Raw genomic sequence first — 63,068 nt, forward strand, 5'->3', positions numbered from 1 at the left:
CTGGATCTGCCTCTGCCCCCCTCCCCTCAGCCCTGCTGGCTTCACTGAAGCACCCCCTGGGGGAAAAGCGGGGGAATAAGAGGCAAGGGTTTGTTAAGGTGGCATCTTTTATTGAAACAACCAAATACCGCAAATCGAGTCGGAAAAACAAGCCCTGTCCTTAATCTCAGCCCCTTCAAGAGGTGGAGACACCGGAAGTGGACGCAGGTGGCTTTTAACCACGCCTGCTTGGAGGGGCGCCTGGGCGGAACTACCACTCCCATGATGCATTCCTCTAGCGGCTCCCTCCCGCGCATGCGCAGAGCAGGGTCGACCCAGTGGAGTCGGTTTTGCTTCCGGCAGGCGGAGGTCAGAGGCTGGAAGTCGTTTCTGGCCTCTGCCCCGGGGGATGGACGAGGACGGGCTGCCCCTGGTGGGCTCCGGCATCGACCTCACCAAGGTGCGGGCTCGAAACGCAAGTGTTCGTGGGCTGAAGCCCACTTCATCAGATGCTGCAGCGGGAGGTGCTCTTCTGCTCGAAACTGAGCAGGTTTCCCCATGTAGACTTTCGGGTGCAGACCATTTCAGGTGGCTGCGCCTGGGGTCCTCTGCGGGCAGGGCCTTGGTAGTCCGAAGGCAGGCAGGAGGCAGGGTAGATCAGGCACCTTGTAGGCTATGGGAAGCTCGTGCTGTAGCTGTCTGTGTGTTGTGGATAGCCTGTGAGGTGCCAGCGTACTCTGCCTTCTGCTCTCCTGCCTGAAAGACTAACCAAAGTGGGTGGACGGATGTGGAGATATCTGTGTGTATATCGCAAGCTTTTGTGGACTGAAGCTCACTTCATCAAAGCTGTGACAAGAGGTGCTCAAAGCTGAGCAGTGTAGATATTCGCAGGAGTTCAGGGCTGGAAGGGACCTGGTGACATCAGCGGGTGCAGCCCCTGCCCCGGGGAGTCCACCTGCTGTGCCTGGTGCCGTCTGTGAGCAGGGGAGTGTTGGTCTGCAGTCCAGGAGAAGGCAGGGTAGATCAGGCACCTTATAGACTAGCCAAAGTAGGTAGATAGAGATAGTACAAGCTATGAACTTCTACAGTTAAGAGGAGGATATTAACTGATCTGTTGATCTTGGAGTTCAAAGTGTAAGGGGCCGAACAAGGTGGTAGTTAAGAAATTCTCTTTAAAGAATCACTTTTGCAAAACATGCTTTCTCTTTCCCAAATGCCTCTTTTCTTTTCTACCTCTGAGCAGTTTTGGCACAAAAAGAGCTGTCAGCAGTAAGTCCTCTGCTGCAAAAGCAGAATGCAGCAGAATACTTCATCTATTAATACTTTCCATGTAAAATTTTACTGTTTAACAAAGTAGTATTTCTCAAGTCGGTGTAGCTTTTATTTAATTTCAGGGTTCCTTATGAACTGCGAAACAGAATGCAGAACAGTTCAGATTGATTGTGGGATCCAGTCATCTCCCAGGTGTTCCTGGGAGGTGTTAAACCCAAGAGAAATATAAATATTTGCTATCCAATTTTTTTGTGAAATTGCTTGGGTTGTGGGTAACACAATGCTAAACAGAACTACAAAAGTGGAGGAGTAACTGAATAGGTGATTCCTATATTTGTCTTACACTTTTCAACTTGTTAAATGTGGACTGCTTATGGAACCACCACTATTTTTGCAATAGTCTTAGATGAGATTGGGACATAATCATAGTATTTTGATTCAGCTTTGTGTTCATATTCTCTCATTTTTACCCAAAGGTTGAGACTTTACAATATTGTTTATATTGCAGTAGCATTTGCAGGTCCAAATCAAAGCCTTATTGTACCAGATGCTGTACATCTAAGAAAAACAGAAATTCAGTGCCTCAGAAACTTCCCATTTTGGGCCTAAGTAAACATTTGCATGAATAGTTAATCCTTCTCAAAATACATAGAACCAAATGGTTCACAAGGTTAGGTTTCTTAGCCCCCTGCGAAGTGGCTGGGATTATATACAGCTGCTGCAAACAGCAGCGTGGGACTGCTGCAGTACTCCAGCTGTGGGCCATGTCTTTTATTTGAAGGGGTACTGCTTCTCTCGTCATCTGCTTGGGACTGTTGATGAGGTCTAGCTGTGTGGAGAAGTGGCACCCTTTAATATAAAAGCTGCAGCAAGCAGCTGCACGTGTGTCCTTCACTTAGCCTTCTGACAGTCAAGTTGCTATCTGATGAAATGATGAGCTCTTGCTCACACAAGCTTATACAGTATAAACTCATAAATCCGACGTGCTTGGGGTTGAGCACTTGCTGGAAATTTGAAAACGCTGGATTTTTTTGAACTGGCGTGATAGCCGGTCGCGGAGCAGGGGCGAGGGTAGCGGCAGCTGGTCCCAGAGCAGCGGCCACACATGGAGCAGTGGCACACTGTGGTGAACGGCGGAAGCAGCCACCATCTACAGACTTCTCCCTCCATGTCCAGGAGGGTGGTGGGCAGTGCCAGATTTTTGATCATTCCAGATTTTTGGTATCCAGATTTATGAGCTTATACTGTACTTCTGTCATTCAGTTAGTTTATACAAGTGATTTTCAACCAGGTACCACAGCACCCTGGGGTGCCTTGAGATCCTTTCAAGGGTGCTGTGAGGTGCCACACAGCACTGCTAGGTGTGCAAGCATGCTTCACAGTATAAACCCAGAGATTTCGAACAGGAATCCATAGTATTAAAACAGTTCTGCCCTGCTGTGGTCTTTCAGAGTTCTTTGTAACAGTAGAATTGATCTACTGTTTTTCTGCATTGAAAAAATGAGTGAAAAATAAGAGATGGCATTTTCTGAAGGTGCCTTGTGTCTAACTAACAAAGTGCATCTCTACCCTGCCTTCTGCCTGAGTTCAAACTAACATGGCTAACAACTGCTTTCTATTCCCAATTGTAACTAGATACTAGTTTATGTAAATGTACTTAATTTCCCCAGTACTAAGACCCAAAGGGAGAGACCCTGATCCACTTCCTTTTAGAGTTAGATTTTTATTTTACTGTGTTTTACGATGACTTTCAGAAAATTGCTTTTAGGTTAAAACATTCTCTTTTGTGATGAAAACCTCTTTGTTTATTCAGGTGGTATTCCCTTGTCTCTACACTCACACTTAGAAGATTAAAATATTGATTGATTTTTTTTTTTTCATGTTCCTATATTCATGGTATAGTTAGGACAAATGATTAAAATATTTTCTTAGCCTCTTTCATATAAACTTCAAAATCGGGTCTTGAATACAAGGGTAAGAATTGGAAATGCATGTTTTCTGCGTGTAAACTTTGGGGTTTTTTTTGTTTTGTGTAACATAGGTTCCAGCTATTCAGCAGAAAAGAACTGTGGCATTTCTGAACCAGTTTGTGGTTCATACAGTACAGTTTCTTAACCGGTTTTCTACTGTTTGTGAAGAGGTATGTTCATATTGCATCATTTTGTATTGGGTGGGCAAATATTACCTATAGAACTGATTCCATTGATGTGTCTCTGTACTAGATAACTTTCTGTGAAGTAGAACAGAAAGACTAGATCCACAACCTGCTCAAGGTTTAATTTGAGTAAGTTAATAATGAAAATGCTTTCACCTATGTGAACTCTAATTTTACCGAGACAATAGCAATTTCCTTTTTGGACATATAAGGATTTGTTGAGGTATGGTGCTTTTCTGATCAATTCCATGTGCAAAGATTCTTATTCCCCATTTCAGTGGGGTTCAAGTGTTCCTCGTTTCAGTTTGGCTTAACCTGCTCTGAATAACAGTATCTCTCCCAGCTGGGACTAAGGATGCCATGCCAAATCTTCCAGGCAAGTTAGCCTCCACCTCAGCTTTGAAAGTGGGATAAGCTAAACTGAATGTAAATGACTTTGATATTAAAAAACACCCCCAAAATTTGGTAGGTGACTAGCACATCACATGAGCCAGTTGTTTTAAGAAGTTTTAAACAAAAAAAAAATGAAACCAAAGACTGCCAGTACTGACAGATTTTTATAGTAAATGTAGCATCCATGTAAATGTTCCAGATTGACAGCCCTAGAAACCAGAGTTTTCTAATTAGTCACAGAACTACATTGTACAAGCTCTTTCCCTTCTGAAAGGGCCTTGTCAAAAGATGAGAGCTTAATTCAGCTTCTATATGCCTTGCAGATTCATCTTTTTGCTGAAAGGTTCTGTTATTTGTGGCCCTGAACTTGATCCTTAGTGTTTAAGAAAACACGGAGCAAATTTTCATGTTTAAAATGTCTATTTAATATGCATTACAAAGCACCTATACAGGTACTCCTTGCTTAACGACTTACCTGTTTAACGACTGCACGGACTTACGACCAGCTCTCCGAGCAGTCGGTATTGTGTGTTCAGCACAGCGGGGCGGACAGCTCCCGCGCTCATGGCCCGGGCGGGGCGGGGCGCGCAGAGCGGGCTTTCCTCGCCGGGGCTGGGGCAGCTCCGCCGGCTCCTGCCTGCCTGCAGGCGGCAGGGCGGAGGTCCTGGAGCGGCCCCGGGGCCGGGAGCGCTGGGGCCGCGGGGCCAGGACACATGCACGCCAGCCCGCTGGAAGGCGCCGGCCCAGAGCTGGCACAGCCCAGCCCAGCCAGTACCCAGTGCCCCCGCGGAAGGCTTGACACCCCCAGCCCAGGTCACAGCAGCCGGGGGAGCGATGCCCCCGGCCCCATGCGACAACAGCCGGCAGGGCGCAGAGCAGCCCCGCGCGCGGGTCTGGAGGGTGGGTTTAAGGGCGGTGGTTAGTTCTGCCTGCCAGGGCCGAGCTTCCCTCCTGCTCCCTGGTGCCAGCTCCTTCCCTCTCTCAGCATCCTCTTCCCACCAGCCCTGGCTTCAGGGGAGCACTTTGCTGCTCAGAGCCGGACCGTTTCCACAATACGTACGAAACGTATTGTGGAAACGGCAGCGCGGCGTCTCAAGCCAAGGCATGCAGTATCAAGGGGCGGCTCCTCGCTTATCGACCAATTCACTTAACGACCTAGTCTCAGGAACGGAACTCGGTCATTAAGTGAGGAGTGCCTGTATGTGAAGCTGGGGGGGGGGGGTCCCAGTACAATAAAGTTGTGAAGTCTGAGTGACCCACAGATATTAAACTGTGTAAATAAGCATTTTGTGAAAGATAAATTCATATTTACATAAACCTAAATTCATAGTTGCGTAAGAGACTAAATACTTGTTTTATAACCTCCAAGAGTGATTATTTTTTCATTAAATACAGAATCTGTTTTAGTTGCCAAGGTCACAGCTTAAATTGACATAAGCTAGGAAACCCAAGGTTAAGGTCAACACTGGCTTTAACTTTGAAATTTTTAGCTTTTGTTAAATTAAGACAGACTTGTAATTCTGTATAGTTTATCTGGGTATGTACCACTTATTTAAGGGGCCTATGGTTTCCTTTTAAAAAGGAGATTAACTCATCTGGAAAGGACAAAACCATCTGCAAATAAGTCACTATGTTGTCAAGAAGACGAACCATGTCCCTCCTTATTTTTCTAAAGCATTGGCACAACTGCCATTTTCTCTGGGTGTTAAAAGTTCTGCTCAAGAGCCAGACAGAATCTAGCTAACCTGCCAGAAAGCTGTCAGAATGCTACGTAACTGCCAACCAGCATGCTAGCCAATTTTGCTTGGTTGCTCTGGCTGAATATGGTAATGATTAGTTAAAGAAGTAACAGTTCTTATGGATTAATTTTTAAAAATATAAGTTGCATTTAAAAAGATCTTTGCATGAAATTTGATTGAGGGGCAGTTGGAGCATTTGATGCTTTCAGTTTGTTTTGGCTGTAAAAGGTTTTGACCATAAATGACTTCCATTCACCTCCCTGTATTTGTTATCAGATTTTTCTTTTCTGCAGCCCCTCCTGGCAAGTACAGTTACATATATACATTTCACACCATTTTCTCTTTGGTTTTGAAAGAAAGCTTTTTGAAGCAAGTAACATTTACATTTGAGGGTATGGTAGGTCCAACTTTATTACCACAATACTATGAATAAGCTTATTTATGATGGCTTTCTCATTTACTATGAAACTTATTATGGCTCCAGATCCCCTCTGTGGTCTGTTGGCAGGGTTACCATTAATTAGAAAAGCATTGTGTGCAAGAAAATTATTTTTAAATACAAACAATTGCTATAAACTTCACTAGCCTACAATATTTATAATTGTGTAATTACCCCACTTAAGTTATTTTGTATTTTGTAACAAGGGCTTCCATGTCACTTATATTGTATCAACGAGCTAAGACCATAGAACAGTTTCCTAATGTTCTAACTCTCTCCTAGAAACTGTCAGCGCTCTCTCTCCGTATTCAACATATTGAAACAACGCTCAATATTTTGGATGCAAAGGTTTGTCTATACATACAAACTTTCTTTTGGTTAGACTTTTAGAGCATTGTACATTAACATCTCCCTCGTAAATAGTAGTTTATTGTACTAGGCTACAAATGTCGGAATTTTACTGTAATGGAATTAATCAAACATAATAAAAGTTTTCAGAGTGACAGTTTCCAATTATGAATCAAGCTAAATCAAAAGCTTGTAGCAAACTTGCTTGTATGTGATCTGCCACAACAGATTTATCTTATAAGAAAAAAGGACAAGACAGCATATAGTGGAAAAAATATTTTTATCGTTTTGATTGCTCCTGGGCGCAGCATTTACATGTGTGCCTGGAACCACAGCATGTTGAGCTCTGGCAGGCAAGGAACCCGACGGGTTAGCCTGCCCAACTGGGGCTGCTCCGGCCTGACTCAGCGTGCTGTGGAGAGGTTGGGTGGGGCACAAGTGTGCTCCAGTGCCAGGCTAGCTTGCAGACAAGGTTCCTTGGGTGAATTTGATATCTTTTATTAGACCAACCCAAATGGTTGGAGAATAGTTATTAAGCAAGCTTTCAGGTTCAAAAACCCTTCGTCAGGCTAAGGAAGCTGCAGCAGTTGGTGTGTGCTCTTCCTGGATGGAATGAAAAGTAAACAAGCCAGGGGCTGGGCTGGGCTGGGGCAGCCCTGCAGTGTAGCATCCTCATGCCCCAGCCAGCCCCAATCACCATCTACCCATGCTTTGTGGCGGAGTAAATAACTCTGCCACAGGATAGTAATCGTGTTGGGCAGTACTAACCTGCGGTGCAGTTAATGGCTCTGCATATGGGGATAGGAGACACTTTTTTGTGCAGCTAATTAGGCAACTCTGCAGTAAGCAATTTATATAGATACCCCCATGAAGCAGGAACAAGCGCATTATTTAGAACGGTTCGTTCAGACTTTTGAGAGAGAGTGTAAATACATGGAGAAGGTTCCCATGTTTATGCTTCACCTTTTTCAGAAGTATTTTGAATACTTGCTAATCTTGAAAAATTGGCCTCTACAGGCTGAATTTGAAGTTGTCCTGAATAAATGTCCAGTGCTTTCAATAGCTATAGACTGCAATAATTAAAAAAAAAAATGTGGTACTTAAGATTGTGGAGAAGATTTCAAAGATGCGGAGTAGCTCTATCTGATTTCATGCAACTGCTGGTTTGCGTAGCCACTCTCGGTGCATATTGTAGGTTGTTCTGCTTGCTGGTTCTTCCTCCATAAAGGGAGCAGCACAGCAGATGCCACATTCTTTGCAGATTACCAGTTTAACTGAAGAAGCCAAAACTCATGACAGAGGTGATATATTTTATTATATTAATTAGATATTTGCAAATATATACATTTATTTGCAAGCTTTCAGGCACAGGCACCCTTCATCAGGCATAGGATATTGCAAATATTGTAAAAGTTCTCCTAGGTAAAAATGAAAATTCATATTTCACTGGAGAGCTGAAGGTATGGTAAAGTCTTCTGTTTGAAACAGTTCATTTTGTGCAGATTAGGATCAGAGAAAAGTTGGAGAAGTCTTTTTACCTCAAAGTTGTCTGGTGGTAAGCAGAATGTAGAATCATATTTTCTTCAGGTTATGATGTTTCATATTTCACAGAAGAGTGGAAAGATGGAATGCTCTTCAGGGCAAGAACCTCTCTTATGGAGAGGTATCTCTGTGCTCTGTTAGAATGCAAATTGGCTTGAACTAAAGTCTTCCTGCATTAATGCTATCCTAGGTGGTAGTGTAAAAATCTCACATCTGTGCTATCTAGTCATGTTCAAATCAGTAGGTCCTGACGATCTTCACACCAGAGTGCTGAGGGAATTAGCAGAGGTCACTGCGGGACCCCTGGCACAGCTTTACGAGCACTCATGGTGCTCTGGTGAGGTGCCAGAGGACTGGAAAAGGGCCAGTGTGGTCCCCATTTTCAAAAAAGGGAGGAAGGAGGACCCAGGAAACTACAGGCCTGTTAGTCTTGCCTCGGTCCTGGGGAAGTTCTTTGAGAAAATTATCCAGGAGCACATCTGCGAGGGGCCAGCAGGGGAGATCATGCTTAGGGGCAACCAACATGGGTTCATTAGAGGCTGGTCCTGTCAGACCAACCTTGTGGCCTTCTGCAACCAGGTCACAAAATCCTTGGACGCAGGTGTCGCAGTGGACATAATCTTTCTGGACATTAGGAAGGCCTTCGACACAGTCTCTCACCCCATTCTCATTAAAAAATTAGGCAACTGTGGCGTTGGTGCCTACACAGTCAGATGGGTCGCAAACTGGCCAGAGGGCTGCACGGAGAGAGTGGTGGTGGATGGGTCTTTTTCTACCTGGAGGGATGTGGACAATGGGGTCCCGCTGGGCTTGGTCCTTGGGCCCGCACCGTTCAACATTTTCATCAGCAACTTGGACGATGGGGTGAAAAGCACCTTATTCAAATTCGTGGATGACACTAAGATGTGGGGAGAAGTGGGCACGCTGGAGGAGAGGGACAGCCTGCAACTAGATCTAGACAGGTTACAGGGGTGGGCAGATGAGAACAGGATGGGATTCAATACTGACAAGTGCAAGGTACTGCACCTAGGGAGGAAGAACCAGCAACATACCTACAGGCTGGGGAACTCTCTTCTAGACAGTGCAGAGACAGAAAAGGATCTTGGTGTTGTTATTGATTCCAAAATGAACATGGGCCACCGATGTGGGGACGTGGTCAGGAAGGCTAACCACACCTTGTCATGCATCCACAGATGCATCACGAGCAGGTCCAAGGAGGTGATCCTTCCACTCTTTGCGACACTGGTCAGGCCACAGTTGGAGTACTGTGTCCAGTTCTGGGCACCGCACTTCAGGAGGGATGTGGACAGCATTGAAAGGGTCCAGAGGAGGGCCACTTGTATGATCAGGGGGCAGCAAGGCAGGCCCTATGAGCAGAGGCTACAGGACCTGAACCTGTTCAGCCTCCACAAGAGAAGGCTGAGAGAGGATCTGGTGGCCGTCTACAAACTGGCCAAGGGGGACCGGCAGGCAATGGGAGAGTCCCTGTTCCCCTGAGCGCTACCGGGAGTAACAAGGAAAATGGCCATAAGTTGACTGAGAGCAGATTCAGGCTAGATATCAGGAGGCACTACTTCACAGTCAGGGCGGCTAGGATCTGGAACCAACTTCCAAGGGAAGTGGTGCTCACTCCTACCCTGGGGGTCTTCAAAAGGAGGCTAGATAATCACCTAGCTGGGATCGTTTGACACCAGCATTCTTTCCTGCCCATGGCAGGGGGTTGGACTTGATGATCTGCTCAGGTCCCTTCCAACCCTACCTACTATGAAACTGTAATGTAGATAGCACATGAGAGAAACAATTTTTCAAATTGAAATCCCAAGCTAATGATGAAGCTATTGTTCTACTTATGTGGAACATAGCTACAAAATAAATTAGTGATTGTAGCTGTGTGCTAGACTGATATAAGTGTTAGTTTCTAGGTAAGAGCCAATACGTGTTATTCCTCACTGTTGAGAAAATGTCATGCTCACTGTTTATTTGGCAATGTCTTCTGCATTCAGTTATCTTCTATTCCTGGCCTAGAAGATGTCAAATTTGAAGTATCCAGTGCAAAAATGAATACTGTTACAAATGGTCCAGTTCTACAAGCCACTACAGAACAACAATCAACCTCTGTATCTCCTCAATCAGAAGTAAGTATTGAAATAAAACAAATATTTTAGGAAGTATATTTCTTCTATAGAGCTCCTCTTTGGCTGAACTAGCTGGAGCAAGCAAGTATAATGGAAGAAAGAAACCAAACCAAATTATAAATCTGAAATATTATAAAATTACCTTGGAAAATGAAGAGGAACTTCTACTAGGTAGGTCACAGATGTCAAAGATCTGGTCTTCAAGCCAGATCTGGTCCACAGAGCCCCATCTTCCAGCCCCTAGTGCTGCCTCTGCATCTCATAATTGAGCCACATGATGCATGCAGCATGCACTGGATTGGTCCTATGCAAATGGACTGGGACATGCTGCCTGCAGTGACTGCTTCAGTTGGCCTGGGACTGTGCTGCCCATAAAACCACTCTGGTTAGTCCAGGGCAGTGCTGCATGTAGTTCCTGACCCAGGATCTAGACTGCTTGCAGTGCCCTTCCTGCCTGATCCATGCTAATAATATATTTACTTGTGTACCACCCATGCATTCCCACCCCACCGCCTCCCTTCCCCAAATAAGATATGCATTTATTTGTAGACAAAAACATTCCAGAATCATGGATTGGGCTGATTGTGACATAAAATAAGTGCTCCTGGAAACAATGTCCATGAAGTGTAGCATCCCAGGGGACAGCCCTTGTAAGACAGCCAGAACTACCTACTGCAGCAGTGCAGCAATAAGACTAGGCCCCAGACCCTTGTAAAAGCACTAGCAAGACTAGGCAATGCATAGGAGAGTATGGGGGGCGGGGCATGTGCTCCCCCTGAGATTGGCCCTTTCTGACCAGGGAGTAGTTGGCAATGGCCAATTGTCCCCTCTGCCCCAAGATTCTGGGGGCACCAAGAGAAGCACTTCCAGTTTGGCACTGGTACTTGTGCTGGTAGTTAAGGCCCCCCCCCCCCCCCCCCAGTTGGCGATCGGCTGCTGGTGCTCCCCCCAAATCAGGAGGCACCAGTTGCCCATGGGCAAGATTTACTTCTTTACTATAAATAGTTCCTTATATAAGTTTCAATAAATAATAAAATGTTGTTTTCCATACCATAAGTCTCATCAAGATGCTATGTACTGCATGTTGCAGCTCATTTGCTTTAGTCACCCCAATTGCTGCTTCAGGCATGAGCTACAGTGCTCTCAGACTTAACAGCTTTTTCTCCGTTGGGCCACAGAAACAGTAGCCATCTTAGAAGCAAGCAGACTCTTCTTAATGGCTGCTGTCCCTCCCTGTTTCTATTCGAGCCAAGAAAAATGTGCTTCCCTGCCTACATGCACCTCAATTTTGGAGGAATGATTTTTGGGGGGGAAGGTATAGGTGGTATGCAAGTAAATATAATATCTGAGATGTTTTAAATGTCTAGAGATTTGTTCTCTGTATTTGCTGCCCGTAAAAAAACAGCCAACTGTCAGGTACTTTCCTTTTTCAATTTTACCATATTTTCTTGTATACCCTGAATAGACACTCACCTTCTTTTGGGAAGGCAGAATGAAAAGAAAAAGGTTTTTCCAGTCATGACTGAATCCTGAATATTGCTGCTCAGCCAAAAGCTACATTTTCAACCCTTTCACAGCCACTGCTGAATTGGCAACAGCTTTTGTCTGTTCACCCAAAAGCTACCACCTATTCAGCAGTGGCTGTGAGACAGTTAAAACCAACTTTGATGCTGAACGTTCCCTTTCTCTGGAAAAGGAGGACAGCCCTTACAGTGCCCCTGTGTTTTTAATCGTGGTTCAAAAATTGGCTTCCTCACTTAAGACGCACACATCCATTTTTGGAGCATTGTCTTTTGTGGAAAACCTGTGTGCAGTATGTAAGTAAACTTGCATTTGTGTCTATTCCAGTACATGTACTGATTTATTATTGTCATTGATTATGAAATGCTGTTATTTGATTTCAGAAGTGCTTTATTTGAATTCATTACAGTTGTTTTGTTAAAATCCTTTGACGTGAAGAAAAAATCTTATACATAAGCAATTTATGTATGGCATCTTTGGTGCACAGAAATACTAGAAATCTATAATCTTACACTGGTACAAAAATAAGCTATTTACCATGAGGTCTGAAGTCTTACTGATTTTTTTGAAGTACTTTTAGTCTGTGACATTGACTTATTGATTTAATTTTCTGTATGTACAGCAGAACAGTATACATGAGACAGGATTACAGAAAACAGAAGCAGCAGAAGAAAATGTCATCACTGTAGCAAAGGATCCAAGATATGCCAGATATCTCAAAATGGTTCAAGTTGTAAGTCTGTTTTTTTTTCTCTAGCTTCATTTGGAGCTTCATGATACTTGTCATGATTCACATACAGATCTGTAAGTTTCATGTGATTCTTTGTTTCCTGAGAATTTCTACTTTAGAGAATAAATAGCAAGGAAAACCTTAAGATGTTTGCACCTATTCATCTGGGATATTGTCTGCCCTTGTTTTATTCATTTGGAAGAGTGTACAGTCCTTCACAAATCTGACTGATGGTTTTTAGAATCTCAAAAAATACCTTAGTATAGTGTTCCATCTCTAGAAAGAGGATTTATCATTTTGAAGCTTGTTTTCTCTGCATAGTCCTGCAAAATCTGTTGCAGCTGTGTTAACACTGAGTATGTCTGTGTGCGACAGGTTAGTTGCATACAGTTATACCTTAATTGACCTCTGAACATGCTAGCTCATGCACTGAAGACCATACTGATCATAGCAGAGCTATACAGAAATACTTGGACTTGCTCAGCTATGTTAGCTCTGACTTGGAAGCAGGCTAGCCACTTTGTCTGCTTACAGACGTTAAAAAAAACCAAACCCCTTAGTGTTTTATGTTAAACTTGGCATTCTCCTGCACCAAGCCCCATACATGTCCAGAAGAGACAACACATTGGTTGGACCTGGCTCATCCAACATCTGTATAGATTGGGTGCTTCAGTGAGGCTTTTTTTGGTGCTTTTATCTAATAGATGATTGAGTTTGTTATAGGTAAGTGCCAGAAAGCCCCGCTGAAGCGAATAATCTATACAGATGCTGCAGAGCCGGATCAAACTAGTGCACTGCTGATTCTGGTAAAGTGACGTGTGGTGGTGTTGGGGTTTTTTTAAACCTCTGTAAGGAACCTTTAAGCCCCAATTATCACTTTAGCTAATTAGCCCTCTTGACTGCGTGCCCATGAGCAGGGTTGTGCATTTCCCCAGGGACAAACAGCAGCGGCACAATATGTGCCGCCACTACTTGTCCATGTGGAATGCCCATGCATGTGTGCTCTGGCATATGGCACGTTGCCTCTGAAGTAGGGGAGACTGGGGCCAGCATCTGGTCTGGCTCTAGCAGCCATACCTGGGAGCCTTTGGGGGCTGCAGTGGCAGCAATCCAGATGCGTGGAGAGTGGCCAGCTCCCAAGAGTATGTCAGGCTCCAGTTTTGGGTGGCACACATTGCCACCACGTATGCTGCCCCACTTTTTTTTTAGATGCGGGTTTTTTTTGACACCAGGGTCTCCCAGTGTCAAACCCGCCCCCTGTGCCGCAAATTAGCACAGGGATCACCTGTATGTGCAATGTGTGTGGTGCCATAGATAGGTCTGTGGGGCTGTGTACCACACATGCACACTTGTCTGGACTCACCCTTTAATCAAGCTAGTATGCTTGAAATATTTCAGATTTCACAGGTAGCTTAGGTATTTCTGCATGGTGTTGTCTTGCACTACCTAAGTATGCCCCATCTCACTGACTCACTTATTTAAAGGGGAGAATAAGTGATTCCTAATGAACTGGGCAGCCCAGTGAACTTAGCTGTTCTTTATAATGAGAAGCCTGGAAGCAGCATGAAACAATAAAAGTCCAAGTGCCACTCAACCTGAAAGCACTTTACTGACTACCAGGGGTCCTATCTGTGAACCACAGTTTGAATTAGATACTCAAGAACATAATTAGCTTATTAAACTCAATAATACTGTGGTGGAGGGAAAATACCATACCGCACTGTACTGAACCGTACCATACTGTACCGTACCAACATGCTCCAAAATTTAAATGCACTCTTTGTTTTTAAAAGACAGAATGAAGAAGAAAAAACTTACCTTGTAGTACTGTATTTTTTTACATCCTCATGCACCTTCTCCCCAAAATCGCACTCCCAACATTGAAGTACATTTATTAAGCAAAAAAACTGATTTTCTGTTGAGGATAGAATCTTCCTACTTCACAGTGCAGCAGCCATGGTATTTTTTGCCGGCATCTGAGTCAGTTGACTTTAATGACTGTTGTTCTTTACTCCACACATGTTAATGACCTCTGTTTAAAGGTCTTGATGTTCCACTAATCAAGCTAACTTTTTCTCATAGTAGTCTTTGTCTGCCAGCTGTTCCTGGTCCCTCTCCCTCTTCTGTTAATTGCTGCAGATTTTACTTTGTTTCACCTGTAAGTAGTGGAATCTGCTCTTACTATATTTCTCACATATAATGTGTACTCCAATTTCCAGCAGCTTACCTTTGGGGTAAAGTGGGGGAGGTGTGTGTTGCATGTGAGAAAAGATGATATATTCTTCTTCGCACTGTGAGTGGTATGAATATCACTGATCTACGTTAATTTTCTAACAACTTTAATTAAAAGTGCTCATTCCCTTTAACTTATTTGATTGTAAGCTTTTATATGTGTCGCATTTACTGTAATATAAGCCTTTTAGCTCAGTTGATGCCCAGGCAGAATTAATCTCTAATATTATGGATCCCAAACTATTGGAAATCAGTTTTGGTTGTACGTATAACTAGCCATATACACTGGAGCACACTTCTGCTCAGTTTTATGGGAAAATACTAGCATTGGTAGAGCAAAGAGGTTTGGGGTGATGAAGATGTCGGCACCAAACATTGGTTTGCTTATGCTGTATCTCTTTGTAAAAAATATGTGGTTGGAGGCATGTAATTGTGGCTGTATAAATGTTACTCTTTTGGTTTCTCAGGTAGTTGACTATAACAGTCTCCTTCCAGAGCAAAATGTAAATTTTATAGACAAGGCTTTGTGCATCTAGTGCTACTTTTATTAGGTATAAAGAGGACCTGAACAAACTGTAAAGACCACCCCTCCCTTCTCCACCTCCCTCATCTTGAAATGTCTGATGTAAAATTTAGCAGTCTTGTTTATCTGGAGGTCCAGAGATGTGGATGTAGAAGTATGCAGGATAGATCAGCACCTTATAGACTAACTAATCTAAGATGTATAGAGAGCACAAGCTTTTGTGAACTGAAGTTCACTTCATCAAATGTGGAAGTATGACAGCCTTAATTGTAGATGCAAGCATTTAACTAATCTAGTAACTGAGATTTAAGTATTTATTGAAGATGCTTGCAAATACTGTTTTAGACCGTCTTTGACCAACCATGGCTTTGCTATTTTGGTACAACAAGTAGCTTTGGCAGTCAATGTGCATCATGGGCAGAGGGAGAAAATATTATATGGGGGGCCTGAGTGCATGCTTGCCATGGGGAAGGGCTGTGGGAGGCGCAGATCGAGGCTACCGCAGTGAGGGAGGGAGTGAGGCAGGGGCACAGTTGTGGGAGGGTTGGAGCCCCCATTCCCTGGGGCGAATGGGGCCCAAGAAGTGGGGCGGGTTGGAGCCCGGGCAGCTCATTCAGGGGCCTGGAGGGGACTCCCGCCGCTGCACACATCCCAGCAGAGGCATGGGGGGCACATGCCTCCTGGATCTGTGTGCGGGGTGGAGGTGGGCTGCTGCTGTGCTCTTGAGTGCCACTGCCCAGGAGTGGCATGATGCCATGTTCCTGCCCCTGCCAGGTGGGCAGGGGGCAAGGCTCAGTCAGTGCATGGCAGATACATGGCACTGCACCGCTCCCAGGCAGCAGCGCTCAGAACCCAGCGAGCAGCAACAACCCACCTCTACCTTGTGCACACATCTGGGGGGCACATGCCCCCCCAGGTATCTGCTGAGATGTCCCCCCGCACCCCTGAATGAGCTGCCTGGCTTCCAACCTTCCCACAACCTGCCCCATTTGCCCCAGTCTTGCCCCTATCTCACTCTCTCCCTTCCTTACTGTGGGGGCCTCAATCTGCCCCCCTCCCCCCATGGCCTTTCCCATGACAGACTTACCTGCTGTGGTGGACAGTGCTCTACAGGGCACCAGGCTGCTGCAGGCTGTGGCTCCGTGTCTGTCTGTGCACACTCCTTCCCCCCCAACCCCCACCCTACTCGCTGCACCATGTTTGTGGGGGGCTAAGCCCCCTTAGCCCTGGCCTTCGACTGCCTGAGATGTGCATCCATGTTAAGGGTGCTATAGCATACTGGTATTCCTCAGTGCTCCTAATGTAAATATAGTCTTAATGCAAATCACGTTTGTCTTAGTCCAGCCTCAGTAACATGATAGTCTTACATTTATCTAGTCATTCATAGTATTGGGGAAATAGAAATTTGGGACTTCAATACCTGTTATTGTGTTTTAAGAAAGAAAAAAAAAAAAAACTTTTTGCAGAGGAGGGGACAAAAGAGACCTGGAAATTGTTTTCAACACCAGAATAGAGGAAGAAGGAAAAACAAAAAAGAACAAATCTAATTTTTTTTTTTTTCTTGGCAAATTAGTTACTTCACTTTTAGGAAAAAGTGCCTCACTATTATGCCATACCTGTTAGTGTTAGGAGATAAGTGATGTTGCTGAGGAGGTCACCTCGTTCAGTGGTGCTCAGCCTCCAGCCTGCGGCCAGATCTGACCCATGGAGCTGTCATCTGGCCCTCAGGGCTCCCCATAGGTCCAAAAATTTGGCAGCAGGGTTAGTAGTGGCAGTGTTAATTGCCAGTCCCTTGCTGCTGAATGTCCAGATTTGTGGAGAGTCCTGCAGTCTACATGATGTAGCTGTAGCCCTACATGCTAGGTCATTGGTCTGCAGATGGATCTGGTGCACAGGGTTAGAAGGTTGAAAGCTGCTGATCTTGTCCAGCTCCCTGCTCGAGGCAGGAGCATCCCTATCCAAACCATCCCCTACACATGCTTATTTAACCTATTCCTAAAACTACATAAGAAAATTCTGTTGCACAGCTGCAAGGCATCTTGTCGAAAACATCAAGAACACCCTAACCTACCCCAAATAAAGCAGGGGGTTGAGGGCACTGTCAATATCCTCCTGCTGCAAGCATTGTTCAGATGCACTCGAGAGATCCAAGGAAGAGGGCCATGCCCCTTGCTACGGAGAAAAATGAAAAAGCCACCACCATTCATGCCAATCTGACACTGGGATAAAAATTGTTCCTGATCCCAAATACAGCATTGTTTCTGACCCTGAGCAGAAGAGCAAAATCCTATAACCAGGAGCGTACAGGTTATAGTCCCAGCTGGAGCACTGGCACACCCTAATGAATCCCCAGCCTTGGCTGTAGCCAACATCCAATGCTTCCAGTAAGCCTACGGTAATTAGATACTCAGTTCTTAATTGAATTTAGGCACTTGTCTTGCTTAGCCTTGCTTGAAAATCCCAACCTAAAATCTGTGATGAACAAAGTAATTATATAATATGTCTGAAATACATCATATGCTTTCCTAATTAGAATAACCTGGAGGCCTACTGGATCTTTGTGATAAAGTATTAACTCTTAGCATCCAGAAGGTTTGGTTAAATTTTTGGTCTAATATAAGGCAGGCGGTCCCTGCTATGTGGTTTTGTTGACAGTTCATACTCACAGCTCCCCTGTGCAGCAGAACCCATTCTTACACCAGCTTTCTGACACAGAGAGATGGACGGACTCTATATCACCTGCGGCCTACAGAAGGCACATGCAGATATGAATGCACTTTTTTTCTGCCTGCTGGCGCCTCTCGAGCTGTGCCTGTGCCTTCATGTTCTGGCAGCCTGGACCCTGTTGTGGAGCCATGTGGGTTTGTTCCAGTGACAGAAAGCAACCAAGTGTAATCGGAGCCCTAGTGTAGCTTTATAGAAGTCCTCACATTAAGGAGGTGATGGTTTTGTTTATTCCAAGCTACAAACATTTGTGGTTTTCCTTAGAGATTAGTCAAATTAAACTGATGTTTAGCTAATGTGAGACCACAGACTCTAAATAGTTTATTGTATGGAAGTACTTACTGCAAGGCAAAGAGAAGATTTTTTGCGTGCCTTGCTTGTTCTTTTCTTACCGTTAATAGTTCTTTTAGATGTAACTGAATTTTTCTGGATTTATAAGGTTTGGTCTGGGAAAATTACAGCATTCCCGTGGCGTTTTACCAATAAGTTACTGATGTTTATACTGAACCCTAACTCTAATTTTAATTGAATCGTAGGCTGAAAAATTTGTCTAGACCAGGGGCAGGCAATTATTTTGGACAGAGGGCTGCTTACTGAGTTTTGGCAAGCCATCGAAGGTCGCATGACAGGCAGCCCAGGGCAGATAAATGTTAATTTACTAAATTTTTTACGGGCTCCGTGGGCCAGATAAAATGGCTTGGTGGGCCTCATCCGGCCCCCGGGCTGCATTTTGCCCACCCCTGGTCTAGACTCATCTAGACTAAAAAAACAAAGTCAGTAGCATTGAAGAACCTGTTAAACATTTTTTTTTATACAGCATTTTTGTCTTATGTAAGTGAATGTAGTGATTGCTGATTTGTTGGTAATGAAAATTGAGGTGATCTCTCTAGTTCCACTGCATTGGTTCCTGACCTCGGGGCGCGACCCAAATCAGAGTTGCAGGGGGTCCTCAGTAGGATCGCGAAGGGCCTACGCACATGCCCCGGCCCGCCTGCCACTCTGGGGCTGCTGCACACAAAGGGAGCTGTGGCAGCTCTGCCGCTGCTGCCATACTGTGCTCCCAGAAGCCCCTGCAGTGCCAGGTCAAGCGGTCTGGTTGATGGCCAATTTAGGGTCGCAGCAATAAAAGGTTGGGAACCACTCGTCTAGTGCCATACAGTTGGTATGAATGTAGATTTTTTTTCTTGTCATTATGCTTTAAGCCTGTTACAGAAGGATTACTTCTGAGGAGCAGAAAAAGTAGTTCACTTTTCATGCCAGTTCCTTCTTCTCTAAGACTGTCAACAAATGTGCTAACTTGCACTGGTCATTCTTCATGTTATTGCATTAATATCTAACACTTATGTACTGGCTACAGATAGATACTGGTCATTAATGACTTGGGCTAGATATAAATTGTTGTTAAAAAGGTTGTAGGGATGGCTTCATCTCTGAGCCATCCCTACCCTGTGTAGTTATATCTGTATTTAATTTTATATGCCAGTGATGGTAGTGTGATGCAAATGAAGTTTCTACATTTGAGAAGAAGTCCTTCTTTTAAATTAAGGAATATTTTTCCAATTGTGATAGGGAATAACGCATTGGCAGAAAAATAATTGAAAGAAATTCCTTTAAAATGATCAAATGCACCTGAATTATGTAATCTGAGTATTTCAAAAGGCAGCTGTGTGCACCAGAAAGAGTTTATGTACTTATGAGCAGATTTAATTTTTGGTGGAACATCTTAAATTTAAGATGAGACATAGGAACCACGTAGCTTACCTCATCATAAATCTTTAAGAAATAGTCTGATAAGATATTTTGGTTCAAGACAACTTTCAGCCTCTTCATAAAACTCCAAGCTACTAGCTCATAATTCTTAAAGAAGACTCAATTTCGACATGATCTTAAATTCCTCTTGCATTGTTTGAGACTAAATTTAATTTGATTGATAAATTCAATGTTGTGTTATAATATTGGCTCATAAAGATTTTTCACTGCATCAGATGAATAGATGTGTGCTTGTTTTACCCTAGGCATCTCCTACTTTTGTTTGGTTTGTTTCGTTTGTTTGTTTGTTTTTTTTAACAACATTCACTTTTGCCTCTGTGGGAGCTATGTGGAAAGACTGTCATCAGCTACATCTTTATATTAGAAATTCTGATGTACAAAATTCTGGAAAAAACGTTACAAATGTAAATGCACTAATGGTTTTTCAGGGACTCAAGTAAGGTCGGAAAGGCTTGCACTTGGATGCCTTGTAGGAGGGATAGGATTTGGCCTCAGGTTTCAATTTTACTTGGGCATGTCCTTGAAACTTCATGTTTGCTGACAAAACCAGGCCCTGCAGTAAGTTACTCTTTATGATTTTTATTTGGAGCTACGTAGAAACTCTTGTCATCTTGCACCTTTGTAATAGTTTGTAACCAAATCTAGGCTATTGTCAACTGTCTACATCGGGGTAGGCAACATATTTCGGCCAGAGTGCTGAAAAACACCATAATGCCTGTCTCGGAAGGTGCCAAAGTGCCGACATGGCAGAAAAACAAAAGGAGGGCAAGGGATACATGGCAGGATGCCCTGCTTGTGCCCCTTGCCCCCCCACTTACAGCCCCTTCCCCCCAGCCTGGGCTCTGTGGCTGCCAGTAGATGCCCCCGGCTCTGGGTAGCTTCTGGAGCCCAGGCTGCTCCCAGCAGGGCTTGCAGCTACCTGCTGGCAGCATCTCCCCAGAGCTGGGGCAGTTGCAGCCAGGAGGCTCCAAACAGCTGTGCCAGGCTCCGGCATCAGCTCCGTACCCGCGTGAGCAAGCGTGTGTCGGTGGGAGCAGGGCCTGAGGCAGCGCAGCCCTGGTCTCTCCCCCACTCCCGGCATGGAAGTGATGAGCCTGGCACAGCTGTTTGTAGCCAGCCCACTGCTGCAGCTGCCCAGAGCCCGGGCTGGCTACAAACAGCTGCACCGGGCTCATCACCTCTGTGCTGGGAGCAGGGGAGAGACCAGGGCTGCACTGCCTCAGGCCCCACCCCCACCGCCCGCTTCGAGGTGTGCCTGCTTGCACCGGTGCAGAGCTGGTGCCGGAGCCCGGCACAGCTGTTTGGAGCCTCCCAGCTGCAGCTGCCCCGGCTCTGGGGAGCTGCTGCCAGCCGGGATCCCAGGCTGCTCCCAGCAGGCAGCTGGGATGCTGCGAACCCTGCTTGGAGTAGCCCGGGCTCCGTCGCTGGCAGCAGCTTCCCGGAGCTGGCCGCGGCGTACCAAGCAAAATGGCGTTGCGTGCCACGCTTGGCACATGTGCCAGGGGTTGCCAACCCCTGGTCTACATCAAAAGATTTTTTTTTAAGTCCTTTTTTTTTTTTTTCTGAAACTTTTTTAATACATGGTTAAAATCCCTGACTCTTACTCTCAAATTGTTAAAACTATTGCTACAACTTTAAGTTGATTCTTAATGCAAATATACCCAGAGAAATATTACCCACAGAAGCAGGACTAGCTTTTTGCTATCATGGTTCCAGGTTGACTGCATTGTGTACTGTCTTTATTTATACTGATAACAGACATGCTTTCTTGCAATATCAGCCATGTCTGCCACTTTTCTTCCTTCTTTTATTTTGCTTGCTTTGGATAAACTGCATTTGTCCACTGCCCAAAGAATCCCACATTAATTTTCATTTAGGTTTTGAGGTCTCCTATCCTTTCTAGACCACCAGCGACTCAGTCCCTGATAGATCAAAAGTTGGACCTTTTTTTTTTCCTCCCCCTTGACATACTGTGATCCAGATAACATTTCTTAACCCCTGCAGCTGAGGTTGGCAAAGCAACAAGTCAGTTTTTAGTAACACCCATTGAAACACTGGAGTAGTTTCTGTTAGAACTTGGCTTGTAAAATGTTGTGGGTCAAACTGTTCTTGAGCATTTTGCCCAGGAGGATGTTTAGGTTTTGTGGGTTAAGGTAAAGTGTATAAATTGTGCAAGTGCTTGCAATGAAAGGGAAGCACTTTTCTCTAAATGTTACCACACAAGCATTAAGTATTTGTCTATCTGTTCCCCTGCCATTGCACATCCTGACTTGAATCTTCTTAGTAGTACTCGGAGAACATATTTTAAAAGGATGCTTCTCTCTTTATGTCCTCTCCCCATCACATCATTTTAATAATTTCTCCAATCCATTATCTCTTTAAAATGTTCTCTCTGACTGTTAACAGATACCCCGCCTCCTCCTTTGCCTGCCTCTTGGGTTCTTTATTTCTGTTCTGCAGGCTTTTGTCCTGTGCCTCTTTTTCTCATTTCGGGTCCTTTCTTCAAGTGATCTTATCTTCTTGCATGACTTTAGCTTCCCATCTTTATGCTGATAAGTTTTAACAAACTTACCAGTCCACCCCACTGATTTTTTTTTTTCTCTCTCTCTCTCTCTCTCTGAATATATTGCCAAACCCTTAATATGGTCTAAAATGAGTCCTGATATTTCTTTTCAAGTCCTCCCCATTCTCCTTTCTTCTGTCACTGCTAAGATAGTCTCCCTGGCACTGAACCCTCAGCTGGCAGGGATGGAGGAGAATTATTTCTGACAAACCTCTGTGTACCTTGTTCTGCATGTCCAGTCTGTGTCTTAATCAAGTTGTCTCTCCTTGCATATTTCCAACACCTTTACATTTTTTCTTTTCAGTTTCTACATCTGAAATTCTTTCAGATACTCAATTTCTGTCTCCCAGTTCATTCAAAAGAGCACTGTTAAGGTCGTCATCCTCTCTCTTGCTCTTGATTCTGACACCCAGTGCCTCTTTCAGCTCCTAAATCGGATGCATTTGGCCTTTGAGTTTGGACACTTTGGCCTAAAGCAAAACATGGACCGCTTTGCATCCTGCTGAGCCACTGAGTGGGCACTATGTACTGTGGAGGAGGGCCGGCTGGTATGTGAGAATGGGGGAGGCACAGGGGTTTTCCTCATTCTCATTTTATTTAAATTGTTCTTTGTTTGTTATTTGCTTTCATGACTAGTTCTGTGCTTTTAACTTCTTGAGGTGTTTGTTTTATAAAACTTTTTTTTTTACTCATAATAAGGGTTAATAAAAGGCCAAAAAAGGTTTCCCTCTCAGCTTCTCAACCTCTCATATACCCCACTACTTGAAACCCTTCACTTGTTCCATATACTCTGCTACATCAAGGTTAGGCTTCTTGGTTTTTGTTTTCAAGGCCTTATGTAAATGTTCCCTCATATTTTCCCACTTCATCTTTTTTGTATTGTACCTAGTCACATCTCCATTGCTGAGTGTACTTCTTAGCATTTTCTGTCTCTCTTCCAGCTTGCACCCACGTTTCCTTTCCTGCCTCCCTTGCATATGGAACATTTTTGTTAATTAACTCTATCAGCATTGAATGGTTTCCTGAAGACCTGATTTCACCATAATACCTATTAGAAACTAGCCAACTCCAAGTGGGTTAGGTAATATAGTAAGAAAACTTGGACCCTGACTCCAGTGTGTACACCCTTCTTACTGCTGGTGGAAATGCACCAGTGGCTGGAAACAAATCAACTGTTTTTCTAGATAAGGTTAATCTAGTTAAAATACAATTTGGAGAGATTCTTGTAGCAATGAGAAAGCAATTATTTCATTTTCTATATATTGTGTGATGGCCATTGCATAATATGATGGTTACTTTATTGACTATTTCCCCAGATTAGCCCTGGCTAGGCCAGTGGTGTTCAACCTCCTGCTCATGGGCTGGATGTGGCCCAAAAAGCTATGTTATTTGGCCCATGGGGCTCCCCATGGTTCCAGAGGCTCGGCAGCAGAGGAACAGTAGTGATGTTAATTGCTCCCAGAGCCATGGCAGTTAATGCTCTCCTGCCACCAGATTTTCTGGAGCAGTGGGACTTCTTGTGGTCCAGATCACGTGATCCCACATCCCGGATTTGTACACAGAGCAACTGCATGCCAATGGAGATCCAGCACACTGCCCCTCCTTGGAATCTGGCCCTGTACCAGCCGCCCAGCCTGCAATGCTAGAGAGGTTGAGCCCCACTCACCTAAGAGAAGAAAGACTTGTATTCTGTTACCAGCACCTTCAAGATCCAGTGCCACTCCCTGTTAAACATTGTATTCAAAACTTTTTGTGCAAAATTGTCAACTTTACTTTTAAACATATGTAAATGTGATTACAATTTAGGTACCATGTCACCTGCTTTTTCTAATATTAAAGGCCAGAGAAATATTCAGGGTGCAGTAACTTCAGGGATTTAGCAACACTGGATTTGATAAATCTTCCAAGTAGTTGAAAGGCAATTTTATAGAGAGGATGGAGATGGGCTTTTTCTCTGTGGCTGTTGGGAACAGGAATAGGAGCAAAGGTCACAGGCTGGAGCAGTGGAAATTTAGGTTGGAGTTTAAGAGGAACTACTTGACTATGAAGATAATAAAGCAATGGAACAGGCTACCTAGAGGTGTTGTAGAATCTCAATCCCTTGAAATTTTCAAGAGCAGGTCAGACAGATGCTTGGCTGCGATGGTTTAGTCGTGGATGATCCTGTCTTCAGTGCAGGCTGGAATAAATTACTTCATCAGGTTCCTTTGAGCCCTACTTTCCTATGAACTTAAACTGATGTATTTCAATTAATATAGTAAATCACTGAATATGATCTTTTCTACTTTACTTGGCTGTAGTAAGACCTAACTTTTTCTGCCTTTCTCCTACTCCCCCTCCAGGGTGTTCCTGTTATGGCAATAAGAAACAAGATGATTTCTGAGGGGTTAGACCCAGATCTACTTGAGTAAGTAATACTACTGTCTTTTAATTTGATGTGGCTAGAGTGCTTGTAGAGTTTCTTCTGCTTCATACAATGATAATGCACTGTGAGAAAAGCAATGATAATGTTGAGCCCAAATCATAAAGCAAGCTGCGAAGAACCCAAAGCAAGCTGTGAAGAAGATACCGCTGAAAGCTGCTGTTTGAATAATTTCATATAGTGCTACAACTTCCTAGTAAAAGTTGGTCAGGATCAAAAAAGTGGCAGAGAGTACACTTTTGGTTTTCTTGGTTTTTAAAGGTGTTTTATCCAGGTTTTTTTTTTTTTACTTTACAACCAAACTATTAGCACTTCGTTCATTTTTGCCTCTTATGTGATAGATGGCATGCTTCTTGCCAGATTCTTTACTTTACTAATGGACATAAATTGACTGTCATCTTGACTTGAACTTGCAATTCCAGAAGTTATAATCATTTTGAATGTAAATCAGCGGTGCTCAAACCTTTTTGTTAAGCAGGCCAGATGGGCAATGCCTGGTCCCTCCATGGGCTGGATTTGGCCAGCAGACCCAATTCAGTACCCAGGGCAGGTGCAGCAGGGCTCGATCCAGCTGTGCAGAGAGGGGCAGGGGACAGCTTGGTTTCAATCCAGCTGTGTGGAGGAAGAGTTATGGCCCAGCTCCAACTCACTGAGTGGGGCTTGGGATTTTGGCAGCAGGGAGTGGCAATATTAATTGCCACTGCTCCCCTGCCATGAAATTTCCCAACACTTGTGGGGAGCCCTATGGCTTCATGGGCCAGAGGTTAATTTAATGTTTAATAATTGATTTAACAAATTTAATGTGTAGGTTGGGGTGGATATTGAAAACAAAGATACTATTTTATGAAGTCACTTGTCTGCCCATAAGCACATTATCTTTGGATTTCTCTTGTGTTTATAGGTGGAAGGAGCAGGTATAACTTTAGAATCAATGTAACCGTATAAGAAGTTTACTAAAAAAAATAAATGTTGTGTTGAACAGTAAGCTTCATACATAATGATCACTAAACTGAATATGTAACACATTTCTGAGCCTTCTGCAAACAGAAGTACCAAGGTATCAAGGAGTCTGTTTCTCCTTTTTAATTTGGTGGAATGAGATTTGTATTTTACAACAAGCCTGACATGAAACAAACACTTCTTTGTAATAAGATTTACAAGTTTATCTTTAGGAATAACTGCTTAAACAGAACATGTTTATCTGATCCATAAAATTGTTAAATAAGGAAACAGAGAATAAAAGTGTAAGGGAAAAGGAGGCAAGGAAAACTGTTTGAAAATCCTAGATACTTGGTAAGTTCTTCAGACTTCTCGCTCTTTCTTGTTTAGAGAAAATTGGTAATAGCCCAGGCTTCTAATCAAATTAATCTGAAAGAGTGTGAATAGCAAAATAGAAGCTAGAAGTTCTTAAAACAAACAAACAAAACTAAACCTGATATTAGCTTTTTTTGCTTTTAGAAGTACTTTGAAATAAATAGTACACTCACCCTCCGCCCGCCCCCCCCCCCCCCCCCCCCCCCCCCCCCCCCATACAACACTGACACTTTTTGATTGAGACAAATAGAACATCATTTGGGATCAACCTCAGTCCCTCCCTAAAGGTCCTACAAATCACTAAAATCTAGGTAGATTATTTTAAATGTGTTAATATGGAAATCTCTTTCTAACCAACTACCCTGTAAAAAAAACAAAACAAAAAAAAAAAACAACTAACTATTGGTGTGGGGGAGGATGAATATCACTTGCTTTTAAATCTGGAAGCAAGCATTTTGATAAATTTGAAAACACTAGAAAGTGTTTTAGTACCAAAAAAGGGCAGCCTTCTCTTTCCCTGTGTTTTATCCACACAAATGTGTTAGAAGTAAGGCTTCTTCTCTCTTACTTAACAGCCCTAATGCATGGCATTTCAGAACACTGTGTTAGGTCCTTGTGACAGTCTGGTCTGTTCTTCTAAATTCCACTCTTTTATTAATAAAGGTTACAATAATACTTTAGTTTTTCTTGCAGGCAATCTGACTTCTCCAGATGCTTTATAATGTCAGAGTTGACTTCTCTGAAGGCAGCACTTCCTTTCTGCACTGGAGAGGAACCATTTCTAGTAGGGTAGAGTTCTCTTTCTTTGCTGTTTACCTCTTTGTCATCCATCTCTCTTGCCCACTATTGTTCCACAACTTTCCGAATTCCATCTTTTCTTTCCGTATCCAAATTTCTGTGCGTATCCCCCCCCCCCCTTTTTTTCTTATTCTTCACACTTTCAAAGGTGTCTTTTCCTGCACTTTCGAACTTCAGGGCTCAGTACCTATCCCTCTGATCATACCAAAGACCCTCCTCGGTCAGTCTTCCCAGGTAAGATTGCTCCATAGTGCTTTCCTGTCTCTCCATTACAATGGAGGTAAGAAGTAATGTTGAAGGGTGGCCTCTAGATGAATTTGCATGGGAAAGCTTTTGCTTTTCTAAAGGTATTTGTCAGGTACTTTAGAATGCTGCCCACATACCTTTGGTACTTTTAAGCACCTAAATCAAAGCAAGTAAAATGTAAGAGTTCTACGGCAAGAAGTGAGAGATGAGCACTGAATATAGAACTCCAACACCATCACTGATGTCCCAGCTGCTAAGACAGTCTGTGTTTCGTCATACTTTGTATTGTAGATGTCAGTTTACTGTGAACTCTTAGTTAGTTAGTTTTCACGAATCTAAAAATCCACACCTAAGAGGGAGGCATCTTCCATCCTTTTATGCAGACTGTATGCATAGTTTTATCCGGATAGCTACTACATCAGTCTTGGAACCTGACAGATTTTACAAGCTAGGCAGTGTTAAGCATGGTAAGTTCTTGTGAGATCTCCAAGGAAAGCAAGGCCCCCTGCTGCCAAATTTGGCTTCCTAGCTGCTAGATTTCTGGACCCATGGACAGCCCCAGGCTCTGTGCACTGGATGGGACATGCAATCCCAACTTGCCAGGTTGAGCAATGACAGAGCTGGGCCCTTGGAGCCCAATTCTGGTGCATGGCAGGGAGGAGGGAGCAGGACTAGGCTCCTGGGACCCAATTCTAGCATGCATGGGGCAGGAGGAGATAGTGCTGGTCCCCTAGGATCCAACCCAGCACATGGGGGCCAGGAGGGGGCAGTGCTGGGCCCCAGGGCCCAATCTGGCCTTTAGACTGCCCCTTTGCCACTTACCTGGTCCACAGGCCCACAGTGTTGAGCACCACTGTCCTAGTCTATTGTCATACTCCAAGTGGCCAAAAATGTTGCAAGAACCAAAAGTAGTCACAGTTTGTGATGCCTGAAATGGGAGGATGTCTGCTTGCTTATTGTACATCAGGAATTCCCCTGCAAGGTATTGGCTTGCATATCAGGCTGCTGCTTCTTGATTTTTGGAGTGGTGTCTGCAAGTAGGCTACCTCAGCACTCATCCCAGCACAGCTGATCCAGCTCCAAAATGATGTCCATTTATAGTAGGGGTGGGCAAAATACAGCCCACAGGCCAGATGCAACCCACCAGGCCATTCTATCTGGCCCACGGGGCCCCTAAAAAATTTAGAAAATTAATATTTATCTGCTCCTGGCTGCCTGTCAGGAGCCTGAGGCAGTAGGGCCCAAGGGAAGCTGACAGGACTTGGCAGGGCAGAAGCAAGGCCCGCCCCCCCACAACTGGAAGCCCTGTGCTTAGCAGAGCCTTCTGGTCTGGGCCTCTGGGGCTGTTCCTGACCCCCTGCGCCCAAGAGGGAGAGTCAGATAAGAATGAGGATGGGAGTGGGGAAGGCAGGGGAGGGCTGGAGGCGATCGCCCCAGTCCTCAGGGCTGGGCCCAGCCAGCTCCCGCTGAATCCCACAGTCCTGCCATGCAGCAAAGAGTCACGTGGTGCTGGAGTGGCTGGCAGTCAGCAGGAAAGCACGAAAATGGCATCTATAGGAGGGGGTGAGTGGCAGCGAGTGGGAGCACAGGGACAGCTGGGCAGGAGCTCAGGGCCCGTGCCAGTGGCCTGGGGCCAGTGCTGGCAGGGCCCAAAGTGGGGCTGCAGGAGTACAGGGTCTGGCACCAGCTGTGCTGGAGGGGGACAGGGGTCATGCACCCCTGGCATCCTGCTCTGGGCTACACTGGCACTGCCCCTCCACCACCACCCTGTAGCTGCCGTTTCCCTGCTTTTCTGCCAACTGCTGGCTGCTCCAGGACCACGTGGCTCCCAGCTGCACCGTGGGAGCATGAGGCCTACGCCAGTATCTGAGGGTTAGGAGTGGGAGGGGGGCATGTGTGTGTATTTATAGGGCAAGTCCCACATGCACATCCCACCATACACATGTACCCACATACCCCCTTGCACTGCCATACCCACAGATCCACACACACCCACATGCTCCCACACCCACACACCTATCCACCCACAGCCCCCCACAATATACAATTGTAAGACTTAATTTTAAGCTATTGTGCAATCATCTCTATGTACATTACACAAATGCATGTAAATCAGGACGAAAATATTTTTTGAAATCAGATTAATGAAAGTTGTAGATGTTTCCTTTTTAGAATACAACTTGGTATCTTTCTGATTCCGAGATAGCAAAACCCCTTGCTGAAAAGAGTACTTCTGAGGGGAAGAGGAGGGACTTCTGGTCACAAGATGGTGACCAGGGGGCAGGGCACCTGTCAAGGGGCAGGGCTACCCATGTGCCCCTCAACAGCTTGCCAAAATCGGTAAGCGGCCCTCTGTCCAAAATGATTGCCTGCCCCTGATTTATAGCCTTAGTGACCTAAGCAGTTTTCTGACAGGCTCCAAGATGTGCTTTCAAATTGACCTCTGCTAGGTCCTAATATCTAATAATTTACAGGCTCTGAGACGTAATTCCAGTTGTGTGAAGTAATTATAATCAAAACTATATCTTTTATATCACACATTATAAACTCTTCAGGTAATAAATTGTAAACTATTGACTGACTCTTTGTATAAAATGTATTTACTTGGGTACAGATGGTAAATAAATGAAGCTATTGATAGCCTTATGTTCATCATAATCATCATCTTCCTCCTCTTCCTAGAATTTAATCAGTATAATCTTGTCACTTGTAGGACCCCAAATGCTGCTGTTCCTGCTTGGGGAGATGATGCAAATGCAGGAGAAAGTTCTGATAGTGAATCTTCCTTCAGTGACTAAAGAAATCTATTTCGAAATCTATTTCAACCTTTGGAAACTTCTGATAGGTGCTGACGTCTGCAGTTGTATCATAATTGAAGACTTCCTACTCATGGAATGTAGGAATAATTGTATATCAAATAGCTTTCTTATGTTAGTTTGTTTTTTATGGAAGTCCTCCACAATTCCTTTCACAAAATTTTAGTGGGCAACATGACTGTAAATTAATTTTACCGTAAATATAAATTATAAATTCAGCTTGTGTGATAACATTAGCTCAGATTCTTCTATCTTGCAGAAGTAAAATATATGCTATTCATATACAAGTTACATGCAGTATAATAAGGTCTTTAAAAAGATGTTTGTCTAATATTACTACATTTGTATATAATCATGTTTTATTTTTAATATCTTTATGTTCCCCAGTTAGCCATTTTAAGTAACTTTCTAAAATGGAATACTTTAATCTTGGACTGCTCCACTGTGAAGTCTCCTAAAGTATGGATTAATATGTACATGATACAGCAAGTGTAGCAAGGAAGTGTGAACTAATTATGGTGATCATGAACATTTGGAGTTCTGTTTCTAGCAAACTGATCTAAAAGTCTAAGAGGTATTAAAAATTATATCTTCTATTTTCAGAATGTAAACTAGTGTTCCGACTACATGCTAAACCAGAGAATCTCCTGCTCAAAAAAAAAAAAAAAGACTATGTATACAAATTAGTTTTATATATGAAAATTCCATGGTTGTTTTGAAAATGGTACTGTAAAATAATTAGCGACCAGAAGACTCTTCTTCTGAAATGCCAGGACCTTTCACTGTTGGTTCACCGTGACACAGGTGGGTAGCAACCAAAAGTAGAAACCACTTTCTGACAGCTGTTTGACTTATTTGAAATGAAGTGTGGTCTGTCTAGGTTGTTTTGGATAGGAAACCATCTCAGAATTGGTGCCCTTAATGAAAGTTTCAGTGAGGAATCAATAATTAAGTTTACATAGATAATCCAGCCTCTTGCTTCTGGAAGTGGTCTCTCCAAACCAGGTTGGAGCTACATTTTTGGCAACAGGATTAGGAAACTAATTTTGTATATGATTTACCCAAAGAGCAAACCTGTTTCCAGAGCACTTAATTCACTGCATGGGCCAAAGAACATGAAATTCTTTAAACTCTTGTATGGTACCAAGTATTTTACATCAGTATCTTCACTGTAGTATACTTGGTCTCATTGGGTTATAAATTAATTCTTATCCTCAAGTCTTCTAGTGTGACTATAACAGTGCTACCATGTTGGTGAGAAGATCATTTAAATATACTTCTGGGTTTTTTCGCATTTGTCGTGAAACAGAAGAGGCAAGACCTATAAGTATAGCTGATTACTAGCCAATATGTCTGCTTTTATTAATAAATCAATACCTTTTGCCTTGAGCAGCTATTTATGCCACTTTACTCCAGCAGGTCAAATGCACTTTCATAAGAATAACACTTATATGAACAAAATGGACAGAGGTTAATTGTATATCTAAAATTTATGAATGAGTAAATGTTAAGAGATTAAGTTTTAAACTAACTTGAGCTAACTAACATGTTTAGCAAAAGATAAGAAGTATTAACATATGTTGGCAATAAATAGTTCTTTCAAAACTTACGTGTATGTTGTAGTGGTCTTTCAAAACCACAGAGAGAGAGAGAGAGCTGAGCCCCTACTAGCTCCTGAGGTTCTAATAGTGTCTTCAGTCTTGTTTTAAGTTAATGGCAGCTGTAGGTACCATACCATTTATTTATTCATTGCCTGTTTAAACTTCTTTAAATAGTTCATACTTTGTCTTCTGAAAGAGCCAACAGTTACTGGGCAGAACAAATCTTCAGTGGGGCATAGTATGTGGAATATTAATAGCCTTGGGGCATTTATACACATGCTCTGGGAAGGGAGGGAGAAGGGGGTGGCACTATAATTAAGCTGCTCTGGGAGTTGCTCTAATTAAAGTGCCTGGAGCATCATGTGTATCAGTCTCCCTGCACTGAAAAATGGCAGCAGGGGCACTTTATCTAAAGCTCGTCAAACAGGCTTTAGTTAAAGTGCCCCCACCACCATTCTTCGGCATCGGATCACTGATACACATGACGGTGGAGTCTGCTAGAGTGTAGTTTATTAGTACGCTCCAACAGACTCAGTTAATTGCTTGGGGTTCGTTAATCTGCATTAACCCAAATCAAACATTTTTTCTTAGTCTGGACATAATTTAGTTAAACTTGTATTACAGCAGAAGAAACCCAAGGAAAAACATCACATTAGCTCTAGATTTTGATAGTCTGAACCCTCTCTCCAAATGAAAACTTTTTTGAGGATGAATTTTGGATTGTTTCAGGTTATCTCTAAAAATCCTCCCCAAAAGTTGAAATACCAATCAATATCCTTGTAGCAGACATTTCATACAGTTTTGAATTACAAGTGTACAGTAATTCAAAGTCTGTACCAATGTAGTTACTAATGTACGGTAACTCAAGTCTGCTCCAATTCACTGTACAGCACATTGGAGCAGACTCTCTGCACATGTATAGCTGCCCTTGGAGAATTAAACTGGAAAGTTCTAGTAAGCATTTATCCTGGTCATAATGGCACATATTTTACACTGGGAGAGGTAATCCTGCTGGTAGCCAGGACTTAAACATTAACGACTTAAAGATTAAAACCAGTATCTGAAAGTATATTGGCAGGCACTAAGATTTTGAAGTGTGGAGTTTGAATTATGGATATTACAAAGAACAGGAGTCATTCTCCACTTAAATGCACGGTCTTATCCTGTCTGAGCTTCAGTCAGTGAACATCCTAGAAAGACGTGGATAATTGTTCTATTTCTATTGGTTGATGGTTCTTTCAATTAAATCTAGATAGTAGTAGGGAGAGGAGTCTTGACTGTTATTTCTGTCTTGAACATTCAGAAGCAACCTATGTTGTAAAAGTGCCTAGATTGCAAGCTTCTATCATGAAGAGCAGCTGACCTTCTTAATCCAGGCAAGGTAATATAGTGAGTGCATCTCTTCTGATTTAATATTTTATTTTATTTATACATCTTCCTCACTCTGTATTTACTGTACACTAGTAATTCAAAACTGTATGCAATGTCTGCTATGAGGATATTGATTGAAAACGTTGCATCTAAAAATCCTTCCAAAAGTCTTGAAATACCAAACATGAATTAAGATTGTTTCAGGTTTTTATTTGGAGATAAAGGATTCAGACTCTATCAAATCCTAGTCTTAATGTGACTTTTTTCTAGGGCTGATACCAGCTCAGTTTTAATACAAGTTTAACTAAGTTATGTCTAGACTAGGAAAAAAATGTTTGATTTGGGTTAGTTAACACAGGTTAAGTAACCCCAAGCAAACATCTAGCACTTCTCAGCATAGATGAGCTCTGAAAAAGTATAAGAAAGTTTCCAAGGGAGGCAGCTATCATGTCTTGACCAGTGAAACTGGTTTGAACATCATTGGCCTCTAGTCTAGCTGGAGTGATATCGTACATATTTGGATTAGCATATTAGAATCTTTTTGGTTGCATCTACACAAGATGTTTTTTTAATGGAGTTGCCTAATTGGCTCTGCAGTAAGGTCTCTGCAGCTACGTGTGCAGCCCTATTAGGCCACAGTAAACTAATTAATCACACCGCAGGGTAGCACTTGTATTTACAAGTACTATTCTGTGGCAGAGTTCTTTACAATGCAGCAGTGCATGTGTAGACATCTTGCTGGCTAGCCCTGCACTAGAGCACCCTCGTGCCTCAGCCAGGCCTTCTACAGCACTTTGAGCCAAGTCAGAACAGCCGCAGGCTGACAGGCTACCCCCAGAACCCTGTCTACAAGGGCAATGCTCCCTCTAAGGCTTAGCAATCCATGAGCAATCCTGGCTGGGAGTGTGCAGGTAGCTCAGTGTGCCTGCCCTTCCCCACTCCTGCAGCAGCCTGTGGCCAGGTTGGGGCAGGTGGCGAGTGCCCAGATGTGAAACCAACAGCGGGGGGAGCGTTGGTGCCTCCTTGCTACAGCACTGGGCATGAGCGTCTCCCCCCCCCTTCTGTCGATATGCCACTGTGTGCCCAGCATTAAAAAGTTATTGCACGACATGATTTCTTATTGTGCGCACAGCTTGGAGGGAACGCTGCATCAGGGCTGCGCCAACCCAGCTCAGTGTGCTGTCGTCTTGGGTGCACATAATAAATACAGTACATGCCAGAGTGTATTGCTGTACATTAATTTAATGTGTAGACACACCCATTGATAACCAAACTCACCAGCTTACTGTGTTTTAATTTAAATACAGCAGAAATCATTCCTCAAAAAGAGTTCTCAGTTTAATATCAGTGCTGAATTGAGTATTTACTACTGAGTTTTTTGGTATAAAACGTCAGAAATGCCACTAATTAAGTGACTTCCAAGGCAGTAATAGAGGTTGATATGCAACTGTGACGGTGGTACTTGCTATTGAGCATGGTAGAATTATTTTTAATAAGTCTAGCAACCAGTAATGGGATTGTGCCGTACTTTGAATGGCTTCATTCAAAGGACTGCAGCAGGTAGGGAGTTAAGCTTGCTTCTGAGCTTGCTGCCAGCCCCATATGCTGGATGGGGGACTGTACTGGGTCCATCCCTGGTCGCTTAGTTTTGGGGCTGCTCATGGGGTCATATAATCTATAGGGGACTCCCCAGGGGTCTAGAAATTTGGTGGGGGAGTGGTGGCAGCATTAATTGCCACCACGCCCCAACTGCCAAACTTTTGGACCCATGGGGAATCTGTATTTCTCACATATGATGCACACCCCAATTTCCATAAACTGGCATGGAGGGAGAGGGAAGATGCACATTATATATAAGAAAATGTGGTATTTGAGCACCCTACAATATTTAATGTATTTATCCTTGAAATACAGAGTACTGTTATACCCTGCTCATAGTCAATGAACAGAGGGAAAGGTCTAGATACATTTAAAGGTGTACATATACATTTAAAAAATACGAGCAGAATAAGATTGTGCTCAGCATTTTATCTGCATCTTTTAATACCTAATATCTTTTGGCCTTAACTGATTTGCCTAAATGTCATACAGGAAGTCTGAATAGAGCAGGGAGCCAAACCTGAGTCTCATCTAGCACCTTTTCCATTCAACCGTCCTTTCTAACTCCCTTGTTCAGCTGCAGCTTGAAAAGAAGTTTGTTTCTTTGATTTTAAAATATCTGGTGACTGATGCAAATTTTTCTCCTCCCGTTCCCTTTTCCTGAGATTTCAATGTTTCAAGCCTTTGGTAATATTTTAACTATTGTGCATTTGCCCCATTTAACATTTCCATGATTGTCTGATATTTTTCATCTGCATTTCAGAGTTGGGGAAACATTTACTGCTGCAGTAGGTTTTTATAGTTTGTGTACAAAAAGTTGAACAGAAAATAAATTGTGAAATATCATGGTTGATAAGTGAAAGTTTATAGTTCTGCATTCCACTGACAGGCACAGATGGCAAAGCTTCATATGCAGTGCTGGGAAACAAGAATACCCACACTTATTCTAGTGACTCTGCAGATATTTACTGATCCAACTTTTCTTTTCATAGCAATGTATGGTGTGGATCACAGACTCAAGCTTATTGGATAACTAATCTTCAGATTCATCCAGGTATTGCTAGTATGCAATTTTGTCTGCAGAACAGAGTAGAAGTTTGGTTTTCTTCACCTTTTCCACCAAATTTGCAGTCCTACTTTATAGATAGTAGGGCTGTGCAAAATTTCACCCGGCATTTTGTTTCGAAGCTGTTTTGATGGGTTTCAAGCTTGAAACAGTTAAATTGAAACAAAACAAAAGCTGTGCCTTTTGAAACAGCTTTGAAATGAAACAAGGGAACTCAAAACGTTTCGAGTTTCAAAGCCAGGCTTACTGAGTTCAGCGCCAGTCCCAGCTTCTCTCATCTGCCAGGCAGATTGGTGGCTCACCTGCACCCCCAGGAGGGCTGTGGGGGCTGTGCTGGATTCTACTGGGGGGGGGGGGGGGGTGCCCCCAATCTGCCTGCTAGATGACAGACTGGTGCTGGGCGCAGCCTGCACCCAGCACCGGGAAGATCACTTCTGCCGTTGGCCCCAGGTGGCAGCATGTGGCTCCTGCCATCCCGCGTGCAGATCAGGGGCATGCACCCCTGGGAGGACTCCAGCACAGCCCCCGCAGCCCTCCCAGGGGTGTGGGTGATCCCGCAATCTGCCTGGCTGCCGCAGATTACAGGGGTGGGCTGATGAGAACAGGATGGAGTTCACCACTGACAAGTGCAGGGTACTACACCTGGGGAGGAGGAACCAGCGGCACACCTACAGGCTGGGGAACTTCCTTCTCACCAGTGTTGAGACAGAAAAGGATCTTGGAGTCGTCATTGATGCCAGAATGAACATGGGCTGACAAAGCGGGGACACGGTCAGGAAGGCCAACCATACCTTGTCGTGCATCCACAGATGCATCTCAGGCAGGTCCAAGGAGGTGATCTTCCACCTCTGTGGCACTGGTCGGGCCGCAGCTGGAGTACTGCATCCAGTTCTGGGCTCTGCATTTCAGGAGGGATGTGGCCAATATGGAGAGTGTCCAAAGGAGGGCCACCTGCATGATCAGGGGTCAGCAGGGCAGACCCTATGAGGAGAGGCTGAGGTACCTGAACCTGTTCAGCCTCCACAAGAGAAGGCTGAGAGAGGGGATCTAGTGGCAGTCTACAAACTAGTCAAGGGGGACCAGCAGGCATTGGGAGAGTCCCTGTTCCCCCGAGCACTCCCAGGAGTTACAAGAAACAATGGACACAAGCTAGTGGAGGGTAGTTTCAGGCTAGACATTAGGAGGCGCTATTTCACTGTCGGGGCGGCTAGGACTTGGAACCAACTTCCAAAAGAAGCGGTGCTGGCTTCTACCCTGGGGGTCTTTAAAAAAAAGGCTGGATGAACATCTGGCCGGGGGTTGTTTGACCTCAGTACTCTTTCCTGCCACAGCAGGGGGTCAGACTAGATGACCTCCTCAAGTCCCTTCCGACCCTACCAACTATGAAACTTTGATTCCCCACTATACCCTATGAGTGAAAAAGCGCTGAAACACCGAAACAGTTTTGACTAAACAAAACAGAACAGTGATTTTAGTACTGAACAAAACTCGAAACAAACACTGTTCCATCAAAGCGGAAGTCGAAGCAGAACGATGCTGTTTTGCACAGCCCAAATAGATAGCTGTAGATGCCTAGGTAGTGATTTGAATGTATGAAGTACTATGCATACCATTTTGGAATTGCCATACTTCATCAGATGTATGTTCCACCTTGTTCATTAATTCGACTCTGCTTTCTACTCTTCCCTCCATCTGTGAGAGGAGTTGGGAGAGTGGAGCCACAAGTCATTCACTTCCTCTGACTCCCTATGGCTGGTGGTAGTGTTTTCCATTCCAGCCATGAGATTGCCACAGGGACAGCATGCATGTTCCCCAGCTAAAATTATTCCTATTTTTTTTAAGTGATTCCAAGTGTTTCTCTTGGAAATGTTTAAATTGTTAAGTCTGTCCACACCCTTGTAAACCTTTCTGCACTTGTCAGGCATCTTAAGGAATTGCTCAGTGTCACCTTAAATCCATTTCAATGCAGATAAGAAACTGATGAGTCTTAAATCAGTCTGTCTGTTGCAATAGGAGAGATTTGAAAGGTCCAATGTAAATGACAGATCTATCAAAGGCTGAAGCTTTATTCTCTGCTTTCATAGGAATATGGCCTCTAGTATTATGCCTTATTCCTGCCATGTACAGACTTCAGAAGCTGTTGATCAAATTCCTGTAATGGTAACTTGAAAGTTTACATCAGCTTTGAGAATCAACAGGGGATCTTCCCTCGTGAGGAAAGCTGAACATTCAAGGTTAATGTTTTAAACGGGATTATGCACCCCTACAGTGTTCCACTTAAAGCTTTCTTTTTTACTGTGTTGGGTTTATCTATTTCAAGAGAATGGTAGTGGTAAGCAGAGGGAGGATCAGTGAAAATTCTGAATTTCTGCTTTTTCCTCTTACTGCACCATTTGCTATTTGTTGTGCTGTGATTTTGGTGAGTTGCCAGATCGTGGCAAAAGAGAATTTTGTGAAGAAACCTTGAGCCATGCTTGATTGTTTGCCCAGCCTGGCGCTGTCACTATCAATGGCAAAATATTCTGGTTAGCAGCCAACGTTTTAACAATAAGTGATTAGGGTGAATACATTTTAAGTTTAGGTCAATGGGTTCAGATGTTGTATACAACCCAGTATGCCTGCAGAAGTATCAAATGTACTGAAAAGATTATTTCCAGCCATCTGAACCCATTTAAAATATCAGTGTTTTGGGGGTTTTTTTACTGGAAATTGTATTTGCCTGCAGGTTTTGCTTTAACTGTCTACCCACTCTGCCCACCCAGTGCAAGGAGCAGCCACCTGCGGCTGGCTGAGTGGGTGGAAGGCAGCCAGATCAGCATGACAGGAGGAGGAGGAGCTGCTGGAAGTGGACAGGAGTTGAGCAGTACCCAGGCAGCTTCAGCTATGCTGGGAGAAGCCCCTCTGAGAAGCTGTGCATGCTGGCCAGGGCTGGGGGTGTGCTGTCCGGTGGGCAGGAGCGTGGTGCAGGGTGCCCAAGGTGGGAGCAGGCAGGGCTCAGCCCCACACAGAGCACTGCTTGCTGGTTGGGGAGGGGAGCAGAATGCACCTGCACAGCCTGGGTGAGCTGTGCCCTCTATCTACTCCCCCCTCCATCCCCAATCCCTCCATGCCCCTACCCCTTGGCAGTTCCTGGGACCTAGCGCACAGGCAGCCCCCCCACACGTATTCACACACCACCGCGCACACACCCTACTTGCACGTGTGCACCCCCATACCTCCCATGTGCACATGCACCCCCCCACATGTGCATACACACACACCCCACACAATATATGAGAGTAAGACTTTGTTTTTATCTATAATTTGTTAAAATTATATCTTCTGAAGTACTTTGTGTGTGGCCCTCAACAGCTCACCAAAACTCATTAGGTGGCCTTCCAGTAGAAATAATTGCCCACCTCTGCTTCAGCGTCTTCCCTCACCTTTTACTCTAAATTCCATACCTTTAACCACATTTCCCAGTGTGCAGAGTAGTCAGATAAATATTGATAGAAGAGATGAAAGAGCTTAAGTGAAACAAAAGATTTTAAATGGCTTTGACCCCCGTCCACCCCAATTCATGGCCAAAGGGTTTGGTTTTTGTAAGGCCCCCCTAATTCAGCAACCACTTCCTAGTTTCTTATTACCCTAACCCTAAGTTGCATTCTGACCCCATTTGCTGCTTGGAAGGTCTTTATATACCAATGCACAGGAGATTACAGTCCTGTCCTATTGACCTTCAGTTGGAGCCTGTTTTCTAGGGCAGAAAAGTGGGGAGAAAAGAGAGCATATAAAACATGGAGTTCTCATTTTCCTTTCACCAGTAGTTCCACTCCAGGGTCCTACATGGAACTTAGTTAGCCGTACAAAATTCTGGGGTTTTTTGTTTTTTAAAATAAGACGGAGAATGTGATTTTATTTTTTTTGTCATAATTCTATTGAGAAAAGATAACTGAATAATTTGCAGCTTGGTTATTTTCATAATAATTCTGTAAGGCTGCCTGAAGGAGAACAGGAACATGTTACCTGTAACTCCTTTCAGTTTTCACCATTAGTGAAGCTGAACTGAATTTTTACTAATAAATAGTAAAAATTTTTACTAATAAATAGTAAAAAATTTTACTAATAAATAGTAAAAATCCCAGCATAGAAATCTAGGAAATGCCAGGCTAGAAAAAGCCTGATTTTTTTTTAGAAGGCAGGAGGGAAAAGAGAGGGAGGGGATAGACAGGAAAATATTCCCCTCTCCCTTCTCCCCATCTCCTACCCTGCCCTGAAAACCTCAAGACCTGCAACATCATAAAGAAGCAAATTATATCTCCAGTCCATATTTTTTTTTTTTTTTTTTTTTTTAATAATGCAGGTAGCTTCTAACTTTTAAAGGTGAAGAAACAGCAAACAGGCTGGAGTATGAATAAACTAAGGATCTGAGGGCAGGATCTGGTGAGCCACATTGGGCATTGTACTACCTGACAATTTAACAGCTATCCCCAGCAGAATGATTCAAGGGACCAGTTTGGTGCCTAAGTTCTTTGTTTTGTTGATAGAAAGATTTAGGTGCCTCTGAAGAAGCAATCCAAAGAAGTCACATTGAGTGAAGAGTTTGCTAGAGCTAGCCAATAGGAAATTCTGAGCACGAGGAGGTGGTACTTCCACCTTTATGCGGCATTGGTCAGTCCACAGCAGGAGTACTGCGTCCAGTTTTGGGCGCTGCACTTCAAGAGGGATGAGGACAACCTCAAGAGGGTCCAGAGGAGGGCCACTGGTATGGTTAGAGGCCTGCAGACAAAGCCCAATGAAGAGAGATTGAGGGCCCTGGATCTCTTCAGCCTCCACAAGAGAAGGCTGAGAGGAGATCTTGTGGCTGCCTACAAATTCATCAGGGGCAGCGGCAGCAAGGAATAGGAGATGCTGTTTACCAGGGCACCCCTTAGAGTAACTAGGAACAATGGCCACAAACTGACAGAGAGCAGATTTAGGTTAGACATCAGGAAGAACTTTTTTATGGTAAGGGTTGCCAGAATCTGGGATGGGCTTCCAAGGGAGGTGGTGCTCTCCCCTACCTTGGGGGTCTTTAAGAAGAGGCTAGACATGCACCTGGCTGTGGTCATCTAACCCCAGCCCTCTTTCCTGCCCAGAGCAGGTTCTCAGGCTCAATGATCTACTGAGATCCCTTCTGACCCAAACATGTATGAATCTATGAGTAAGTGCCAGTATGAAACCATATCATGGAATTTATTTTTTTTAGTTTGCCTTTTCAAAAAAAGAAAATGCTGAGGAAACTACCAACCAAAGCACCACTAAAGGAATATTTATTAGGGGTTCAAAGCCAAGCATTCAAAAGTTAAGTAGTTTAGCATTAAGGTTGGCTATGCACCATAATTTAGCTCCTTGTGCATGGGCCAAGACAATGCACAGTATGGACCTGTTCAGGAGAAGAATCAAACTTGTGGAGTAGAGAGATGCTTTGGTTTCTGGGACTCCTACTTCATTTATAATAAATTTGGACAGCGTGTTGTGAAAAAAGGAGGGAATTGCAGGAAGAGACAGGACAGCCTCAGGCTTATGGCAGTGGAATACTGTTCTGGAAAATTAAATTCTCTGCTGTTGTCAGAGAATTAATGTGTGATGTTAAGCAGGTCAGTTCAAAACATTTTTCCTACGTGGTCCTGGATTGTATGTACTTTCTGGATGCTCAGTATGAGAAATGCTGAATTCTCACAGGGCTGCACTTGAAGTCAATAGGAGTTGAATATTTTATATAAAGGTCTTTCCAGGACAAGGTAACTGGCTTTGTACATAGGAGGAAAGGAATGTACATATCTCAGCTTTAATATAGCCTTGAATACTGTATCCATAACATTGTCATAAGCATGCTAAGGAAATGTGGACTAGATAAAACTACCTCAAGCTAGTTTGGATGATCACGCTCAGAGAAGTCATCAATAACTCAATGTCAGAACTGATAGGTATCAAATGGGACTCCCCTAGGTTCTGTCCACAGTCCAATACTCCCCTAGGTTCTGTCCACAGTCCAATAGTGCTCAATATCTTCAATGATATTTTACATGATGGAACCAAGTGAAATGGATTTAATTTGCTGGTGACACTAAGCTTTGTAAGATACCTGCAGCTTCGGGGGACAGGACATGGTCCATCTGCTGTACTGGCTGAGGTTTATAAACTATGTAAAAAAGAGTGAGACCCCCATGTAAGCAATGACTATCTCATAAATATACATGCAGAAATTCTGGGTATACAGACGATCATAATTCTGGCAATCTCTAACTTTCGTGCATTTTATGTTAAAAGAAAACTCTGTTCAGAGAAGTGCTTGGCTCATCTTGATATCGTAAGAGGGGACAAGGGGGAAAAAAAAGAAAAGACCACTAAAAAGTAGGCATTGGTACATATGACAAATGCTTAGAAAAGGCCTGGTAAAACTGTATTTTAAAGACAAAAATAAATGCTAAAAGCACCTGGTAAATATTATGGGGGTTTCTTCAGAGAAAACTGGAAACACAGATTACAATAAAAGGGAAATAGTTTCCTGACACAGCAATAAAAAATGTGTAATAGCATATGTCCTGATAAAAGCACTTGGTTGCCATAGGCACCTATAATGAGTCCTTTAAACATTTTCCTTTGGCTGGCGAAGTGGAAAAAGGGCAAGATTAGAATGGAAGAATATTACATCCCACTTCAAATGTCTGGAGAATGCCATGAAGGCAATCAGCTGTGTTTTTTGGCCATTCCCAAATGTATATGCTAGCAGCTGAGGAAATGATTTAGAACTGAAGTGTGCTCAGTGACAGCTTAGTTGTGGTGTTCAGGAATGTTGTTATTTCCACTAATAGGGCTAGTATTGGTAGCCTAGATTTCTGGTGCCTTTTTTTTTTTAATAAACCAGCAAAAACATTTAAAATTAGGGCTGCACTGTGCAATGCATTTTTTCCCCAATTTGGCTTATGCGGAGTAAATAAGATGCTAAAGATAAGCTTTACTTCAAAAAGACTGTAAGAATTCAAACGTATAACACTATATCACCAATTTGTGTTTTCCTGGGGACACATTCTTATATTCTATTAATACAAAAATGATGATAGTAATTACTGTACTCAGCAGATGAGAGTTGTTAATATTTATATATTTTAATATAAATGGGGCATTTGAAAGATTTAGTGGAAGATCTGAAAAAAAAATTAAAAATCTGATTAATTCATACTCCAAGGGGACTGGTAATGATGACTAATTATTCTTAAATGACTAATAATCAGTAGGCTACAGAGGTGGGCGGATGAGAATAGGATGGGTTTCAACACTGACAAGTGCAAGGTACTGCACCTGGAGAGGAAGAACCAGCAGCATACCTACAGGCTGGGGAACTCCCTTCTCATCAGTGCAGAGGCAGAAAAGGATCTTGGAGTCGCTGTTGATTCCAAGATGAACATGGGCCAACAGTGTGGGGACGCAGTCAGGAAAGCTAAATGCACCTTGACGTGCATCCATAGATGCATCACGAGCAGGCCCAAGGAGGTGATCCTCCCCTCTATGCAACACTGGTCAGGCTGCAGCTGGAGTACTGCATCCAGTTCTGAGTGCCACACTTCAGGAGGGATGTGGACAGCATGGAGAGGGTCCAGAGGAGGGCCACTCGCATGATCTGGGGACAGCAGAGCAGGCCCTATGAGGAGAGGCTATGGGACCTGAACCTGTTAAGTCTCCACAAGAGAAGGCTGAGAGGGGATCTGGTGGCCACCTATAAACTTCCCAAGGGGGACCAGCAGGCAATGGGAGAGACCCTGTTCCCCTGAGCACTACCAGAAGTAACAAGGAATAACGGCCATAAGTTGACTGAGAGTAGATTCAGGCTAGATGTCAGGAGGAGCTACTTCACAGTCAGGGTGGCTAGGAGCTGGAACCAACTTCCAAGGGAAGTGGTGTTCGCTCCTACCCTGGGGGTCTTAAAATGGAGGCTGGACAATCACCTAGCCGGGGTCATTTTACCCCAGCATCCTTTCCTGATGGCAGGGGGTCAGACTTGATGATCTGCTTAGGTCCCTTCCAACCCTACCAACTATGAACTATGAATAGTGTTAAACTTTTTGTTTGCCCTATCAAGACAAAGATTTTTGTTGCATTTTTTTCATTATAAATGACAAATATTTTGAACACAAACTGTACATGCTCTGACTAGCTATATGAAAATGGTATGATTATATAAGTAAATGCTTAATGTATAGCATCTTATTACAAAAATTCAAAGTCCTCACTGTACAACAGTTACATGATTACCACGGCATAAAATAATGTGTTAAATTTTTGCTTTGCATTCTTACATATGATCATCATCAAAATAAAATATAATACTGCAAAATGGAACAGTTTCATTGTCTCTATCTTGTTGAGTTGGGAAGAGTTGGAGAGTGTTCAAATTTTTGCACGTATCAGCTGTCTTGATAGATACTGTGGCTGGCACAAGCAAATACCTTTTTCAGTGACTAATTTTCAGAAGCAAACTCCATAGATAAAAATGAACTTTCCCTTCTTTTGCCTACAGATAAAAATATGAGAATGCATAATGGTGTAATGCACTATAAATATTTTGTCTGCCTATGTCCTTAGACCAACATGGCTACGACCAACACCCCCTATAAATGTTTTGCAGTTTATGTAACTTTGAGATGATTATAGCTGGTGTAAGAAACAGGAGCTCAGACTTGAAACGATGGATGCGAGATAAGAAACTAAATAAATCTGGATACAACAGAAGAGTCGCAAGTGAGTACAGACCATCCCAAACTTGTGCAGATAAAACTTGTATACCCTACCTTCATATAAATGTGTATATAAAGAGATCAGTGTCCCAAAATCTTGCATGGTGTTATCTTTTTAACAAGAGAACCAAAATAACAAGTATGTAATTGCATGAGCCTCATAGACATAGCACCTATGCAGAAAGTGGCAGGCTGGGTTAGATATCCAGGTTGTAGCTGTATTGGTGTAGAGGAAAAGGCAATCAGGACTCGTAGTAGAGATAATATCTTTTATTAGACCAACAAGATTTTTGCAAAAAAATTTCTTTAATTGCAAGTTTACAGGCACAAACGCCCTTCATCAGGCATTGGAGAAAAGATTGTAAAAGTTCTCCTGGGTTGAAATGAAAGTTCATATTTCATAGGATTTCACCACCTGACACCTGAGATCCTGTCCTGCCTTTGTTTCAAGGTAATTTGCATCATCACAGATCCTCACAGGAGGTGAGAGGCTCCATACCAGCTATGATTCATTCTTCTGTCCTTCCATTACTGACAGTGTGATGGCAGTGGTCTGTGTTCAGTATGGGCTCACCCTGAGGTGGTTAGCTTTTGCTGGACAGGTGGTCTTCTAGGTTCCCTTCATAGCCTGGCTCTCACCCACCCCTTGTGTGGCAAAAGATAATTTCATTCCATTGCCTTCCCGTGGGCTGGTCAGTGCCCCGGTCACCCAACTAAGGCTAGGCAGAACAGTCCTCCGCATCTTTGTTTCCCAGAGGAGCATGCCAGGCAGACTGGGAAGGGCTATGGCACATGGGTCTCCTGCTACAACTGCTTTCTGTTGGAACAGTTCCATTTGGCTGCAGTGACAGTGGTGCTAGCACCGTGGTGCCCTTGAAAGGGTCTCAAGACACCCCTGGTGAGAACCACCAATGTAGAATCAAATCAGCCCTAAGAAACCTCTGACTATTGTACAGGTGAGCATTACCCTTGTGGTTCCATGGTGGCTTGGGGGTCACAGTCAGCAACTCTGCTCTGCTCTTAGGGTTTTACACCATTTTTTAGATATCTTGGGCCCAGGTTGCTAAATACCAGGATGATAAAGACCAAGAACTTAAGCCTGATTTGATCGTCTGTGGGAAGCTAGTGTCAGGATCAGAAAGTAAGTTTGGTTTTCTCAAGGTAGCACATGCTGCTGAGGAGATTCTCTGTGGTTTTCTGTACCAAATGGGATTTCCAAGGTCATCAAAATGTTTTCCTTCACCTGCCAACATCGTCTTGTTTGCTTAGGTTCAGCTTCATCCAGCTGATTGAAGAACCAAACTCCTCCAAGCTTCTGACCACCTAAATGATAAAGGTATGTCTATATATAGTGAAGAATGAAAAGAACTGTCACCTCTATAGTACTGGCATTTGTGTCCATGTCATCTGATCAGTTCACGCTGTGGCTGTGTGAAATTGTTGAATAGCACCTTAATGAGAAATGATCCTTGTAGAACTCCACAACTGAAGAGTCTAGTAGCAAAGGTGTACTTCCCCATAACTACTCTGTGCTTCACTTCAGAAGGGAGTATGCTAAAGTGACGTACATCCTCTCTACCACCTCTCAAGACTGCAGCATCTTATCATTGTCAGTGAAGAACATTTCAGAGGGTGACGATGCATATTTAGTCTCCATCTGCACAGGCAGGCATGCACCAGTGAGGGGAGAGGGGCTGCTTTTCCCCCAGCAGCACAAACGGCCACACACCAGCAAGGGAAGAGGGTCCACTTTTCCCCCAGGACTAGCAGTGATTAACGTGTTAGAAAAATTAATGCAAAAACAAATTAGAGTTAATCGCGTGCATTAATTGTGATTGATAGTTCTTGCTGTGTTTGGTGCTAGACTTATTGGTATTTGGGGCTGTAGGCACTCTAGGTTTACAAAGCAATGTGACACCCGGGATAGCTCCAGTGGGTAGGATTTGGTAGCTTCAGTGAAGACTAATAAAGTCTCTTGGTTTATAATACAACATTATCATAGGCTTAAAAAATAATCTCTTTTTATCTTGTCATTTCCAAGCTTTGTTTTCCACTTTTCTCTCTGAGTTTCTGTCCCTCTCTGTTTGGTGCATAGTGTTTGAAAACAAAGAAGATCACTGTGAATAATAGGAAGGAAGAGACCTTTTGCAGACAGGGTATCCAAGGTTGAGACCTAGTACACAGGTGTGATAAAATAACCCACAGGATTATTGGCATCTTATCCTGTGAGTGAAGTGATGCTGTCCTTCAGCAGGCTTTACAATTAGGGGTCCCTACGCCTTTGGTTGAGTCAGGCCCAGAGAGCTCTAACCCACAACTAATCCACAGCTGAATTTAAATAAGATCTGTTCAAGATAATGGCTGGACTGTGATACCATCTTTAATGTATCTGCTCAAGGATCAGGTCCAAGGTGTAACTGGGTGTACAGTTTGGATTTAAAAAGACACTTGAAAGTCTTAGGAAGATGTGTCTGTTACGTAGTTGGGGAGAAGACTTTGTGTAGTCAACATCAACACCAAAATCACCCAGGCTGATAAGATTCATAGATGTTTGGGTCAGAAAGGGACCTTAGCAGATCATCGAGTCTGACCCCCTGCCCTGGGCAGAAAAGAGTGCCAGGGTCACCCCAGCCAGGTGTATGTCTAGCTTCCTCTTAAAGACCCCCAGGGTAGGGGAGAGCAGCACCTCCCTTGGAAGCCCATTCCAGATTCTGGCAACCCTCACTGTAAAAAAGTTCTTCCTGGTGTCTGACCTGAATCTGCTTTCTGTCAGTTTGTGGCCATTGTTTCTAGTTACCCTAAGGGGTAGTTAACAGAGCATCTCCTAGTCCTAGCTGTCCCCCCCTAATGAATTTGTAGGTGGCCACAAGGATCATCTCTCAGCCTTCTCTTGCAGAGGCTGAAGAGATCCAGGGCCCTCAATCTCTCCTTGTAGGGTTTTGCCTGCAGGCCCCTAACCATACAAGTGGCCCTCCTCTGAACCCTCTCAAGGTTGTCCACATCCCTCTTGAAGTGTGGTGTCCAAAACTGGATTCAATACTTTAACTGGGGCCTGACCAATGCCACATAAAGAGGAAGTATCACCTCCTTGGACCGGTTTGTCATGCACCTGCTAATACATGATAAAGTGTGGTTAGCTTTACTGATCACTTTGTCACATTGATGGCTCATGTTCATCTTGGAGTCAACAGTGATTCCAAGATCCCTTTCCGCTGCTGTGCTGCTGAGAAGGTCCTCAGTGATAAGTGTGTGGTATTTCAACATCATTGCCATCCATGTATCACTGAGTTTCTTTATGAACCTTGTAGTTTTTGACAGACTGTAAAAAGAGCTTTGACTCTGGTTTCCATTTTTCCAATGCATTAACATGACCTTGTCTTAAATGAGGTGCTCTTTTGGCTATTAATTTTGAAGGCAACCTATCTTCTGAGTCTGTGATCAGCAGGAATCTGGGTTTTCCATTTGCTGTGGAAAAATACGGATTTTCTTCCTTAAAGGGGGGGGGGATAGGCGATGTGCGAGGGGGGCAGAACGAGGCCCCCCACAGTGAGGGAGGGAGTGGGGTAGGGTTGATGGCTGGGGCAGAGAGTGCTGCCCAGCCAGGGTGGGAACCAGGGCTGGAGTGCGGGTCAATGGGCCTGGCTGGGCAAATAGGACAGAGCCAGAAGTGTCTCATCTGGGGGGCTGGCTCCCTGCTGCTGCATGAACTCCTAAGGGGGCATGTGCCCCCCCCGACTTTCCCCCTCCACCGGCTTGTGCATAGGGTGGGGGAGGATGTGGGCTGCCTACTGCAGGGCTCGGGGGTCCCCACCCTGCTGCACTCCCCCAGGGGCCTCCATTACCCAGCGGGTGAGACCCAGCATGCTGAAGCAGGCTGAGGGGGCTCGATGCTGCCGCCACCCCTAGTGGGAGCCCCTGACCACCCAGCACCCACCAGGGGGCACAACTCCATACCACCAGCAATTGCCCCTCACCCTGTTGCTTCTGGGTAGGCAGGGGAGCCTCACCCTGGTGGTGTGGCTGGCACAGGGTTCCAGGTGGCAATGGCTGTAGCTCCAAGCTTCTCTGCCCTCCTGTGCCAGGTCCCACCTGCTGGCCTGTGGAGGCCAGACTCAACTATGGGCTATTCAGAATTCTTCCACTGATCTAGAAATGTTTTAGGGCATATGCCAACTCAGTAATCAAAATCCTTTTGGTACTGGCAATCAAACTACAGCCTTTGAAGAACAATGGAATTTACTGTTTAGTCCAATTATTAAGTAATAGCATCAGTGTTTTGCTTTGGGAGGAGCCTAATAAGTTTTAATGTAATGGCAGAGTAACTCATTCTGATCTTAAAATAATACTTGTTCTTTGAGCATTTTAAACTTCACACAAGAGATTTCTCACTTCATCATTTTTCTTTCTATGAACTTGTTCTGAAATGCAATAGACACAGATGGTCTACTTAACAGGAGGGACCTAGGCTATCATATTCTGTCAGCTTCTAGACACATCTAAGTACTTGCGGATGTTTTGGGAACATTTCAGTTTATGGGGGAAAAGAATCTTCTTTTTCTATGAAGAATGGGTAAGTTAGTTGTAAATATTCTGAATAAAGAAAATTCAACACATGCTACCTTGGGCAGTTGTATATGGTAGGATTTAGCTCACTCTGGTTTGGAACTCAGGCAAAAAGATTACACAATACATGCAACCCCCTCTTAACACTGTTTCACTTAGCACTATTTCGCTATAATGCTCATTTGAAATTAATACCTGATTTCACTTAGTGCTCAGCGAGTTTCATTATAATAGTCGCAGTCGCCATCTTGGGTCATTAAAAACAATTGCAGTCACCATCTTGGTTCGTCAATTACTTTCGGTTTCACTTAACACTCGTTTCACTTAACACTCGGATTTTTAAGGAACCATTTAAGAGCACTAAGCGGGGGATGCCTGTAAACAAATGTGGCAGGGCACTGTTGGTGCCTGCCACTTTAAGATCTGAGCCAAGCAGCCAGCATGTGCTTGACTGTGGCTGCCTATATAAACAGAAGTTGCCTACTGGCAGGCCAGGCAGCAACATCGCCTGGCTGCAAGACTTTAGTGTATGATCCTGGAGGTAAGGGACAAGCTGTAGGGGATGGATTGGAGGCTCCTGGTCCTGGGCATGACCTAAAACTGCACCCTGCCAGGAGTGGGTGGCCTGGTGGGGCTCTCAGTGGCACGGGAGCCGCCAGGAAATGCCAAGCCAGTTATCACCCTGCTGAAAGGCGGGTAGGGGCATCTTAACCCTAGCCCTCACCTTTGGGTGGGTTTGCGTAACACCAGAGGCAGTTGGGGCCAGGCATGGCTATGGCCACCTGAGCCCTGTGGGGCACGAGACCCTGCAGAAAAGTAGTTGGGACCAGGCATGGCTACAGCCACCTGAGCCCACCGGGGAGGGAAGCCCTGTGGCCCCAAGTGAGGGGGGCGGAGATGTGGAGCCCCGAGTGAAGGGGGGTGGTGTGGAGCCTTGGTTTCTAGATACCTGAGGCTGTAATTTGGGCCAGAGGCCAAGTAAAGGGGGCTCAGCCCAAGAGAGAGAGGTGAGTCCTGACCCCGGTAAGTCCTTCACTGCTGGGAGGCTGTGTGTGGGTCAAAAGCAAGATCTATAGTTAGCACAATGACCTGCTGCTCCAGCAGGGGAATGAGAGTCCCCATGAGACCCTGGAACACCAGTCATGCTGTGAGTTACCCCAGCTCCCACAATCAGGCGGGTAACCCCTAGTAGGGGCCAGAAGGTGGACCCAAGAGAGTGAAGGGGCCAGTGGAAGAGGCCTCAGGTAGACTACCCTCAACTGGTCAATGCTGGGTACAGGACCAGAATGGTTAAAAGGGCCAGGGGCCCACCACGAGGGACGCCCAGAGCTGAGGGCCAGGGATCCCAACTGGCCTTGGAGGTGAGGCCAGGGCCTGTGTGGCCAAAGGTCCTGGGGGGACCACACCCAAGGGGGGAAATAGTTTCAGGGAGCTAGGCAGCCCGAATGAAGGCAGGGTACACCGCCGGAATGGAGGGATCTTAGAGGGGTCTGAATTGGAGGATTCTGGGGCCCAGTTTGGGGCTGGTGCGATTAACATCAGTGGATGACATCTGCAAGGCATGGGCTGCAGTGTAGGGGAGGTACGGAGGCGCAGATAGCGCTTCTGGCATCGGGGCATGAATGGGCAGCCTTCCACCTTAATTAACATCTTAATTAATTAAGAACAAGGCATGGCAAGCAAGTCAGGTGGGTGGCATGCCCAAAGGCAAGTGGGGAACCTAGCACTGTGGCTAGGCAGGGAGCCCCACTTTGCCACAACAAACATAAGGGAATTATAAGTCATAATCTAAACAGTGCGCTAAGCATAGTGTTCAGTAGCAGAGATGACAAATTGGAGTTTACATAATTGTACTGTGACTTTTTCTGTAGATGCTAAATATTAAAATTAACAATAAGGAAAAATAAAAGCAGGAGCAAACAAAATAATGACAAGGACTGAGCTTTGTAAACCATAACAGAAATTGCATTCCAAGTCAAAAGGGTTTAATTACAGAAAACTAGACTTCCATCTCTACAAGCTTGTAATCAGAACACTTGAAGTAGCCAAGTAGTTCTGATTTTCTTAAACAGCAAGAATATAAAATGAGAGCAGATCAATCCAGTTAGCTTAAGATTCTTGGTTTTCAGTTCAAATAAAAATCCAATAAAGTGACACTAACTGTAGAGTTATTTTTGGTGGGTTTTTTGTTGTCAGAAAATAAATACATTTTAAAAACAAAATAAGAAACCAAGTGGAAAAAGTGACCAAAAAATGGCAAGGTTCTTTGAAAGGAGCTTTCATATGAATTATTATCCTGTTTATAATGTCTGCTGTAAATTGTAGCCTTTATAACTTCCTGTTTATCTTGAGTGGAGTTCATATGCAGTTGTGCATAGCAGCAGCAGAAAAGTAAGTTCTGTGTGCATATATGTACACTGTTGGGACACAGAATGCAAGCAGTAAATGAAGTTATTTGAAAACAGTTTTTGTGATATTTTCACTGCTTAAGAAGAAGCTGGGTTTTTGCTCCCATGTGTGCAGTTATGATTCAGCTAAGCTAGCTAATTTTCTAGAAAGTTGCTAGGCTCTAATGTAGCCAAAAATAAACTCTGAAAATTTAGAACTAATTCCTGAAAAAACAAACTCCCCAAGTATGTTGGGAAAGAGCCTTTTAAAGCCTTAAAGAAACACATTTTTTAATTATGAATGTCTATAGAAACGTCCGTACAGGAAACTTCTGCGTAAGTGAAATGATATAGGCTACTCTCTTCTAAACAAAATCCTTGTGATTAAAAATCCCACAGAACAAGTCACAGTAGCCTAGCAGTGACTGAACAAAGGCATTTAATGAATAATAAAATACTATATTCTAATGAGTAATGTCAATTTGGCAATATTTTAGATTGAATAATGGCGTTTCAATAGATTACATATAGGCAGGACTTGTTTGGATCAGACATAGGAACTGATCACAGATTTCAAAGACATGAGTGAATGCACTGTCTCAGGCTGCATACACACATTCAGATAACCTGGGAAAATAAACTTACCCAAAGCCACATGCACGGACATGTGAATGCTGAGGCCCTGAAGAGTGGAGAGCTTGCAGTGCAGACACTGTGCAGGCAGGGGGGGCCTATTGTACACATCTTGGCATGCTTTGCATCCTTAGTCTAGTTGCTGACAGATTGTAGCAATGCATAGGACAGCCCTGATCGACTGACCCAGACTGCCCATGGGCAGTCTGCGTTTCCCTGAAGCATAATGTGGAGATTATAAAGAGGGAGTTCTGCTGTTCTGGAGCAGCAGAGTCCAGCAAGCAACACACTGTCTCCCTGGGGGTGAGAGGAAGAAACTGAAGGACCACGTTCTCTTCTCAGAAAAGCCATGGTGCGTACAAACATTTGCTGTCCAAGGAGAAACTTCTCATGGAAATGATTTAACCCTGGTTATTTCCTGCTTATTTTTTTCCTGGAGAGGCCACTTTTACCCTGGGAGAAAAAGCCTGAGCATCTGTAAACTTGTGGTGTCTCCTGGAAGATCAATGACTCTCCCAGGAGAAACAGAGTGTCTGTACAAGGCCTCAGTGTACTCAGTTATTCTATTGCAGGCTGATGCATGGTGCTGCCCTCTCCCCAACCCCCTCCCACCTTACCCCCACTGGCCTCACTCCCCCCTATCCCAGCACAGACCCCCAAACATTGCCTCTTCCCCTCCCCTCACCCCCAGCCCTGGAGATCCATGCCAATTGCACTGTCCCCCTCTCTGTCCTACTCTGCATCAGAAGCCCAGCGCCATGTGGTCCTGCCTGCCTTCAAGGTGTTCAACCATTACAGAGAGATGATGGGATGCAGCAATAGCACATGGTGAGGTAGGGAAGGAGAGGTGCTACTGTGGTCCACAAAGCACTGATAGAAAGCTCTCTACAGAGCACCAAGTTGGGCTTCTGATCAGACACAAGGTGGCGCTGTTCTGTTTTGCCTGTCTGCCAATAGTTGCATATAGCCTCATTCTGATGATGGATCTTCAGTCAAGCTTACTATTTCTTAGATTCTTATAGATAGCTCCATTTTCATGGACTTTACAGACAAGCATTTTTATCCCCTTTTTTATGGGTTGTCCTTCAATTTACAGATGTTTGGAAACCCTGAAAGGGGACACTAAATCCTCAATTTACCTGATCATTTAATTGCAATAATGCAGATGCTTCTATTAAGCTGCCAACAGTATTTTTGAAATGTTACTAATAGTTCAGAGTCCATTAGTTTGTACAGCTGAGGCAATTTTGCTGTTCACAGAAATCCAATGAAAGATCTATGTGCCTTTGAAAAGTAGAACAATCCCTTAAACCAAGGCTAAGTGGGTCTTTTTTTAGAGGTACATAAATATTTTGCTAGTGCTCTGCACAATGAATGATTAAACTTGGATTGTTTAGGAGCCAGTCTCACCAGGCACTAAGTCCCCTTGTCTCTTGTGGATTTTACCAGGAGTCAAGGATTCTCAGCAGTTGGCAGCAATGGGCTGTTTATTCTGTGATGACTGATTTTGTTTTATTCCCCATCTGGCACCCCCCCTTCCTTTGTGTATTATTTTTGTGTTCATCTCTATTGAAGTGTATCTGACATTGCAATGTCCAACCTCATAGTTTGTTTTTCTTAAAGTTTCCTCTTAATCCTTTTTGGTCCTAATTTTGTTAAGTGAATTCATAACCCAAAGATATTTTTGGAGTGTGTATACTGCCATGACTTAGGGTTTTCTAAAGCAACAATTTGGGTGCAGTGAACAGCTTTAATATGCTGTGTAAAATTGCAAATTACTTATTAAAAATCTGATTGTAATAATGGTGCACCCCTCCTTTCTGTTAAAATTCCAGGAAAGTACAAGAGGCAATCCAAAAGCTTTTTTTTTGCTAAACAGAAAGCATTTTTAAATTAAATGCAAGGGGGAGCAAATTGTGCTAATATAATATTCATGTTTAAAAGTTATAGTATTTTGATGAAGAGTTGTACTAAGAATCAGCTTCACCCTTTAACAACTTTGGCATCCACACTTTTTTGAATATGCTATAATTCTATAATTGCCCAGTATATTTGGTGTAATTGGTGCTAACTAACCTTTCAATTGGTGCTAACTAACTAACCAACCAATGGAGCCACTGTAGGCAACATCTCAATTCAGAGTTATTTTTGGTAGGCAGTCAGGTCTGAGGGCATCCATAACTTTAAATACCTGCATGGTCTGAAATATTACAAATGCTGGATTAAGAGCACCACAAAATGGAGGAAAGTAAGACTAATTTGTTTACTGTCATAGAGGACAGTAGGAAGATAGAGGACTCTTGAACAGAAGAATGGAAACCGTGTACTAATATGGATAAGCTAGAAGGGTTTACGTTACCAGTGCAATCTATGAGAAGAGAATGTAAAATAACACAGAATAACAGTGGGCGCAGAGAGAAATGGCACCATCTGTTTGCCCCAAAACCAAAAAAAAGCAAATGCCAAAAAAAAATTTCTATACTCACGAGCAAGCTAAAGCCTTTTGAAATCTGGCTCTTATTCATGTCTTCATCTGTTTCGGAGCATTCACCAAAGCTACTTGGAGAATCTCTTGGGTCTTGCCAGTTTATAACAGTCTACGCACGTTACCCACTTTACACTGAATGCCAACTAAATTGGGTTTGAGACCCAATGGGAAAAACATCTCTTGGAACCTGTTACATTATTCTGGTTAGAGTTCAACAAGGAATTCATCTGTATTAGCATACGCATTAACTTTTTGAGCAGGTTAGACAAAAAGATGAAAGACTTTCAAAGTAGTCTCCTCTATAGTTGTTCTGCTTTTGTTCATTACACTGTGCTTGTTTCTTTCTTTGAGACATGAAAATAGATTGCCAGCTTATTATACTGAAATATTTAGACTTAAGGCTAACCAGAATAATGCCACAGATTCAGTGCTATTGTCACAGCTCCCCTCTACTGGGAGTAGACCTGAGTGAATGAGTTGCGGGGACGGGGGGTGGGATATGGATAAATAGTCATTATTAGAAAACAGTAGGAAATTTATCAGATTTAATTAAATCATTTACTATATCTTAACTTCCAGTTATTTTATTACTTTGCAGAGATTTGCCCATCTGCTGCTGTCCTCTACAAATGAAGGATTAGTGAGAGGCCCCTGTTACCACTGCCAAGTGACGAGAAGAAAGGTTTAATCAGGCAGACCTCCTTCTATAGTTCACTTTTTACTTGAAGAGGACATTGTGTATAAGATGGCAGGGGAAATGTTTTATTGTTAGAAGTTTCCACCATATTAGATCTATGCAACAGTAATTATATTTGTATTTACATTTTCCCTTTTATAAATTAATCCATACTAAACCATTATGAAATATTATCTCCATTTTACAGTTTGGAAACTGAAACCAGAAGTGACAAAGACCAAAATTTTATGATGCATCCAAAGATTTTGGGTGCTTACTTGAGATACTGAGTACTCAGAATTCCAGTTAAATGTAATAGGACTTTGAGTACTTATCCCATCTGTATATCAGCTTCCAGATGTCTCAAGACCGCTAAAGTTTCTAAGGGTCCGGTAACTTTGGCCTATACAGCTTGCCTACATGCACACAGCGAGTCATTAGGAGAGATGGGACTGGAAGTGTCTCAAACTCATAGAACTAGACTGTTCAAAAAGCCAGGTACTTTCATGTGCCATATTTACTGAACATAACTTTACATTTCTTGCTCTTTGTGTTTCAAATTTAAGCCATAACATATTTCATTAATTTATTTTTATCATTTGATTTTTCTCATCTAAAAGAAAGAAGAGAAGCTCAAAGTAAATTTGACTGTTCAGTGCAGAGCTGTGGGGTTTAAATTGTCTTTCTCAGCAGATGTATGAAAAAATACTAGTATGAAGGTAGTGACAAAACCAAAGATCTAATAGACATGTTTTATTGTCACACACACACACACACACACACACACACACACCCCCCTAATTGTTAACAGATTAAGGCAACAATTTAAATAATTTGTTCTCCCTTCAAATGCCACTATTCCTCACTGGGGATTGGCTGCATGTTACATTTAAAGTATTAAGTTATGTTGTTCCTGAAAAACAAGTCTGAGGGGTTTTAAACAGTAAAATCGTGTATTATTCCCAGATTTTGGTCAAACTCATAAACAAAATGTACCTTTGGTGAGAACAGGAATAGAAAACTCCCCTTCTCTGCCAATCCTCAAAAAAAAGGTTTGTAATGAAGTTGGATTGCAATCTTGCCTGTAGCTTTTGCTATTGCTAAACTATCATATGACAAGCAGCTTCTTTATTTCTGATAAAGAAAATCTATTTAAATATTAATGTCATTATAAAAATCGGACTTTTCAATTGCAAAATGCATTACCTCAAATTACAGTAGAAAGGGAGGGGGAGAAACAGCTTAAAGTGACAGTTATAAGAACTGGTACTGCCCTGAGACACTTTCCTATTTTCCTGGTAGTATTGGAAAATAAGCTGATAACTGATCCTCTGAGCACCCATCAAATGGACAAGGTAACTACCTACAAAGCTGCTCCAGTTATTAGGAAAGTAAATAGTTTCATCTTCTTGAATGAGGAAAATTCACATTGATAATGTGATCTGTTAGCGCCATCTGTTGTGATGTACTTACATTATAAACACAACCATAAAATGTTGAAGGAATTGTTTGTATTCCCCATTAAGAAGTGGAAAGGTCCTTTGTATACCCAAATACAACTTGCAGATCTGCACCCAAAATAATATTTCTTTTAAATATCTCTTCTCTTCATTTTTATTATGCTATCAGCCACTTCCTTGTGTTGCCTGGAGTGATCTGTTGTGTATAGTACCAACTTTGTAACTTAGTTTTTGTAGCGTTATATTATTAAATAATACTGTTTTTAACTTTGAAGTGCATTTTCAGCTACGTGATTCCTGAAAAGTACCTGTGAGATGAGAAAATAGTTGACTCTTTTTACATAAAATGACTGTAATAATGATTACCTGATGCGTCTTCCATGCCAAAGGATTGGTTACGTGCAAACAAGAATTTAGTCTTTCAAGCTCTAGTTCCTAGTCAAATAATTCATGTCTGAAATACTGTATTTGACATAAACTCAAATGTTCCCTCTGCTGCCTACATTTATGCTCTTGATATACAGAGTTAGAAAGAAGCTGCATTCTAGGAATTAACTATTTTGTATATATTCAAGAAAACACAGGATCATAGGGAAGTCAGGCTGGAAGGGACCTCAGGTCGTCTAATCTAGCCCTGTGCTCAAGGCAGGTTCGTCCCCGACTTAACCGAGTGCCTATCTAATCTGTTCTCGAAAATTTCCAGGGAGAAGATTCCGCAATTTCTCTAGGTAGCCTGTTTCAGTGCTTTACCATCCTGCTCCAAGGATTGTTTATATATTTTATCCAATGACTGTTCAGTGAAAACTGCATAATCAGTCCTTGGAAAATGGACTGGTACCTGGATGAAAGTACTGTAAGGTAGACACATAACTGGTTGGATGATCATGCTCACAGTTCCCAGCAATTAGTTGTACTGGAAAACCTCCACTACTCCACTATTGCTTTTAGCTGCCTGGTTTGATAATGCCGTATCATGGTTGGAAAATCAATGTAACTTGTTTGGTAAGTTTGTATGAAGTATCTGCACTCAGTCTTAGTCTCTTCTTATTCTATATAGTCAACAACATCCTTTGTATTCCTAATAAAGTTTAATCTTGGATGATTATAAAAAGACTTTGAAACTATTATATTCTTAGCAAGATAATTGTTATCTGCAGCCATTCTTCCCAACTGAGTGCAAGTATATTTCCCTTACCACTCCAAATCAATTTTAGTGTGCCGTGGTGGTGGAGCTACCACTTAAATCATGCACTTCTTTTATTTGGGATTGAATTTCCAGGCAGCTCACAGAATGCGTCACCCACAAGTTTTATGGAATCTCTTGAAGCCTGGCAAATGTACAGCCTACATTTCATATTTGACATAATTTATTTTAAAGGTCAAGTAAAATCCCAGTGTCCCAGATTTGTTTTAGATCATAAGTTTAAGGAAATGTTCAGGTGAGATTTAAAATAGTAGTATGTCATTAATTATATGCCTATAATGAAGTCAATATCCCTGTATTCTTCCAAGGCCAGTGCAAGAAATAAAGGACAGGACATCCCGTCCTAGGTCCCCTGTATAATTCAAACAGGAGATTCAAATGATATTAAGGAGCAGTTATCTATTCAGGGAATGGGGCATCTGTACCATATGGAATATAACTTGGAACAGAAAGTTCGAATATCAAAAATTTTCTGAGTCAATAGAAGAAAGATACTTTTGATTCAGAGTGCCAGATCATTCTGAATGTGACATATTTCTATTCTCAGTTACTGTAATTGGTTATCTAGTATTTTTTTGCTAAAACCTTTATATCATTATATGGAATTGATATGGGCCCACAGATCTGTGTAAGATTTGTTTAGGGAGGAGGGGTTCAACTGGGGAGACCAAAAATTTTCCTGTGTAAGTTATGGAAGTTTCCCTTAATAAAATGTGCCTCTCAAGATGTCTCATACCTCCTTCAATACCTTGTAAAATTTAGCTTCTTGTTACTGTCTCTAAGATTTCATAATTAGTTTCTTAATTAATTTTATATATCTTTGGCAAGGTTTTTGCTCTCGAGTAGTTTTGAATAACTTTGTGGCTTTGGAGTTTCTGAAGAATATTTTAAATAATATGCAGCAAAAGTAGTACATATTTTATAGGGTGAGTAAGTATCTTTTGTTGACTTATTTTTGTTTGGACTAAATGTGTTGGTCTTGTATCCAGTTAAGCTTTCAAATCAGTAATTTATCAGATTAACTTCCTGATTTTATAAAGCATCTGCTTGGTAAGCCAAAGAGCTTTTTCAGTGTTATGTTATCAGTATATTTAGTTTTCACTTTTAATATTAACTGGTTTTTTTCTAAGCCTCTACTTGTTCATAGATTCATAGATTCATAGAAGTTAGGGCCGGAAGGGACCTCAATAGATCATCGAGTCCGACCCCCTGCATAGGCAGGAAAGAGTGCTGGGTCTAGATGACCCCAGCTAGATACTCATCTAACCGCCTCTTGAAGACCCCCAGGGTAGGGGAGAGCACCACCTCCCTTGGGAGCCCGTTCCAGACCTTGGCCACTCAAACTGTGAAGAAGTTCTTTCTAATGTCCAATCTAAATCTGCTCTCCGCTAGCTCGTGGCCATTATTTCTTGTAATCCCCGGGGGCACCTTGGTGAATAAATACTCACCAATTCCCTTCTGTGCCCCCGTGATGAACTTATAGGCAGCCACAAGGTCACCTCTCAACCTTCTCTTGCAGAGGCTGAAAAGGTCCAGTTTCTCTAGTCTCTCCTCGTAGGGCTTGGTCTGCAGGCCCTTAACCATATGAGTGGCCCTTCTCTGGACCCTCTCCAGGTTATCCGCATCCCTCTTGAATTGCGGCACCCAGAATTGCACGCAGTACTCCAACTGTGGTCTGACCAGCACCCGATAGAGGGGAAGTATCACCTCCTTGGACCTATTCGTCATGCATCTGCTGATGCACGATAAAGTGCCATTGGCTTTTCTGATGGCTTCGTCACACTGCCGACTCATGTTCATCTTGGAGTCCACTAGGACTCCAAAATCCCTTTCCACTTCTGTGCCACCCAGCAGGTCATTCCCTAGGCTGTAGGTGTGCTGGACATTTTTCCTCCCTAGGTGCAGCACTTTGCATTTCTCCTTGTTGAACTGCAGCCTGTTGTTTTCTGCCCACTTGTCCAACCTATCCAGGTCTGCCTGCAGCTGTTCCTTGCCCTCCGGCGTGTCCACTTCTCCCCATAGCTTTGTGTCATCTGCAAACTTGGACAGAGTACACTTCACTCCCTCGTCCAAGTCGCTGATGAAGACATTAAAGAGTATCGGTCCAAGGACCGAGCCCTGCGGGACCCCACTGCCCACACCCTTCCAGGTCAAAGCCGACCCATCCACCACGACGACTCTCTGGGTGCGACCCTCCAGCCAATTCGCCACCCACCGGACTGTGTAGTCATCCAAGTCACAGCCTCTTAACTTGTTCACCAGTCTGGGGTGGGATACCGTATCGAAGGCCTTCCTGAAGTCTAAGTATACGACATCCACCCCTCCTCCTGTGTCCAGGCGTTTCGTAACCTGGTCATAAAAAGAGACTAGATTGGTCAGGCACGATCTGCCTGCCACGAACCCGTGCTGGTTTCCCCTCATCATAATTTGTCCTGCCAGGCTCTCGCATATGTGAGCCTTGATAATTTTTTCAAACTTTTTGCCAAGGATGGAGTTGTTATGAGTGTCTTGCTACATTTTTTTTCAGCTTGCTAAAAAACTTGAAAGGTTTCTGGTTGTCTGAGAGCATGAACTCATGTGCCAAATGTGTCTTATTCCTAATAATATTGTATTCACAATTTGTGTGAACTTAATTGCTGCTAGTAAACCTCCGTAGGTATTTCTATAGAACCAGAATGGTGGGTGGAGGGAGGCAATTTACTTTGCTATGCTTCTCATATCTCAGCTTGCAGGCAGATCTCTTTATCCAGCCCTTACTGATTTCTAATATTTCCCTGTATCAGTCTTGAACATGCTGGCTTTTAGCTTCTTAGGCTGTAACTGCATCATTGATAGGTGTAAGAAAGCATACTATTTTTTTTTTATTTGCATTAATTTTGTCTGACTCACTGTAGGCAGACTTGTGACTTTACAACACAGTGGGTGTGTCTACACATGTGCTTTAATGCATAGTAGCTTATTCTACTGCGTATTAAAGTGGCAAGTAAACAAAATTGTAATACGCTAATGTGCAATAGAATAGGCTACTGCACATTGTCACTAAAAAAACATTTGTTTGTGCTGCTGCACTTTAGCGCAGCCTAATGTACCTTTACATAGTACCTCATATTAGAGGTACTAAACTTAATGCGCAGTAGCAAAAGACCATTAATGAACATGTAGACGCGCCTGGTACCACTGTCTTCTTACTCCCCTGAGCACCTATCTGTTGTGGGAAACAGAAGCCTCCTCAGGAACAGGATATGCAGACCAGTACAGAAGAAAAGCAATCTCTTAATAGGGTGGAAACAGACATCACCTGATGGTTCATTTGTGCTGCCATCAAAATTTTGTCTATTCGCTCCCAAAAAGTGAGCTCATAGACTAGCCGAAAAGTGAGCTCATAGGCCAGGGGTGGACAAAATGGCAGATCCAGCCAGCAGCCAAACTCCATTTCTCAGCAGCCCCTGCCCACATGGCTGGGGCTGGGCTCCATGGTGACCCCAGCCGCACCTGCGCTGTGATATTGTAAGGCTGGTATTGCAATGGAAACCGGCCCCAGCCACGTGGGCAGGGTGCATGGCAGGATGGGGCCGGGGGCTGCTCCGGAGCCACTGGGATCTTGCAGCAGGGCAGCTTGGTCCAGGGCAAGGGCAGAGCCGCGATCTGCAGCCTGCATGCTCTGGGCTGGGGTGTGCAGGCAGCAGATTGCAGCTGTGCCCCGGCTTATCCCGAGAGCTATCTGAAAACCAGGAGTCATCAAAGGAGTGAAGCTAAAAAAAAAACATAAAAGGGAGCAGCAAGGAAGTTAAGTGTGTTGTCATTGTCACCATCATAAATCCAGCCTTCAACACCTGTCTGGATTGTCCCAGACAATGACATGCTCTTTGCTTCAGGAACTTTGTGGCAGCCTTTTCTGTTGAACAAAGTAATATCTGGGATTGGGTGCAATCACTATACTGATTTTCTCTCTGAATATAGAAACTGCTAAGATAATACTTGTTGTACTAATAAAGTTAGACTTTGATTTTAGGACACTGAGTTGTCTGTGCTCATATTTCATAACCCATTTAAGGGTTAATTGTGCTTTAATTATCCCTAAGCACTATCTGGTGGACAGTGGTGCTAACACCGGCCCCAGCCACGTGAGTAGGGGCTGCTGGGAAATGCAATCCACTGCCGGCCTGTGGATTGGACTTTGCCCGCCCCTATAATATACCCTTTGTTACACCACCACAAGGGACAATCAGTGGCACGACAAAATGTAATAATAAACTCTGCTACTTTATTGTGGCAGGTATCTATTAGTTCTGTGGCAGGAGTAGAGCAGCCTGAGCTGCTCCTACTCTCATCACCTTGGAGAGGTGCTCTGGGGGTTTGAGGGCTTCAAGCGCCCAGAGCATTGGCTTGCTTTCCCTGCTTACAGAGAGGGCCTCCAAAGAATCTGGGGTGCCCTCTATGGGTGGGAAAGTCGAGGTTCCCCACTCAGCCAGACCCACCCCCCTGTGATCAGGGTGGACAGGTCTAGGTAAGCAAGGAAAGCAGCAAGATCACATTGCCCCTGGCCCTGCATCATCAATGGCAGGACCAGGAGCAACATGTTACCTCCAGTGAAGCGGATCAGCTATGCCACATGGCACAGCTGATCCACTTCATTTAGCAATATCTATTTCTAGCTTACCGAATCATTGTTTTAGCCTAATAGTAATTACTTTTTTTTTCCTAAGAGCAAAGGGAGAAATTGGGTGGGAATTGCCCATTCTGTCTCAGCCACCTCCTTGATTTGATTTTAAGTCTGACACAGTGAGCGTTTTTCTCTCAGTTGGGGCAGATTATAAAAATAGTCTAGGTAGTAAATAGCAGGTGGTAATTTCCTACACATTTCTTCTCAACTTTTAATTAGGAGTGCTTTCCAACACTGAAGCTTGGAATTGAATTGTTTTGTTGACCATGAAGAGCCACTGAAAATGGATATATTGCTAGCCCTCAATCTGATAGAATTGAAGTCTTGCTGGTCAGAAGCTTAGAATGGAGAGACCAAACTTTCACTTATGATCTGCCTTAACAAAGGTAGATTTATGTGATTTGGTTGTTTCAGGATAAAACTGTCATTTAAAGCAAGGGTGTCAAACATGGCCCACAGGCTGGATCCGGCATACAGAGCTGTCATCAGGCCCATGGGGCAAGAGAGGGCCCATGAGGAACTCTGAAGTCTGGATCTGGCCTGAGGAGGGTTAAACCAGTTTGACACCAACTTTAAAGAATTTCAGTTCCTATTACATGTCTATATTTATTTCTTGGCCAGGTAAAAATTAAGTACTATAAACTGATCACCATATCCAGTTTATTGAGTTAATGAATGTCAAGACATTTCTAGTACAAATTTTATTTATTGAGATTTTTTTTTTGTTTTGCCTTAGAAGTATTACACCAAACGATGAGCTAAGACAGAAGACGGAGAAGATGTTTTCAGAAGATGGAGAAGATGTTTTCTGGCAAAAACATACCTTATCTTAGGACTGCTGGCATTTGTAGTGTTTGGGCTGTGCCTTCAGAGACTGAGTTTCCCAGAGGAAAAAGTAGAGCACTTTTAGCCCAGTGGTTCTCAGTCACTTATTTAGGCA

At 43.4% G+C, this 63,068-nt stretch overlaps 1 protein-coding gene across 2 annotated transcripts; it reads left to right on the forward strand.

Moving 5' to 3' along the window:
• The first annotated feature begins 323 nt into the window (after positions 1–323).
• WASHC3 (WASH complex subunit 3) lies at positions 324–31,270 on the forward strand. 2 transcript variants are annotated; one of them, XM_006277264.4, is made up of 7 exons: positions 324–439; positions 3,293–3,391; positions 6,260–6,325; positions 9,871–10,002; positions 12,149–12,256; positions 24,408–24,472; positions 29,559–31,270. In XM_006277264.4, exons 1-7 carry the CDS (start codon positions 389–391, stop codon positions 29,641–29,643), a joined length of 606 nt encoding a protein of 201 aa, XP_006277326.1. In that variant the 5' UTR covers positions 324–388; the 3' UTR covers positions 29,644–31,270. The 2 variants fall into 2 exon arrangements, with proteins under 2 accessions (XP_006277326.1, XP_014463951.1); XM_014608465.3 differs by having other exon boundaries at positions 329–439; positions 12,146–12,256.
• The last annotated feature ends 31,798 nt before the right edge of the window (positions 31,271–63,068 follow it).

Source organism: Alligator mississippiensis, chromosome 4 (genome assembly GCF_030867095.1).
Source record: "Alligator mississippiensis isolate rAllMis1 chromosome 4, rAllMis1, whole genome shotgun sequence".
Taxonomy (NCBI): Eukaryota; Metazoa; Chordata; order Crocodylia; family Alligatoridae; genus Alligator; species Alligator mississippiensis.

Coding starts and splice junctions, on each gene's coding strand:
- WASHC3 (XM_014608465.3), top strand. CDS start 389: ATGGACGAGGACGGGCTGCCCCTGGTGGGCTCCGGCATCGACCTCACC. Junction 440..3,292: donor CCGGCATCGACCTCACCAAG/GTGCGGGCTCGA, acceptor TGTGTAACATAG/GTTCCAGCTATTCAGCAGAA. Junction 3,392..6,259: donor TTTCTACTGTTTGTGAAGAG/GTATGTTCATAT, acceptor ACTCTCTCCTAG/AAACTGTCAGCGCTCTCTCT.